Source organism: Ipomoea nil, unplaced genomic scaffold (genome assembly GCF_001879475.1).
Source record: "Ipomoea nil cultivar Tokyo-kokei standard unplaced genomic scaffold, Asagao_1.1 scaffold3377, whole genome shotgun sequence".
Lineage (NCBI taxonomy): Eukaryota > Viridiplantae > Streptophyta > Magnoliopsida > Solanales > Convolvulaceae > Ipomoea > Ipomoea nil.
Window position 1 is genome coordinate 1,238,353 of NW_017619805.1, and position 72,089 is coordinate 1,310,441.

A 72,089-nucleotide genomic window follows, 5' to 3' on the forward strand; every position below is an offset into this window, starting at 1 on the left:
CAAAGAAACTAAGCAAGATTTGAAAGAAAAAAAAAAAAAGGGAGCAAAGAAAGATGTATGGCAGAAAGATATGCAAGACCAATATCGGAAGATAGACACAAATAAAATGTAATAGGGGTGCAAGTGTACCACAACCAATTAGGAATCTATCAAGAACTCCTTCCAACCTTATACTTTTCCCCTTCCTTATCCCTCCAAATTTCTCCTACCAACCAGATTCTTTCCCCAACCTTATTCTTTTTCTTTATTGCTTTCTCTTTTTTTTTTTTTTTTTTTTTTAACTTTATTGATTTTTTTATAGGTAACCTCCAAATAACTACTGTAAATAACAACAAAAATTTCGGACCAAGAGGAACCACACAACCCCTTCAAAATAGAATCAAGAATTTCAAGAATCGCCCAGAAAAACAGAAACAATACCCTGAATTTGAAGATCAATATCTCACTAACCAGAAGGAATTAGACAGTGAAAAATATATCAAAAGAACGCCCCAGAAGAGATCTACAATATATCCAAATTTCAGATAAAATTAACCAGTGGATCTCGAGATATAGGTAATTCTTTGAAACTGGTCACAGCTCGCGGAAATCTGGACAGGGTGTGATTGAGACGTGATTGCGCGTATATGAGCTTTGGATATAGGTAAGGGTGAGATGGGGTTGTTTTCTTGACAGAATATGTGGTAATATGGTGCTTAGGAGGTGTGAGGTCTCATTGATATTGGACGGGAAAAAGGGAAAACTCTTTCGGGATTGTTTTTCAAGAAACTGGAGAACATGTACCAAGATTCAAGAACACAATCAAGAATGCAAAAGAATTTTTTTTTGGGGTTTTAATAAATAAGACACGAAAAAATGTAGTATATAAGATAAGAATTAGATAAACCTAGGCTCTGAATACCAAATTGATATGAAACTAATCCAAGATTCAAATAAGATGGAGTATTGTCCCAAGAATGCTCTCAAAGTAAAGATAGAGATGGATCAAAATACCTTAAACCTCATGAGAAACCCTTTGACTCGAATCCTCAAAGACTTGGAAGAATCCCATGTAGCTTCAAGTACCTTGATATTGCAATCTTCAATCAACTAGAGTCGGATCTAATTACCTTCGATTCAAGAACGAGTCCACGAACCTAAATCTAAGGTTGAAGAAAGTAAGATTGATTCAAGTCCACGAATCAATTTGCTAGTCGAGACCACGACTAGCCACTAATTGAGTCCACAATTAGCCATAAGGTTTCTTACACAAGTGTAAAGAAAAACTCAAGAGTTTTATTGAATTGAAGCCTTCCCGAAACTGATATGGATGTGCCCTATTTATAGGTATAGGGGCAGCATTATAATTCTAAATACAATGGAAAAGAGAGTCCTAAACCTAATCTAGAAAACATGTAAATAGAGTTTTATTTAGAAAAGGATTTAAGGAATCCTTTCTGAATACAACTAGTGTTTTCTCTTTAATTCCAAACAATTTATATTAATGATGACCAAAAATAATAGGGCTGATTTGGGCCTAATTTAATCACCAAAATCAGCACTTAAACAATTATAAAAAAGCCTTGAGTTCTTCTTCATATTTTGCAAATGGGCTAGACTTGGATTTCCACCATCTTTGAACATCACCAATGAAGAGTTGCCTTAATTGTTTGGACTTGGGCCTTGTGATTGGCCCAATTAGTACTCTTAATGGATCTTCATATGTTGGGCCGCATCATCCTCCCCTTCTTGAAAATGATTCGACATCGAATCTTGTAAACATTGTCTTCGATCCATGATATCACTTGGAATTGACCACTATAATATTTTCCTCTATCGAATGGACTTATTATTGGTCTTTGTTGTTACTTCCACCAATGATGTTTTAAGGTCGTAGTTATGGGCCTTGTGATGAGTCCACTATTTACCCTTACTTGATTCCATGTGTACTGGTTCCTATTATTCTCCCATTCTTGAAAAGGATTCGTCCTCGAATCCAAATCTTCAGTGAAAGACAAAGTAGCAAGATTTGGACCTAGGCTCTGAATACCAAATTGATATGAACCTAATCTAAGGTTCAAATAAAATTGAATATTGTCCCAAGATTACTCTCAATGTAAAGATAGAGATGGATCAAAATACCTTAAACCTCACGAGAAACCCTTTGTCTCGAATCCTCAAAGACTTGGAAGAATCCCATTGTAGCTTCAAGTACCTCGATGATGCAATCTTCAATCAACTAGAGTCGGATCAAGTTTCCTTCGATTCAAGAACGAGTCCACGAACCTAAATCTAAGGTTGAAGAAAGTAAGATTGATTCGAGTCCACGACTAGCCACTAATTGATTCCACAATTAGCCATAAGGTTTCTTACACAAGTGTAACGAAAAACTTAAGAATTTTATTGAATTGAAGCCTCTTTAAAACTGTTATGGATGTGCCCTATTTATAGGTATAGGGCAGCATTGTAATCCTAAATACAATAGGAAAAAGAGTCCTAAAGCTAATCTAGAAAGCAAGTAAATATAGTCCTATTTAGAAAGGGATTTAAGGAATCCTTTTCTAAATACAAAAAGAGTCCTAAACCTAATCTGGAAAGCAAGTAAATATAGTCCTATTTAGAAAGGAATTTAAGGAATCATTTCTAAATACAAACTAGTGTTTCTCTTTAACTCTAAACAATTTAAAATAATGATGACCACAAATAATAAAGCTGATTTGGGCCTTGGATCTTGTGATTAGCCCAATTTGTACTCTTAATGGATCTTCATTATGTTGGGCCGCATCATCCTCCCCTTCTTGAAAAATGATTCGACGTCGAATCTTCTAAACATTTTCTTCGATCTGTGACATCACTTGAAACGGGCCACTTATAATACTTTCCTCTATCGAATGGAATTTTTATTGGGCTTTCTTGTTTCTTCCACCATTGATGCTTTAATGATGTAGTTATGGGCCTTGTGATGAGCCCAATATTTGCCCTTACTGGATTCCATGTGTACTGGTTCCTATTATTAAGAGTACTAATTGGGCCAATCACAAGGCCCAAGTCCAAACAATTAAGGCAACTCTTCGTTGGTGATGTTCAAAGATGCTGAAAATCCAAGTCAAGCCCATTTGCAAAATATGAAGAATAACTCAAGGCTTTTTTATAATTGTTTAAGTGCTGATTTTGGTGATTAAATTAGGCCCAAATCAGCCCTATTATTTTTGGTCATCATTAATTTAAATTGTTTGGCATAAAAGAGAAAACACTAGTTGTATTTAGAAAGGATTCCTTAAATCCTTTTCTAAATAAAACTCTATTTACTTGTTTTCTAGATTAGGTTTAGGACTCTTTTTCCCATTGTATTTAGATTACAATGCTGCCCTATACCTATAAATAGGGCACATCCATATCAGTTTTAGACAGGCTTTAATTCAATAAAATTCCTAAGTTTTTCTTTACACTTGTGTAAGAAACCTTATGGCTAATTGTGGACTCAATTAGTGGCTAGTAGTGGACTCGACTAGCAAATTGATTCGTGGACTCGAATCAATCTTACTTTCTTCAACCTTAGATTTAGGTTCGTGGACTCGTTCTTGAATCGAAGGAAACTAGATCCGACTCTAGTTGATTGAAGATTGCAACATCGAGGTACTTGAAGCTACATGGGATTCTTCTAAGTCTTTGAGGATTCGAGACAAAGGGATTCTCGTGAGGTTTAAGGTATTTTGATCCATCTCTATCTTTACATTGAGAGCAATCTTGGGGCAATAGTCCATCTTATTTGAATCTTGGACTAGGTTCATATCAGAATGTCCAACCTCAAAATTGGCTTGTATGAGCGCACTCACAGAATCTTGCAACCTCCTAGCTCTAGCCCGCATTGTAGGACCATCCAAAACGTGTAGTGTATCTCTACTCTCGTCACCATCGATGTCCTCAACATTTCCCACCTCCTCAGGAGGATTCGTCCATGAATCTTCAGGATCAGCATTAAAGGATGAAAGATCAGCAACTTTAAAAGTATTGCTAACACCATACTCCCCTGGGAGAGCTAACTTGTAAGCATTGTCATTGATCCGAGACGCCACTTGGAATGGCCCATCGCCCCTTGGTAGTAACTTTGACCTCCTTTGGGCAGGGAAACGCTCCTTCCTCATATGCACCAAACCCAATCGCCTGGTTGGAAGACAACTTGTTTTTGTCCTTTATTAACCCGTGTGGCAGTTTGCTCATTCCTTTTAGTGATCCGTCGGCTAACTTGCTCATAAATGGATTGGACCCATTTAGCATTTTTCGCTCCATCTACGTTGCAATAATCTTTAACTGCAAAAGGGGTTAGATCGAGAGGTGTAGTTGGATTAAACCCATACACCACTTCAAAGGGTGAAAAACCTGTAGTGCTATGCATATGTCTATTGTAAGCAAATTCAACATGAGGAATGTTTTCCTCCCAAGATTTTAAATTTTTCTTAACACATGCCCTAAGTAAAGCCCCCAAAGTCCGGTTCACCACCTCAGTTTGACCATCCGTTTGAGGATGACAAGTGGTAGAAAATAGCAGTTTAGTCCCCAATTTTCCCCACAAAGTTTTCCAAAAGTAGCTTAAAAATTTAACATCACGATCTGACACTATAGTCTTTGGCATTCCATGAAGCCGAACCACCTCCCTGAAGAACAAGTTTGCTACATTACTTGCGTCATCCGTCTTGTGACACGGAACAAAATGTGCCATCTTGGAAAACCTGTCCACCACAACAAAGATAGAATCATGACCTTTATTAGTTCTAGGCAAACCCAAGACAAAGTCCATGGAGAGATCAACCCATGGTTGAGTAGCTACTGGCAAGGGCGTATACAACCCATGAGGCATGCTCTTTGACTTCGCCTGCTTGCACAATAAGCACCTATCACAGATTCTATGAACATCATGCTTCATTCTAGGCCAATAAAAATCTTCTTTAAGAATTTCTAGTGTTTTTTGAATGCCAAAATGGCCCATCAGTCCACCCCTATGTGCTTCCTTAAGCAAAAGCTCTCGTAAAGAACATGTAGGGATACACAGTTTATTATCTTTAAATAGAAATCCATCATTCAATGAGTATTTCCCAAATGCTCCTTTCACACAAGCAGAATATATTTCACCAAAAACAGCATCGTTCCCATACAAATCTTTGATATGTTCAAAACCCAAAAACCGTGCATGCAAGGTAGTTAACATGATATGTCTCCTAGAAAGCGCATCAGCAACTACATTTTCCTTACCTTGCTTGTATTGAATTACATACAAGAAAGACTCAATGTACTCTACCCACTTGGCAAGACGCCTATTGAGCGAGCTTACCTTGACCACGCAAGTATTTAAGAGCTTCGTGATCAGTGTGAATAACAAATTCTTTGGGTTGGAGATAGTGCTCCCAATGCTCTAAAGCTCTAACAAGGGCAAAAAGCTCCTTGTCATAAGTAGGGTAATTCAAACTTGCCCCGTTCAATTTCTCACTAAAATAAGCAACTGGTTTTCCCCCTTGCATGAGGACAGCACCTATACCCACCCCGGAGGCATCACAATCTATCTCAAATGTGGTCTCAAAGTTGGGTAAAGCAAATACTGGTGCTGTGCACAACTTTTCTTTCAGTACGCTAAAGGCACGTTCCTGCTTATCGCCCCATTGAAAACCTACATCCTTTTTAATCACCTCAGTTAGTGGTGCAGCAATAGTACTGAAATTTTTCACAAAGCGGCGATAAAAGCTCGCAATGCCGTGAAAACTACGTACTTCACCAACATTCCTCGGTGTTGGCCAATCACGAATAGGCTCAATTTTAGCACTATCTGCCACAATCCCATTGGCATTGATAATATAGCCAAGGAAATGTACAGATGAGGTGCATAATTCATACTACTTCAAGTTAACATATAGTTTATGCACTCTCAACACATAAAAAACATCTTTCAGATGCCTAACATGCTCTTTAAGGCTCTTACTATAAATTAGGATATCGTCAAAATAAACCACCACACTTTTCCCTATGAAGTCTCGAAGCACGTGGTTCATGAGCCTCATGAAGGTACTAGGTGCATTGGTAAGGCCAAATGGCATAACAAACCATTCATATAGACCTTGCTTGGTCTTGAAGGCTGTTTTCCATTCATCCCCTTCATGAATTCGACTTTGGTGATATCTAGAATTTCAAATCAATTTTGGAAAAAAAACATACACCATATAGTTCATCTAACATATCATCAAGGCGTGGAATAGGAAAACGATATTTAACAGTAATTTAGTTGATTGCTAATAAGAACCAGTACACATGGAATCCAATAAGGGTCTATAGTGGGCTCATCACAAGGCCCATAACTACATCCTTAAAGAATCATTGGTGGAAGAAACAAGAAGTCCCAATAATAATTCCATTCGATAGAGGAAAGTATTATAGTGGTCCATTTCAAGTGATATCATGGATCGAAGACAATGCTTACAAGATTCGAGGTTGAATCATTTTCAAGAAGGGGGGGATGATGCAACCCAACATAATGAAGATCCATCAAGAGTACCAATTGGGCCAATCACAAGTCCCAAGTCCAAACGATTAAGACAACTCTTCATTGGTGATATTCAAAGATCGTGGAAATCCAAGTCAAGCCCATTTGCAAAAGATGAAGAAGAATTCAAGGCTTTTTATAAATGTTTAAGTGCTGATTTTGGTGATTAAATTAGGCCCAAATCAACCCTATTATTTTTTGTCATCATTAATTTAAATTGTTTGGCATAAAAGAGAAAACACTAGTTGTATTTAGAAAGGATTCCTTAAATCCTTTTCTAAATAAAACTCTATTTACTTGTTTTCTAGATTAGGTTTAGGACTATTTTTCCCATTGTATTTAGAATTATAATGCTGCCCCTATACCTATTAATAGGGCACATCCATATCAGTTTCAAAAAGGCTTTAATTCAATAAAATTCTTAAGTTTTTCTTTACACTTATGTAAGAAACCTTATGGCTAATTGTGGACTCAATTAGTGGCTAGTCGTGGACTCGACTAGCAAATTGATTCGTGGACTCGAATCAATCTTCCTTTCTTCAACATTAGATTTAGGTTCGTGGACTCTTTCTTGAATCGAAGGAAACTAGATCCGACTCTAGTTGATTGAAGATTGCATCATCGAGGTACTTGAAGCTACAATGGGATTCTTCCAAGTCTTTGAGGATTCGAGACAAAGGGTTTCTCGTGAGGTTTAAGGTATTTTGATCCATCTCTATGTTTACATTGGGAGCATTCTTGGGACAATATTCCTTCTTTATTTGAAACTTGGACTAGGTTCATATCAATTTGGTAATAAAAACCAGTACACATGGAATCCAATAAGGGTCTATAGTGGGCTCATCACAAGGCCCATAACTACATCCTTAAAGAATCATTGGTGGAAGAAACAAGAAGGCCCAATAATAATTACATTCGATAGAGGAAAGTATTATAGTGGCCCATTTCAAGTGATATCATGGATCGAAGACAATGCTTAAAAGATTCGAGGTCGAATCATTTTCAAGAAGGGGAGGATGATGCAGCCCAACATAATGAAAATCCATCAAGAGTACCAATTGGGCCAATCACAAGGCCCAAGTCCAAACGATTAAGACAACTCTTCATTGGTGATATTCAAAGATGGTGGAAATCCAAGTCAAGCCCATTTGCAAAAGATGAAGAAGAATTCAAGGCTTTTTATAATTGTTTAAGTGTTGATTTTGGTGATTAAATTAGGCCCAAATCAGCCCTATTATTTTCGGTCATCATTAATTTAAATTGTTTGGTGTAAAAGAGAAAACACTAGTTGTATTTAGAAAGGATTTCTTAAATCCTTTTCTAAATAAAACTCTATTTACTTGTTTTCTAGATTAGGTTTAGGACTCTTTTTCCCCTTGTATTTATAATTATAATGCTGCCCTATACCTATAAATAGGGCACATCCATATCAGTTTCAAAAAGGCTTTAATTCAATAAAAATTCTTAAGTTTTTGTTTACACTTGTGTAAGAAACCTTATGGCTAATTGTGGACTCAATTTGTAGCTAGTCGTGGACTCGACTAGCAAATTGATTCGTGGACTCGAATCAATCTTACTTTCTTCAACCTTAGATTTAGGTTCGTGGACTCGTTCTTGAATCGAAGGAAACTAGATCTAACTCTAGTTGATTGAAGATTGCAACATCGAGGTACTTGAAGCTACCATGGGATTCTTCTAAAGTCTTTGAGGATTCGAGACAAAGGGTTTCTCGTGAGGTTTAAGGTATTTTGATCCATCTCTATGTTTACATTGGGAGCATTCTTGGGACAATATTCCTTCTTTATTTGAAACTTGGACTAGGTTCATATCAATTTGGTAATAAAAACCAGTACACATGGAATCCAATAAGGGTCTATAGTGGGCTCATCACAAGGCCCATAACTACATCCTTAAAGAATCATTGGTGGAAGAAACAAGAAGGCCCAATAATAATTACATTCGATAGAGGAAAGTATTATAGTGGCCCATTTCAAGTGATATCATGGATCGAAGACAATGCTTAAAAGATTCGAGGTCGAATCATTTTCAAGAAGGGGAGGATGATGCAGCCCAACATAATGAAAATCCATCAAGAGTACCAATTGGGCCAATCACAAGGCCCAAGTCCAAACGATTAAGACAACTCTTCATTGGTGATATTCAAAGATGGTGGAAATCCAAGTCAAGCCCATTTGCAAAAGATGAAGAAGAATTCAAGGCTTTTTATAATTGTTTAAGTGTTGATTTTGGTGATTAAATTAGGCCCAAATCAGCCCTATTATTTTCGGTCATCATTAATTTAAATTGTTTGGTGTAAAAGAGAAAACACTAGTTGTATTTAGAAAGGATTTCTTAAATCCTTTTCTAAATAAAACTCTATTTACTTGTTTTCTAGATTAGGTTTAGGACTCTTTTTCCCCTTGTATTTATAATTATAATGCTGCCCCTATACCTATAAATAGGGCACATCCATATCAGTTTCAAAAAGGCTTTAATTCAATAAAAATTCTTAAGTTTTTGTTTACACTTGTGTAAGAAACCTTATGGCTAATTGTGGACTCAATTTGTAGCTAGTCGTGGACTCGACTAGCAAATTGATTCGTGGACTCGAATCAATCTTACTTTCTTCAACCTTAGATTTAGGTTCGTGGACTCGTTCTTGAATCGAAGGAAACTAGATCTAACTCTAGTTGATTGAAGATTGCAACATCGAGGTACTTGAAGCTACCATGGGATTCTTCTAAAGTCTTTGAGGATTCGAGACAAAGGGTTTCTCGTGAGGTTTAAGGTATTTTGATCCATCTCTATCTTTACTTTTGAGAGCATTCTTGGGACAATATTCCATTTTATTTGAACCTTGGACTAGGTTCATATCAATTTGGTATTCAGAGCCTAGGTTTATCTCATTCTTATCTTACATACAATTTTTTTTCGTTTCTTATTCATTAAAAACCCCTAAAAAAAAGTTTCTTTGCATTCTTGATTGTGTTCTTGAATCTTGATACATGTTCTCCAGTTTCTTGAACAACAATCCCGAAAGAGTTTTCCCTTTTTCCCGTCCAATATCAATGATACCTCATAATTCCTAAGCACCATATTACCACAAATTCAGTCAAGAAAATAACCCCATCTCACCCTTACCTATATCCAAAGCACATTTACGCGCAATCATGTCGCAATCGTACCCTGTCCAGATTTCTGCGTTCTGTGACCAGTTTCAAAGAATGACCTATATCTCGAGATACACTAGTTAGTTTTATCTGAAATTTTTATATGTTGTAGATCTCTTCTGGGGAGTTCTATTGATATATTATACACTTGCTAATTCCTTACGTTCATTGAGATATTGGTCTTCGAAGTAAGGGCAGCATTTCTGTTTTTCTGGGTGATTCTTGAAATTCTTGATTCTGTTTTGAAGGGGTTGTGTGGATCCTCTTGGTCCAAAATTTTTGTAGATATTTACAGTAGTTATTTGGAGGTTACTTATCAAAAAAATCAAAAAAAAAATCAAGAAAGTTGAAAAAAAAAAGCAATAAAGAGAAAGCAATAAAGAAGAAGAAGAATAAGTTTGGGGAAAGAATTTGGCTGGTAGGAGAATTGTGGAGTGACAAGGAAGGGGAAAAGTATAAGGTTGGAAGGAGTTCTTAATAGATTCCTAATTGGTTGTGGTACACATGAACCCCTTTTATATTTTATTTGTGTCTATCTTCTAATATTGGTCCTGCATATCTTTCTGCCATACTTCTTTCTTTGCTTCCCTTTTTCTTTCAAATCTTGCTTAGTTTCTTTGCTTCTATTGTCCTTTTTCTTTGCTTCTTGCTCTCAATTTTATTACCTATCTCGCGATACACCCTTACTCTCAAAGGCTTGTGAAGTTTTCCAAGGTACGTTTTCTTGAACTTTGAGGTTGAATCTATATCAACTTGCGTTCCGGACTAGAAATTTTCCTTTTCGGAAAAAGGCTTGTGAGAGTATTTGCCACCTGGAGTGATACACGAGTGGAGTGTGTGTTTGTAAGAGTGTGTAGTGAACCCCCAGAGCCATATGATCCATCTCTTATCCATGAGTTGAGAATAGTGAGGGAGCGAGCCAACTTTTTGGTTTCACTAACATGAATACTCACATATCTTCTTATTTTTAGATTTTGTTTCTCATCTACAGATGGCTGAAGAGGTTCCAAACACACGTAAGAGATTAGAACAAAAAATAGACGGGTTACTCAAACGAGTGACTAATGTGGAGCAACACTCACAGCAAGTGCAATCACCACATAATGATGAGCGACACCTGCCACCACCAGGAAGAGTGGATCCTAGATGTCAGAGGATCGAGCAGCGTAATGCGGAGTTAGGAAACATTCAACTTGAAATTCCTAACTTCACCGGTGAGAAAGGACATACCGAATACATAGAATGGGAGAATGCTATTGAAACTCTTTTTTATTTAAAGCACTATTCTGATCTTACAAAAATTAGGCTAGTTGCTACATCTTTTAAGGGGTATGCTTTGTCTTGGTGGCGAAAAAGAAATAGAGAGAGAGTTGCTAATTTTATTCCCTAAGAATCTTGGGTTCAAGTGAGGGAAGATATGCGCCTAACCTTTCGTCCTAAATATTTTTTGTATGATCTTGAAAGAAAATTGCAGGGAACGGTGCAAGAAACAAAGTCAGTTGATGAGTATCACCAAACTATAAATATTTTGCTTAAACAGAGAGACATACATGAAGAAGAGACAAAAACTGTTGCTCGTTTCGTACATGGATTGAACTTAGAAATTCGATGTGGAATGAGTTTTCAGAGATATGACACCCTTTATGATGCATTGTATGCTGCACGTGAATCTGAGGCAAAAATCAAAGAGATGAAAATGTACAAGTCCAACAATGATGCATCAAGATGGAACAACACTCGTTCAACCCCTCAAAGGTGTGTTGAACGTCTTCCTCTAAGAGATGATTCACGAGAAAAAGGTAAGGAAAAGGTAAGTGAGGTAGTGAGGCCTCAGCTTGATAGAGAACTGATTTGTTATAGATGTAATGAGAGAGGCCACATAGCTCGTGATTGCCCTAACAAGAGGATAGTTAAGATAACAACAAAATCTGAAAAATCTACTTCTTATCTTGAATATAAATCTGAGGATGAGGTTTGTGACCATTTTGAAACCCCCAATGAACTTGTTGAGGGGGAACCATTCATACCTTTAGATTCTGATTTTAAAGATGCTGATAATGAGTCTAGACATATTGTTGTTGTTAAGGAGGTTTTGAATGTTCACCCTATAAAAAAAGATGAGTCTCAAACTGAAAATATATTTTATGCTAAAGAGTCAACTAGAGAGAATGTGTGTGCTATGGTAATAGATTCTAGAAGTTGCACAAATGTGGCTAGTGCAACTATGGTTAAATTTCTTCAGTTACCTTTGCTTAATCATCCAAATCCTTATTGTTTGCAATGGTTAACTGATGCAGGAGAAGCTAGAGTAACCAAACAGGCTCTTATTCCTTTATATATTAACAGTTACTCTGATGAAATCTTGTGTGATAATATCCCAATGCTGGCTGCTCATATCTTGTTAGGTAGACCATGGCAATTTGACAGAAAAATAAGTTATGATGGAATGAGGAACACTTATGTGTTTCACATGAATGGAGTTATATATGTCTTGCCTCGTTTGTATCCTAAACAAGTAGAAGAAATTCAATTGACATTGATGCAAGCTCTCAAACCAGCATCAAAGAAGGAAGAAATCAAAGAGAGAAAAGTGGAACCTCCATGTTTGGAATTGCAATCACCACTCCAATCTTCTAACTCAGTTTGTAGCCAAACAAAGGGACCACAATCAGTGATACAGTGGAAAGGACCAGCCCAAGGTGTCAAAGTGCAACCTCTCTTGGTAACTACAAAGGATATTAAGCAAGAGAAAAGAAGGGGAGTAACTATTTACTCACTTTTATTTCAAAAGCATGCATTAAAATTCTCTAGATTTGTTTGCCATGTTTCTATTAATGACCTACTTGCTAGATATGTTAGAAATTTGTTTGCATCCATACATCCGAGATTTCTTAATTTTGATGTTATTAAAACTTTATTTGATAGAGATAAGGAATCACTTGAAAGTTATAAGGCACATTTGAAAACTTCTTATGTGAAATACTATTTGCTCAAGGGGTTTTCATTCGAAGTCAATGGGATTGGCACTTTTTGCTTGGATTTGAGCAATGGTTTAATTATTGATTCACATAAGGGACAATTTGATTTTCCAAAGAGTGATGATATTTTGCGTGGATATTTTCATTGGCCAATGAAGAAAAAAGATGTAGAATCGTATGTTCAGAATTGTGCTACTTACCACCATAGTACATCTAAATCATTACTTGATATTTCTATGGATTTTGTGTTTGGTTTAGCCTTAAGCTCTAGGCGGAAAGATCTTGTGCTTGTTGATAATTCAAACAAGATGGCTAAATTTAATATGTCTCATTTTGTTGAACTATTACCATTAAAAATGTTTAAATTTCATGCTATGTCATTATACTTAATTCCCTTACTTGTTGATTGTAGGATGATAATTGGGGCTACTCGTGTCAAGCATCCCAAGAAAAAGTTCCATGAGCTTGATAAAACACAAAGTGAGCTTGCTAATTTGTCTTTCATTGAAGATTTGGATTCGAGGACGAATCCTTTTCAAGAAAGGGAGAATAATAAGAACCAGTACACATGGATTCCAATAAGGGTCTATAGCGGGCTCATCACAAGGCCCATAACTACATCCTTGAAGAATCATTGGTGGAAGAAACAAGAAGGCCCAATGATATGAACCTAGTCCAAGGTTGATGTTATCACATCTGTGCTTGTTTTTATGGTTATTTTGAATCATCACAGTAATTAAGCTCTTTAATTTTGCTTATTTAATACATATTTTCCTTGCTATTATCATTTAATTATGGTTCACACTTGTTTTGAATGTTTTACGGTGTTTGTTAGTGTTTTTGAACCATTGTAGGTCAATTCTATGAGCAAGGGAAGTTCAAGGATGAGTTTGGAGCAATTTTGGACGAGTTCGGAACCCAGTAGACTCGACGCGTCGAGCCAAAGGCTCGACGCGTGGAAAATTTCCAGTAGCATCAGAAATCGAGACCATCAGGTCTCGACGCGTCGAGCCATAGCTCGACGCGTCGAGCGAGGCGTGAAGTAGCAGGCCTAATTACGACAAAAAGGGAGTTGGCAGCAATTCAACTTTAATCCCATTCAATTCCAAGTTCCAATCAACTTCAATAGCAAATTCCAAATTCCAACTTCCAATTTCAATTTTAAATTAAGTCGGCAATTTCTTTATATATAGGAATTATAATTTGAGTCCAATTTTGTACAAGATTCCTATTTCATCTCAACTTTGTACCCACTATAAAATCCCTCCTTCCTCAACCCTAATAGGAGGACCGACACCGAGAGATTTTTAGAGTTCTTTGTAGACAAGAAAGAGAGAAATCAAGAGGCTCAAGTCGTCTTTGGAAGCAAGGAGGAAGCCAGGGAGATTTGGGAGAATCGCTTGGTTAATTCTTGTACTCTTCTGATGATTTGTAATCCTTTATTCATATTTGCTATGTATAATTTAGCCATGCTCGGCTAAATTCCTTAGGGATTTTTGGGTGAATTTGTTTATGAACCTATGTGCCTAGTTCGTTAATTTCTTAATATATTTATGTTTGGTTTTATGATTTGTGTTGCAATCTTGTTTTAATCTGTTGTTGTTGGTAGTTAAAGGCCTAAATTACTAGCTTCACAGTCATGTTTGTGTCACCAATGGGAGTTGGGGCATAAATTAGGGCACACAGGATTGCACCTAATGGTTGGTCCTTGGGAAAGGGGAACTTATTAGGGGAAGTTTATTCTAGATTATTGCTCATCGGGAGATGGTAGTAATTAGGAATAATTGAATGCTGATCTTTGATCTTATTGGGTGTTTAAGCCATGGGAGTGGAAATTCACTAGGAATAGAGATTACGGGAGTAATTCGATTCCACTTTGCATTCCCATACAAATCTTAATTCCAAACCAAATATTACAAACGTTAATTGGCACTAGGTGATTAAACATTGTGATCCCAAGAATCCTATTTTGCTCTATTGTCTACAAAACCTTGCTACTTATTTTATTCTGCTTGTTATTTTATATAATCAATCAACCTTCAAGTTTTGTTCGGACTAGTTTCATATGAGTAACCTAGTAGCTAGTGATTAGTACACCACCTCTCTGTGGTTCGACAACCCGAATACTCCGGGTATTATTTGTTTGCCCCAAATTACAGCAATCAAAGGTTCAAATAAGATAGAATATTGTCCCAAGATTGCTCTCAATGTAAAGATAGAGATGGATCAAAATACCTTAGACCTCACGAGAAACCCTTTGTCTCGAATCCTCAAAGACTTGGAAGCATCCCATGTAGCTTCAAGTACCTCGATGTTGCAATCTTCAATCAACTAGAGTCGGATATAGTTTCCTTCGATTCAAGAACGAGTCCACGAACCTAAATCTAAGGTTGAAGAAAGTAAAATTGATTCGAGTCCACGAATCAATTTGATAGTCGAGTCCATGACTAGCCACTAATTGAGTCCACAATTAGCCATAAGGTTTCTTACACAAGTGTAAAGAAAAACTTAAGAATTTTATTGAATTAAAGCCTTCCCAAAACTGATATGGATGTGCCCTATTTATAGGTATAGGGCAGCATTGTAATCTAAATACAATGGGAAAAAGAGTCCTAAACCTAATCTAGAAAACAAGTAAATAGAATTTTATTTAGAAATGGATTTAAGGAATCCTTTCTAAATACAACTAGTATTTTCTCTTTACTTCCAAACAATTTAAAATAATGATGACCACAAAGCTAATTTGGGCCTTGAATCTTGTGATTGGCCCAATTTGTACTCTTAATGGATCTTCATTATGTTGGGCCGCATCATCCTCCCCTTCTTGAAAAATGATTCGACCTCGAATCTTCTAAACATTTTCTTTGATCTGTGGCATCACTTGAAACGGGACACTATAATACTTTCCTCTATCGAATGGAATTATTATAGGACTTCCTTGATTCTTCCACCAATGGTGCTTTGAAGATGTAGTTATGGACTTTTTAATGAGCCTACTATGTTCCCTTATTGGATTCCGTGTGAGCTGGTTCCTATTATTCTCCCCTTCTTGAAAAGGATTCGTCCTCGAATCCAAATCTTCAATGAAAGACAAATTAGCAAGCTCACTTTGTGTTTTATCACGCTCATGGAACTTTTTCATGGGATGCTTGACACGAGTAGCTCCAATCATCATCCTACAATCAACAAGTAAGGGAATTAAGTCTAACAACACAGCATGGACTTTAAACATTCTGAATGGTAATAGTTTAGCAAAATGAGACATATTAAATTTAGACATCTTGTTTGAATTGTCAACAAGCACAACAAATTTCCTCCTAGAGCTTAAGGGCTAAACCAAACACAAAATCCATGGAAATATCAAGTAATGATTTAGATGCATTGTGGTGGTAAGTAGCACAATTATGAACATAAGATTCTATATCTTTTTTCTTCATTGGCCAATGAAAATATCCATGCAAAACATCATCACTCTTTGGAAAACCAAATTGTCCCTTATGTGAATCAACAATTAAACCATTGGTCAAATCAAAGCAAAAAGTGCCAATCCCATTGGCTTTGAACCAAAACCCCTTGTGCAAGTAGTATTTGCCATAAGAAGTTTTCAAATGTGCCTTATAACTTCCAAGTGATTCCTTATCTCTATCAAATAAAGTTTTAATAAAATCAAAATTAAAGAATCCTGGATGTATGGAGGCAAACAAATTTCTAACACATCTAGCAAGTAGGTCATTAATAGAAACATGGCAAACAAATCTAGAGAATTTTAATGCATGCTTTTGAAATAAAAGTGAGTAAATAGTTACTCCCCTTCTTTTCTCTTTCTTATTATCCTTTTTTGTTACCAAGAGATGTTGCACTTTGACACCTTGGGCTGGTCCTTTCCAGTGTATCACTGATTGTGGTCCCTTTGTTTGGCTACAAACTGAGTTAGAGGATTGGAGTGGTGATTGCAATTCCAAACATGGAGGTTCCACTTTTCTCTCTATGATTTCTTCCTTCTTTGAGGCTGGTTTGAGAGCTTGCATCAATGTCAATTGAATTTCTTCTACTTGTTTAGGATACAAACGAGACAAGAAATATGTAACTCCATTCATGTGAAACACATAAGTGTTCCTCATTCCATCAGAACTTATTTTTCTGTCAAATTGCAATGGTCTACCTAACAAGATATGAGCAGTCTGCATTGGGATATTATCACACAAGATTTCATCAGAGTAACTGTTAATAGATAAAGGAATAAGATCCTGTTTGGTTACTCTAGCTTCTCCTACATCAGTTAACCATTGCAAACAATAAGGATTTGGATGATTAAGCAAAGGTAACTGGGGAAATTTAACCATAGCTGCACTAGCCACACTTGTGCAACTTCTAGAATCTATTACCATAGCACAAGCATTCTCTTTAATTGACCCTTTAGCACAAAATATATTTTCTCTTTGAGACTCATATTCTTTTAAAGGGTGAACATTCAAAACCTTCTTAACAACAACAGTATGACAAGACTCACTATCAACATATTTAGAATCAGAATCTAAAGGTATGAATGGTTCTCTCTCAACATGTTCATTGGGGGTTTCAAAATGGTCACAAACCTCATCCTCAGATTTATATTCAAGACAAGAAGTAAAATTTTCAGATTGTGTTGTTACCTTAACTACCCTCTTGTTAGGGCAGTCACGAACTATGTGGCCTCTCCCATTACATCTATAACAAATCAATTCTCTATCACGTTGAGGCTTCACTGCCTCACTTACCTTTTCTTTACCTTTGTCTCGTGAATCATCTCTTGGAAAAGGACGTTCATCACGCCTTTGAGAGGTGGAACAAGTGTTGTTCCATTTTGATGCACCATTGGTGGCCTTGTACATTTTCATCTCTTTGATTTTTGCCTCAGATTTACGTGCAACATACAAGGCATCATAAAGGGTTTCATATCTCGACTCATTCCACATCGAATTTCTAAGTTCAATCCATGTACGAAACGAGCAATAGTTTTTGCCTCTTCTTCATGTATGTTGCCCTGTTCAAGCAAAATATTTATAGTTTGGTGGTACTCATCAACTGACATTGTTCCTTGCACGGTTCCCTGCAATTTTCTTTCAAGATATAAACAAGATTTAGGACGAAAGGTTAGACGCATATCTTCCCTCACTTGAACCCAAGATTCATAGGGAATAAAATTAGCAACTCTCTCTCTATTTTTTTTTTCGCCACCAAGATAATGCATACCCCTTAAAAGATGTAGAAACTAGCCTAATATTTGTAAGATCAGAATATTGCTTTAAATAAAAAAGAGTTTCAACAGCATTCTCCCATTCTATGTATTCGATAGGTCCTTTCTCACCGGTGAAGTTAGAAATTTCATGTTTAATGTTTCCTAACTCCGTATTACGCTGTTGGATTCTTTGACATCTAGGATCCACTCTTCCTGTTGGTGGCATGTGTCGCTCATCATTGTGTGGTGGTTGCACTTGCTGTGAGCGTTGCTCCAAATTATTCATTCGTTTGAGTAACCTGTCTATTTTTATAATGAATAAGACACGAATAAAAGTAGTATGTATGATAAGAACGAGATAAACCTAGGAACCAAAGAAACCAAATTTCTAATGATAATGAGATAAACCTAGGCTCTGAATACCAAATTGATATGAACCTAGTCCAAGATTCAAATAAGATGGAATATTGTCCCAAGATTGCTCTCAATGTAAAGATAGAGATGGATCAAAATACCTTAGACCTCACGAGAAACCCTTTGTCTCGAATCCTCAAAGACTTGGAAGAATCCCATGTAGCTTCAAGTACCTCGATGTTGCAATCTTCAATCAACTAAAGTCGGATATAGTTTCCTTCGATTCAAGAACGAGTCCACGAACCTAAATCTAAGGTTGAAGAAAGTAAGATTGATTCGAGTCCACGAATCAATTTGCTAGTCGAGTCCACGACTAGCCACTAATTGAGTCCACAATTAGCCATAAGGTTTCTTACACAAGTGTAAAGAAAAACTTAAGAATTTTATTGAATTAAAGCCTTCCCAAAACTGATATGGATGTGCCCTATTTATAGGTATAAGGCAGCATTGTAATCTAAATACAATGGGAAAAAGAGTCCTAAACCTAATCTAGAAAACAAGTAAATAGAGTTTTATTTAGAAAAGGATTTAAGCATTCCTTTCTAAATACAACTAGTGTTTTGTCTTTACTTCCAAACAATTTAAAATAATGATGACCACAAATAATAAAGCTAATTAGGGCCTTGAATCTTGTGATTGGCCCAATTTGTACTCTTAATGGATGTTCATTATGTTTGGCCGCATCATCCAATAATAATTCCATTTGATAGAGGAAAGTATTATAGTGGCCCATTTCAAGTGATATCATGGATCGAAGACAATGCTTACAAGATTCGAGGTCGAATCATTTTCAAGAAGGGGAGGATGATGCAGCCCAACATAATGAAGATCCATCAAGAGTACCAATTGGGCCAATCACAAGGCCAAAGTCCAAACGATTAAGACAACTCTTCATTGGTGATATTCAAAGATGGTGGAAATCCAAGTCAAGCCCATTTGCAAAAGGTGAAGAAGAATTCAAGGCTTTTTATAATTGTTTAAGTGCTGATTTTGGTGATTAAATTAGGCCCAAATCAACCCTATTATTTTTGGTCATCATTAATTTAAATTGTTTGGCATAAAAGAGAAAACACTAGTTGTATTTAGAAAGAATTCCTTAAATCCTTTTCTAAATAAAACTCTATTTTTCTTGTTTTCTAGATTAGGTTTATGACTCTTTTTCCCATTGTATTTAGAATTATAATGCTGCCCCTTTACCTATAAATAGGGCACATCCATATCAGTTTCAAAAAGGATTTAATTCAATAAAAATTCTTAAGGGGATGTTTGGTTCATGGAAAATGTTTTCCAAAGGAAAACATTTTCCTTAAAGTGAAGGAAAATGTTGTTTTCTAGTGTTTGGTTCATGGAATTCATTTTCCATTGGAAAATGAATTCCTCAAATTTGAGGACAACAAAATCCTTGGTTGGACCAAGGATTTTGTTTTCCATGGAAGATGGGAAGAAAAAGTGAATAGATTGCCTATTTTGCCCTTGCTTTCTTTTTTAATTATATTACTTTTATTAATTTGTAGGGGCATATATGTCTTTATACTCATTATTTCTTACAATTCCAAATCTAACCAAACAATAGAATTAGTATTCCCAGTAATTCTTTTTCCACCAACCAAACAATGAAATTCAACTTCATAGTAATTATTTTTCCATGGAATTCCAATTCCACTTCCCTTAAAATATTTTCCGCGAAACAAACGAGCCCTAAGTTTTTCTTTACACTTGTGTAAGAAACCTTATGGCTAATTGTGGACTCAATTAGTAGCTAGTCGTGGACTCGACTAGCAAATTGATTCGTGGACTCGAATCAATCTTACTTTCTTCAACCTTAGATTTAGGTTCGTGGACTCGTTCTTGAATCGAAGGAAACTAGATCCGACTCTAGTTGATTGAAGATTGCAACATCGAGGTACTTGAAGCTACCATGGGATTCTTCTAAAGTCTTTGAGGATTCGAGACAAAGGGTTTCTCGTGAGGTTTAAGGTATTTTGATCCATCTCTATCTTTACTTTTGAGAGCATTCTTGGGACAATATTCCATTTTATTTGAACCTTCGACTAGGTTCATATCAATTGCTCTACAATAAACACACATACGCCACGACCCATCTTTTTTGGGTACCAGAAGAACTAGAACTGCACAAGGGCTTAAGCTTTCCCTTATATGCCCTTTAGCTAACAACTCATCCACCTGTTTTTGAATCTCTTTAGTTTCTTCCGGATTACACCGGTAAGCTGGTCTGTTTGGCAATGGTGCCCCTGGCACCAAGTCAATTTGGTGCTCTATACCCCTCACGGGTGGTAATCCCTCAGGCATTTCTTCAGGGAAAATATCTCCATACTCCTGCAACAAAGAAGAAACAGCATCGGGCAAATGCTCGAAATTAGTTGTTTGGGCACTAGGCCCGTTATAAAGCATTAAATATATAGGCCTTCCCACTCTAATGGCATTTTCCATTACTCTTTTTTTACAAAAGAAATTTTGTTTTTCTTTTTTCTTTTCACTCATTTCTTTTGCACTCAAATTTTCCTTTTTCTCACTTTTTTTCCTCTCTTCTTTTTCTTTCTCAATTGCTTTCTTTTGGACCTCATAAAGTTGTTGCAGTGTCATTGGAGTAAGAGTGATTTTTCTGCTGCGGTGTTCAAAGGAGTATCTATTGTGGAAACCATCATGCACGACTTTTCTATCATACTGCCAAGGCCTCCCTAATAGCAAATGTGCAGCCTGCATAGGAACAACATCACATAAGATCTCATCTTCATACTTCCCCATCTTGATTGGAACCAGCACTTGTTGATCCACTTTGATGTCCTCAGTCTTATTCAACCATTGCAATGAATATGGAAATGGATGTTTTTGCATATCTAATCCCAATTTGGTAACCAATTCAGCATTTGCTACATTCGCACAGCTTCCTCCGTCAATGATTAAGTTGCAAACCTTTCCATGAACAAAGCACTTAGAATGGAAGATGTTCTCACGTTGCTCCTCTTCCCCTTTGGACTGAATGTTAAGTAATCTCCTTACCATCAAAGCTTCTCCATCTACCGGCCCCACGTATCCCTCATCGCTTTCTGAATTGGACTCCTTTTCACTAGCAGATTCTGCTTCTATATTGTCTCTAGGATCACTCTGTTCATGCTCGGAATCAGTCACAGTTATTCCTTTCTTGACCGTCATATTGAACTTGTTTGGACATTCCTTAGCAATATGTCCTCTTCCCTGACATTTAAAACACTTAATAGTACCCTGCTTTGTAATTTTTTCTTTACCTTTATCTCTTTGCTCTCGGGACTCTTTTGGCTTGCTAGATTCAACTTTAGCATCCAGTTTGTTTCTATCCTTGTGTCGCCACGAAGAACTTGATTGAGTCTGAATTCTCCTCCTCTTAAGTGTTCGTTCAATTTATCTGCTAGAAACTAAATTAATATCCATATACTGAGAATATGCAAAATTACATGTGGTATCAGAGCTTTTAAGTCTACATAGTGACTTAATCCTTACGGGAAAAACTTTTTGCATTTTCTCTCTCTTTAAGAAGCTGTTTACTTGGTTGTCTGTTGGCTTTTAGACGGCTCTCTGCCTGTGTGTTCTGGCTGGTCGTCTGTTTTGATTCAGGATGGATGCAAGTATGAAACCACCAGAATTGGATGGTCATAACTATTACTTCTGGAAGGCTCGAATGGAGATTTATCTTCAAGCACAAGGCACCAGAGTTTATCGTATTGCCCTCACTGGATGGAGTCTCCGACAGTTTAGAATGTTGATGGAACTGCTGAGATCAAACCAATGGAGACATGGACTGAAGATGAGATGTCGTCCTCTGATCTGAATAACAAAGCGCTGAATTCTATTGTAGGATCTCTACATGAATCAGTCTTTACCTTGGTTACATGGATAAAAGAGGCAAAACGTGTATGGGAAATCCTTGAAACTAGATTTGAGGGTACCAGTGATGTGAAACAGTCAAAGCTACAGATGGTTTTATCAGAGTTCGAAGGTCTCAGGATGAGTGAAGAAGAAACTATCTCTAACTTCCATAGTCGTGCCCAAAAGATTCCGAATGAAAGTGACTGCAATTCAGGAAAACACAGGCTGGGAGAAGAAGAGTGTGAGAGAGCTTATGGGTAATCTGCATACTTATGAACTTCAAGTGTTGGCTGATGACGATCCTAAAGTCAGCAGAAAAGGCAAGTCAGTGGCTTTTGTAGCTGAGGCTGATCGAGAATCTGACACAGATGACATAGATGATGAAATAATAGGAACCAGTACACATGGAATCCAATAAGGGTCTATAGTGGGCTCATCACAAGGCCAAAAAGTACATCCTTAAAGCATCATTGGTGGAAAAATCAAGGAATTCCAATAATAATTCCATTCGACAGAGGAAAGTATTATAGTGGCCCGTTTCAAGTGATGTCATGGATCGAAGACAATGTTTATAAGATTCGAGGTCGAATCATTTTTCAAGAAGGGGAGGATGATGCGGCCCAACATAATGAAGATCCATTAAGATTACAAATTGGGCCAATCACAAGATCCGAGGCCCAAATTAGCTTTATTATTTGTGGCCATCATTATTTTAAATTGTTTAGAATTAAAGAGAAAACACTAGATGTATTTAGAAAGGATTCCTTAAATCCTTTTCTAAATAAAACTCTATTTACTTGTTTTCTAGATTAGGTTTAGGACTCTTTTTTTCCATTGTATTTAGAATTATAATGCTGCCCCTATACCTATAAATAGGGCACATCCATATCAGTTTCGGACGGGCTTTAATTTAATAAAATTCTTAAGTTTTTCTTTACACTTGTGTAAGAAACCTTATGGCTAATTGTGGACTCAATTAGTGGCTAGTCGTGGACTCGACTAGCAAATTGATTCGTGGACTCGAATCAATCTTACTTTCTTCAACCTTAGATTTAGGTTCGTGGACTCGTTCTTGAATCGAAGGAAACTAGATCCGACTCTAGTTGATTGAAGATTGCAACATCGAGGTACTTGAAGCTACATGTGATTCTTCCAAGTCTTTGAGGATTCGAGACAAAGGGTTTCTCGTGAGGTTTAAGGTATTTTGATCCATCTCTATCTTTAGTTTTGAGAGCAATCTTGGGACGATACTCCATCTTTATTTGAATCTTGGATTAGGTTCATATAAATTTGGTATTCAGAGCCTAGGTTTGTCTCGTTATCATTGGAAATTTGGTTTCTTTGGTTCCCTAGGTTTATCTCGTTCTTATCTTACATACTACATTTATTCGTGTCTTATTCATTAAAAAAACCCCCAAAAAAAATTTCTTTTGCATTCTTGATTGTGTTCTTGAATCTTGATACATGTTCTCCAGTCTCTTGAAAAACAATTCCGAAAGTGTTTTCCCTTTTTCCCGTCCAATATCAACGAGACCTCACACCTCCTAAGCACCATATTACCACATATTCTGTCAAGAAAACAACCCCATCTTACCCTTACCTATATCCAAAGCGCATTTACGCGCAATCACGTCTCAATCACACCCTGTCCAGATTTCCGCGAGCTGTGACCAGTTTCAAAGAATTACCTGTATCTCGAGATCCACTAGTTAGTTTTATCTGAAATTTGGATATGTTGTAGATCTCTTCTGGAGCGTTCTTTTGATATATTATACACTGTCTAATTCCTTCTGGTTAGTGAGATATTGATCTTCAAAGTCAGGGCGTTGTTTCTGTTTTTTCTAGGTGATTCTTGAAATTCTTGGTTCTGTTTTGAAGGGGTTGTGTGGATCCTCTTGGTCCGAAATTTTTTTTGATATTTACAGTAGTTATTTGGAGGTTACTTATCAAAAAAAAATCAAAAAAAAAATCAAGAAAGTTGAAAAAAAAAGCAAAAGAAAAAAAACAGAAAGCTATAAAGAAGAAGAATAAGGTTGGGGAAAGAATTTGGCTGGTAGGAGAATTTTGGAGGGACAAGGAAGGGGAAAAGTATAAGGTTGGAAGGAGTTCTTGATAGATTCCTAATTGGTTGTGGTACACGTGAACCTCTTTTATATTCTATTTGTCTCTATCTTTTGATATTGGTCTTGCATATCTTTCTGCCATACTTCCTTCTTTGGTTTCCTTTTTTTCTTTCAAATCTTGCTTAGTTTCTTTGCTTGTATTGTCCTTTTTCTTTGCTTCTTGCTCTCAATTTTATTACCTACCTCGCGATACACCTTACTCTCAAAGGCTTGTGAAGTTTTCCAAGGTACGTTTTCTTGAACTTTGAGGTTGAATCCATACCAACTTGAGTTCCGGACTAGAATTTTCCTTTTTGGAAAAAGGCTTGTGAGAGTATCTACCACCATGAGCGATACACGAGTGGAGTGTGTATTTGTAAGAGTGTGTAGTGCACCCCCAGAGCCATATAATCCACCTCTTACCTGCGAGCTGAGAATAGTGAGGGAGCGAGCCAACTGTTTGGCTTCACTAACGTGATTACTCACACATCTTCTTGTTTTTTTTTTTTTTAGATATTTTGTTTCCTATACAGATGGCTGATCAAGTTCCAAACTTTCCCCAGACATTAGAACAAAAGATAGACATGTTACTCAAACGAATGAATAATTTGGAGCAACGCTCACAGCAAGTGCAACCACCACACAATGATGAGCGACACCTGCCACCAGTAGGAAGAGTGGATCCTATATGTCAAAGGATCCAGCAGCGTAATGCGGAGTTGGGAAACATTAAACATGAAATTCCTAACTTCACCGGTGAGAAAGGACCCACCGAATACATAGAATGGGAGAATGTTGTTGAAACTCTTTTTTATTTAAAGCAATATTCTGATCTTACAAAAATTAGGATAGTTGCTACATCTTTTAAGGGGTATGCATTATCTTGGTGGCGAAAAAGAAATATAGAAAGAGTTGCTAATTTTATTCCCTATGAATCTTGGGTTCAAGTGAGGGAAGATATGCGCCTAACTTTTCGTCCTAAATCTTTTTTCTACGATCTTGAAAGAAAATTGCAGGGAACGGTGCAAGGAAAAAAGTCAGTTGATGAGTATTACCAAACTACAAATATTTTGCTTAAACAGGGTGATGAGGACAACCAAAGGCTCAAAGATCAACATACAAATAAGGGAAGTCACAATTAAAAGTTCAAAAGCTAAGAAATTGCGACGGGTTGTAAATGGATTAATCCATGCAATTTGCCAAAAACAAGTGAGGAATTAATCTAAATGGTCCAAATTTTCGTGGCTGATTGGGAGAATTCAAATGAAGCTAAACTCAATCCATTAAGGCAAATAAATTCTCATTTAGTATAGTTTTAATATTATTCATGTGCTATATTTATTTTATTTTAGGTTACATGTCTAGGATGAATGAATATCATTCATTGCCTTGTAATGGAGTCTTTTGATCTCCATAAGAGTTATGTATTAGCCTATTTAAAGGCTACACAATCAGAATTTTAGAGAGATAGATGAATGAAGTTGAATGAAAGAAATGCTAAGGCATTTTGTTTTCTCTCTTGTGTGTTGAGAGATGTTCTTTTAGGCTTATCAAGATAATACCAATCTTGTGGTGCCATCCATTCCTTATCACCTAAGACCAAGGTGTGGCGGAAATATCCTTATACAAAAACACAAAAATAATCCCAAATCCAGCCCCTACATCAACCACAATCCACAAAAACAACCCCTACACTTCAAAATCAGTACACAGAAATTGAGAAAGCGGATCGTGACTTGAGCTGTGGAGTTCTAGGCCTTTAAATCCAATATCAAGCCGGTGGAATCCACATCATCTTGGTATCAGAGCCTTGGTTGTCATCCTCATCAAAATCAGGTCACGAAATACTTGTTCTCTTTAGTTTATTGTGTCAATTTGTTCCATGTCAAAATCTGTGAATTGAATGCAAGTTTGCATGAAAAACTTTCTTTTCATGGTTTGTTGTCAATTTTTCTATATATATATTGCTTCCCCTATATGTCTTTTAGGTGTCTAAACTCATTCAAAAAGAGCCATATATGTTGATAGACACTGAAAGTCACATCAAACCATCCTATAGTCTAAATCTGCCAGGATTTTCCTATTTGTGCTGCTAGAAAAAAAAAATCTGAAAAAATAGTTCCTCTTGTTTATTTGATCTGAATTTTTTTGTGGTAATAGATAACTCATCAATATTCCCTTCCACAAAAAAATTTTGCCGAAATAATCCATACACAAACACAGAAAATTCTGAGAAATACACTGGCAGAATCTTGTTTTCTGGGGATTATCATCTTCTAGTTCTGTCTTTTGAGTTTTGTTCATTTTTTTTTTGTTGCCACACATAAAATATACTTTGTATATCCTCTATTTTTCATTCATATCCTTTCTTATTCTTGTCATCCTACGTCTTTGTGTGTGGTATCTCCTTGTTTGAGTTGAAATTGTTCTTAGAATTCCAAGAAAGGTCCTTGAATTCAACTTGTGTGTGATTTGAACTTGTGAGCATAATAGAGTGTTCATACACGAGTGGTAAAATTTGAGTGATCACCCCCTAAAAAGAGTGAGTGTGAGGGAGAGAAGTGAGGTCCAACTTAATCTTTTATCTTGTTGTTGCACTTTTGTTTCTATTGCAGCTCAATATGTCGGGGTCTGGCCAATCTAATAATGAGTCAAGCATGAGTCCAAATACCAAGTTTATGGTGGATGCTATGAAAGGGGAGTTTACTAGGCTTGGTAATCTAATGAGTGGGCTGGCTGACCGTTTGGAGAGGTTAGAATTGGAGAGGGAACAAAATAGAAATGAGGGAGGAAATGATCAAAGGGCACAAGGGAATGAGGGAGAACGGAGGAGAAATAATTTGAGAGCCCAAGGGAATGTGAGAGAGGGAGTTGAGTCTTCTACGGGCTATGATAGTGAGGAGATTGAGGATAGTGAGATAGAAATGGGAAGGAGAGAAAGAGGGAGAAGAAGGGCAGCAAGAAGGGATGTAGACGATGATTTGGGCAACATTAAAATGAGTATGCCTAATTTCCAGGGGAAGAGTGATCCAGATGCCTATCTAGAGTGGGAGAGTAAGGTAGAGAGGGTGTTTGATTGTCACAATTATTCGGAGAGGAAGAAGGTGAAATTGGCATCCTTGGAATTCACTGATTATGCCACTTTATGGTGGGATAAGTTAGTGTTGACAAGGAGAAGAAGTGGAGACCGTCCTATTGAATCATGGAGAGAAATGAAGATAGCCATGCGCAAGAAGTTCATTCCAACTTGGTACTACCGTGAGCTCTATCAACAACTCCAAGATTTGGTGCAAGGGAGGCTGTCCGTAGCTGAATATGACCATGAAAATGAGAAGTTGATGACAAAGCTGGGTTTGGAGGAGGATCCACAAAGCACCATTGCCCGTTTCATCAAGGGGCTAAATTGGGACATCCGTGAGGAGATGGAAATGCATGATTTTGTGGACTATGAAGAGATGGTTCAAAAGGCTGTCCAAATTGAGAAAAAGCTCATGAAGAGGAAAAAGAGGGCCCAATCCAACACTTCAAATTGGAAAGCTAGCAAGGGACAAAAGGAATGGAAAAATGACTCCAAAGGAGAAGCTAGCAAACCGAAAGAAGCTGTTGATAAAGGTAAAGGTAAAGTTGAATTTTCTTCAACTAAACCAAGTGGTGTTCGTTGTTTTAGGTGCCAAGGAAGAGGACACATTGCTAAAGACTGTCCTAATAAGAAAACAATGATAATTAATGATTTTGGTGATATTCAAACTGAATCTGACCAAGATCAAGAGATGAGCAATGAGGATTCACAAGGGGAAAGTGCTGAAATTCAAGAAGCTGTAGAAGGGGAGTTCTTGATGGTGAGGAGAATGTTGAATGCTCAAGCCAAAGAAGATGAGGCACAAAGGGAGAACATCTTCCACACGCGTTGTCATGTTCATGGGAAGGTTTGCAAGGTGATCATTGATGGTGGAAGTTGTGCTAATGTTGCTAGCACTGAATTGGCAAATAAGCTTGGCTTGCAAACTAGATCACACCCTACCCCGTATTCTTTGCAATGGTTAAACAAAACTGGGGAGATTAAAGTGGACAAGCAAGTGATGGTGCCCATGTCTATTGGAAAATATGAAGATAGCATTTTGTGTGATGTGGTGCCTATGCAAGCTGCTCATGTGTTGTTGGGGCGTCCCTGGCAGTTTGACAAGAAGACAACTCACGAAGGACACACCAACAGATATTCTTTCTTTCATAATGGTAGAAAAATTGTACTTGTACCTTTATCTCCAAAACAGATTTTTGAGGATGAAAAGAAAGAGAGAGAAAAAGAAAAAAAGAATGGAAAAGAAAGAATGAGTGAAATAGAAAAATTGAGTGAAAAGGAATTGAGTGGAAAACAAGGAGAGATAAAAGAAATGAGTGCACAAAAAAGAGAGGAGCAAAAGAAGAAACAAAATTTCTTTTGTATTGGAAAAACCGTGGAAAAAGTTTTGAGAGAGGGGAGACCTATTTACTTGATACTTTTTAAAGAGGCTAACCTTGAAAATACTAGCCTTGAACATATACCCAAGGAAATATCTTCTCTTTTGCAGGAATTTGGTGATGTTTTTCCAAAGGAACTTCCTAAGGGATTGCCCCCTTTGAGAGGAATCGAGCACCATATTGATTTGGTACCCGGGGCACCAATTCCAAACCGTCCAGCCTATAGATGTAGTCCTGAGGAGACTAAGGAGATTCAAAGGCAAGTGGAGGAACTTTTAGCTAAGGGGCAAATTCGAGAAAGCCTTAGTCCATGTGCAGTGCCCGTGCTACTAGTGCCAAAGAAGGATGGAACATGGAGGATGTGTGTTGATTGTCGAGCAATCAACAAGATTACGGTGAAATATAGATTTCCCATCCCCCGTTTAGATGATATGCTTGATGAACTTTGTGGTGCTTGCGTGTTTTCTAAAGTGGACTTAAAATCTGGTTATCACCAAATTAGAATCCGTGAGGGTGATGAATGGAAGACAGCATTCAAGACCAAACAAGGTCTATATGAATGGCTTGTCATGCCATTTGGACTCACAAATGCTCCTAGCACTTTCATGAGGCTCATGAATCATGTGCTACGGGAGTATATTGGTGAGTTTGTGGTGGTTTACTTTGATGATATTCTTATTTACAGCCATGATTTGAATGAACATGTCACACACTTGCACAAAATATTCACCATTTTAAGGAAGCATAAACTATATGCCAACCTTGAAAAGTGTGAATTTTGTACATCTTCAATTCACTTTCTTGGCTATATTGTGAGTGCAAATGGAATTGAAGTTGAATTCATTTGGATATGTGCTTTGCACTTCCATTTCCTTTCTAGCATTCTAGGAAGAATTTCTGACTTATCAAGGATATTACCCTCCTTGTGGCGTCTCAATTGGCCTTATCACCCTTCAACCCGGTGTGGCGGCTTCCCAATTCATCCATACACGTCCTCAACCATTTCCCATACCCCACATCAACCACAATCCACAAAAACAACCCCTACACTTCAAAATCAGTACACAGAAATTGAGAAAGCGGATCGTGACTTGAGCTGTGGAGTTCTAGGCCTTTAAATCCAATATCAAGCCGGTGGAATCCACATCACAGGGAGACATACATGAAGAAGAGACAAAAACTGTTGCTCGTTTCGTACATGGATTGAACTTAGAAATTCGATGTGGAATGAGTATTCAGAGATATGACACCCTTTATGATGCCTTGTATGCTGCACGTGAATCTGAGGCAAAAATCAAAGAGATGAAATTGTACAAGTCCAACAATGGTGCATCAAGATGGAACAACACAAGTTCCACCCCTAAAAGGCGTGATGAACATCCCCCTCCAAGAGTTGATTCACAAGAAAAAGGTAAGGAAAAAGTAAGTGAGGCAGTGAGGCCTCAACATGATAGAGAATTGATTTGTTATAGATGTAATGGGAGAGGCCACATAGCTCGTGATTGCCCTAACAAGAGGGTAGTTAAGATAACAACACAATCTGAAAATTTTACTTCTTGTCTTGAATATAAATCTGAGGATGAGGTTTGTGACCATTTTGAAACCCCCAGTGAACATGTTGAGAGAGAACCATTCATACCTTTAGATTCTGATTCTAAATATGTTGATAGTGAGTCTTGTCATACTGTTGTTGTTAAGAAGGTTTTGAATGTTCACCCTTTAAAAGAAGATGAGTCTCAAAGAGAAAATATATTTTGTGCTAAAGGGTCAATTAAAGAGAATGCTTGTGCTATGGTAATAGATTCTAGAAGTTGCACAAATGTGGCTAGTGCAGCTATGGTTAAATTTTCCCTGTTACCTTTGCTTAATCATCCAAATCCTTATTGTTTGCAATGGTTAACTAATGTAGGAGAAGCTAGAGTAACCAAACAGGATCTTATTCGTTTATCTATTAACAGTTACTCTGATGAAATCTTGTGTGGTAATATCCCAATGCAGGCTGCTCATATCTTGTTAGGTTACCATTGCAATTTGACAGAAAAATAAGTTATGATGGAATGAGGAACACTTATGTGTTTCACATGAATGGAGTTACATATTTCTTGCCTCGTTTGTATCCTAAACAAGTAGAAGAAATTCAATTGACATTGATGAAAGCTCTCAAACCAGCCTCAAAGAAGGAAGAAATCAAAGAGAAAAAAGTGGAACCTCCATGTTTGGAATTGCAATCACCACTCCAATCCTCTAACTCAGTTTGTAGCCAAACAAAGGGACCACAATCAGTGATACAGTGGAAAGGACCAGCCCAAAGTGTCAAAGTGCAACCTCTCTTGGTAACTAAAAATGATAGTATGCAAGAGAAAGGAAGGGGAGTCACTTTCTACTCACTTTTATTCCAAAAGCATGCATTATTATTCTCTAGATTTCTTTGTCATGTTTCTATTAATGACGTACTTGCTAGATGTGTTAGAAATTTGTTTGCCTCCATACATCCAAGATTCCTTAATTTTGATTTTACTAAAACTTTGTTTGATAGAGATAAGGAATCACTGGAAAGTTATAAGGCACATTTGAAAACTTCTTATGTGAAACACTACTTGCTCAAGGGGTTTTGGTTCAAAGTCAATGGGATTGACACTTTTTGCTTTGTTTTGGGCAATAGTTTAATTGTTGATTCACATAAAGGACACTTTGGTTTTACAAAGAGTGATGATGTTTTGCATGGATATTTTCATTGGCCAAAGAAGAAAAAAGATGTAGAATCTTATGTTCATAATTGTGCTACTTACCACCACAATACATCTAAAACATTACTTGATATTTCCATGGATTTTGTGTTTGGTTTAGCCTTAAGCTCTAGAAGAAAAGATGTTGTGCTTGTTGAAAATTCAAACAAGATGGCAAAATTTAATATGTCTCGTTTTGCTGATCTATTACTATCCAGAATGTTTAAATTTCATGATGTGTCATTAGACTTAATTGCCTTACTTGTTGATTGTAGGATGATGATTGGAGCGACTCGTGTCGAGCATCCCAAGAAAAAGTTCCGTGAGCGTGATAAAACAGAAAGTGAGCTTGCTACTTTGTCTTTCATTGAAGATTTGGATTCGAGGACGAATCCTTTTCAAGAATGGGAGAATAATAGGAACCAGTACACATGGAATCTAATAAGGGTCTATAGTGGGCTCATCACAAGGCCAAAAAGTACATCCTTAAAGCATCATTGGTGGAAAAATCAAGGAATTCCAATAATAATTCCATTCGACAGAGGAAAGTATTATAGTGGCCCGTTTCAAGTGATGTCATGGATCGAAGACAATGTTTATAAGATTCGAGGTTGAATCATTTTTCAAGAAGGGGAGGATGATGCGGCCCAACATAATGAAGATCCATTAAGATTACAAATTGGGCCAATCACAAGATCCGAGGCCCAAATCAGCTTTATTATTTGTGGCCATCATTATTTTAAATTGTTTAGAATTAAAGAGAAAACACTAGTTGTATTTAGAAAGGATTCCTTAAATCCTTTTCTAAATAAAACTCTATTTACTTGTTTTCTAGATTAGGTTTAGGACTCTTTTTTTACATTGTATTTAGAATTATAATGCTGCCCCTATACCTATAAATAGGGCACATCCATATCAGTTTCGGACGGGCTTTAATTCAATAAAATTCTTAAGTTTTTCTTTACACTTGTGTAAGAAAACCTTATGGCTAATTGTGGACTCAATTAGTGGCTAGTCGTGGACTCGACTAGCAAATTGATTCGTGGACTCGAATCAATCTTACTTTCTTCAACCTTAGATTTAGGTTCGTGGACTCGTTCTTGAATCGAAGGAAACTAGATCCGACTCTAGTTGATTGAAGATTGCAACATCGAGGTACTTGAAGCTACATGTGATTCTTCCAAGTCGTTGAGGATTCGAGACAAAAGGTTTCTCGTGAGGTTTAAGGTATTTTGATCCATCTCTATCTTTAGTTTTGAGAGCAATCTTGGGACGATACTCCATCTTTATTTGAATCTTGGATTAGGTTCATATCATGAAGCCCTAGCCTTGTTAACAAAAAATTTCAAGAAAATACTGAAAGGTTTCAATCAAAGAAGTCAAGGACAACCTAACTGGACTCAGTACAAAAGTGGAAACTCCTCATATCAGAAATCAGAACCGTCCTCTTTCACAAAGAATAGTCAGTCCCAGACTAGACGAACAGGGCAATTCAGAACTTCACCTACTGACACAGTTAAAATGTTAAATCGGTCAGTGCAGTGTCGGGAGTGTGAAGGGTTTGGACATATACAATCTGAATGTGCAACGTATCTCAAAAGAAAGAAATCTATGTCTATGTTTACCCTAAGTGATGATGAATAGGAAGCAACAGATGACCCGTCTGATGAAAATGTTGGAAACTTTGTAGCTTTCTTCACAGCAACAGAGGATCACTCAGAAGAAGATGAAACTGATGGAGAATCCTACATATCATCAGATGATTTTGAAGAGAGACATGTTCAGCTAGAGATGGAATTTGCTAAACTGGTTGGCAGTTGGGAACAACTAGTGAAAATCAACAAGAATCTGAATGAAGATCTGAAACACAAAGATGAACTACTGAAGAAACTAAACACTGAATTAGTTACAAAAGAAGACCTTATTGCTCAGATCAGATCTCGAGAGGGAAAGCTGATAAAAAAACTGGAGGATCTGAAGAAAACTATCAAGATGATGGATACCACGTCAACCTTAGACAAAATTCTAGATTCTGGTCGAAATCCTAATGATAAAAAAGGGACTTGGATTTGAACGAGGACAGTCCTCAATGTCAGCTCCTGTTTTTATCAAAGAAGGTACATCTATTGGTGGTTCAGTTCTCTGTCATGAACAAGGCCAATCATCAAGATCAACTCAGTTCTATCAGAAAGGAAGCATGTCCACTCTGATTATTGAGGCTGAACCTAGCAGAGTCAAATTATCTAACAAAAGGGCACACCAGACCTAAATGCCACTTCTTCTACAGAGATCAGAGGAAGGAAAAATATCAGAACAAGTCGATAACTCCATTCACAAGGCAAGTTTGGGTTAGAAAATCAGAAGTAATCTGCTAACCCACAATTGTACTAACCGCCTCTATGACTGAAGCAAGATGGTACTTCGACAGTGGCTGTTCCAGACATATGACTGGGAATGCCAAGTGTCTCATGGCTGTTCAACCTAGCAGTGGATCAGTGACGTATGGGGACAGACAAAATGGAAAGATAGTTGGTAAAGGTACTTTAAATGTGCCGGGGCTGCCACATCTGGACGAAGTTCTCTTGGTCAGTGGCCTGAAAGCAAATCTTATTAGCATCAGTCAGCTGTGTGATCAGAATTGGAATGTGTGTTTCAACCGAGATTGTTGTAGAGTCCGCGATAAGGTAGATCAAGTAGTAATGGAAGGAACTCGCTCTTGTGACAATTGCTATGTTTTAACAAATGAAACTACCTGTTTTATGTCAAAAGCAGACGAATCAAAACTGTGGCATCGACGTTTGGGACACATAAATTTCAGAGATATGGACAAAGTGATCAAACTTGATGCTGTTCGAGGGATACCAAAGCTTAAAGTAGAACAGGAAGGAGTTTGTGGTGCATGTGCTATTGGAAAACAAATCAGGGCTCCCCACAAAGCAGTAAAGATGATTACTACTGAGAGATGTCTAGAACTGGTTCATATAGACCTTATGGGACCAACTCAGATTGAAAGCATTGGAGGAAAGAAATACATTTTTGTGTGTGTGGAAGATTTCTCACGGTTCAGTTGGGTATATTTTCTAAGAGAAAAATCTGAGGCGTTTAATGCTTTCAAAACTCTGTGCATAAGAGTACAAAAAGAAAAGGACGAGCCCATTGTAAAAATCCAAAGGTTGAGAAGTGATCATAGAAAGGAGTTTGAGAACACCTTATATTCAAAATTCTGTTCAGAAAATGGGATAGCTCATGAATTCTCCGCTCCACGAACAGCACAACAGAATGGGATTGTGGAAAGGAAGAATCGAACCTTGCAAGAAATGGTGCCTGTCATACAGTCAATAGAGTCTATCTCAGACCCGGTACCTCTTAGACACCATACGAGATATGGAAAGGAAAGAAGCCAAACTTGAAGTACTTTCACGTGTTTGGAACCAAATGCTATATTCTAATTGATCGGGAACAAAGAGGAAAGTTCGAGCCCAAGAGTGATGAGGGAGTATTTCTTGGATACTCACCAAACAGTCAAGCTTATAGGGTCTACAACAAAAGAACTCAAACAGTCATGGAATCAGTAAATGTGGTTATTGATGACAACCCAGAAGAATCAGATGAAGCATCTTTGACTGATCCTGCGTCAGACACCCCTATCAGTGATCCGCCAAAAACATCTGACACAACCAAACTGTTTGACACACATGAATCGTCAGAAGAAGATAAAGGTAGTCCAAAAAAGGACAAATTGCTTTCTGATGGAGATGGAAAAAATAAGCCCACCAGAACTCAGAAAAATCATCCATGAGACAACATAATTGGTGATCCAACAGATGGAATGCACACCAAAAGTCGGATGAGAAGCAATCTGATAGAATTAGCTGGTTTCGTCTGCTACACCTCAAAAATAGAGCCAAAAAATGTGAAGGAAGCCTTGCAGGATGACTTATGGGTTAAGGCAATGCAAGAGGAACTACATCAGTTCGAAAGAAATCATGTGTGGGATCTGGTCCCAAGACCTGACAGTGTGAACAAAGTGGATGTTCAAAAACAAAACTGATGAAGCAGGTAACATTGCAAGAAACAAAGCTCGTTTAGTTTCTCAAGGGTATACTCAAATAGAAGGAGTTGACTATGATGAAACATTTGCTCCTGTTGCTAGATTGGAGTCAATCAGAATCTTACTAGTAATAGCATGCATTCTGGGCTTCACACTGTTTCAGATGGATGTCAAGACAACATTCTTGAATGGTTATTTGCATGAAGATATTTATGTGGCATAGCCTAAGGGATTTGAAGATCCAGTTCACCCAACTCATGTCTACAAACTTAGGAAAGCTCTCTATGGGCTCAAACAGGCCCCAAGGGCATGGTATGAACGACTGACGCAGTATCTGTTACATCATGGTTATGATCGAGGGAGTGTGGACAAAACGTTGTTTGTTAAGACCACTGAAAGTCATGTTACAATTGCTCAGATCTACGTAGACGATATTGTATTTGGGTCTCCATTAGACTTAACACCTCTTTCTGTTTCTGATTTTGAAAACATGGATGCCGCAAGGAAGGCGAAATGGGTGAAAGACATCCATGCGAAAGTGAGACAAAATATAGCAAGACGGAATGAACAAGTGGCTCGACGAGTCAACAAACGACGTCGGAAGGTTGTGTTCAACCCTGGAGATTGGGTTTGGGTGCATTTGAGGAAGAATCAATTTCCAGTTCAAAGGCGGAGCAAGCTGATGCCACGAGGAGATGGGCCTTTTCAAGTAGTCTCCCGGATTAACGATAACGCCTACAAGTTGGCCTTGCCAAGTGAGTATGGCGTCAGTACTTCTTTCAATGTTTCTGATCTTTCTCCGTTTAATGCAGACAAGGCAGATTCGTGGACGAATCCTTCAAAGGAGGGGGGAGATGTTGAGGATAACGATGATCCATTACGAGTCCTAGTAGATGGTCCAATGACAAGGGCAAAGGCTAAACAATTACAAGATGCCGTTGGAGGGCTGATTAGCGCTCAATGGGATATGGATCAATTTGATGAGGACAAGGAGCGGCCGGTTAATCTAATTGGGGTCCAGTTGGAGGGAAATTAATTGAATTGGGCTATGCTGATTACATGGATAGTAAATAAATTTATTGGACTATCCATTAGTATTCAAATAATGAGTAGCATATTATTTCTTTTATAATAAGTAGTCTAGTTATTTGTTTTTAGTTAGGCTTTAGTGCTATGTTTGAATTCAAACTATCCATGTCCTAGTCTTTAGGCAAGAGGCATGCTAGGGAGCTATATATAACACTCCTAATCTCTTTGTAAAGCACACACATCAGATTTTGAGAAATAGCAAACAAGAGCACTACTTGTGCCTTGCCTTGTTTTTGAGTTCTTCAAGACTTCCCGACTTATCAAGGACTGTTTTCTTCCTTGTGGCGTCTCTTTCTTCGTATCACCTTCAAACCAGGTGTGGGCGAATGCCAATCTTAGAAAACACCATAACCCTTCCCGCAACACAACCCAAATCCGTCTAACAGAACCACATCACAAACCAACCGAGACAATGACAGCTCCGTTCTACTAGAGACGTGAAAAAGCCCGAGGACCAAACGAGAATGCAAGGTTTCAAACTTCGTCTCCAGCCCGAGGATCACATCACAGATCATAAACTAGACATAGTGGTCGGGGTTCTATGCCACATCTGAACTGGAGAACTCAGATGCACAGGCTAAACTAACTAACAAAGCATAGGCCATAACTAATAGGTCTAATACCCAAATACAAATCAAGGCACGCAGGCCATCTCATCCAAGCTAGAACTACCTAAACTAAGTCCACGAATCCAACTAGCGCGATCCGAAGGTATTCGTCTATACCTGAAAGCCAAATAATATCTATTCAGCGAATGATGCTGGTAACCCACTTCAACGCGTTAAGTACAATATAGGTAGATATAAGAAACTCATTTTGAAACTGGAATACATATATACTTAAGAAACTCTAATTTAAATCTGAGAACAGACTCAGTTAAGCAACAGCAGACACATTTAATACAATTAGACTCAACCATAAAGATTCTAGCATGCGTCCTCGGGTCTCATGACCGCGCAATATCAATCATATCAATATCCAGTTATCATTACAGTCAAACAATCAACAATAAGACACGCATTGGTGTACACACATATGGTGGTGCCGCAGGACCATTCACATGACCCGAACCTTGAGTTCCATTGCCAGGGGGTCAGCGCATATAGTTCTGACATGGCCCTGCAGTACTTTAACTTGTACCACAGCACAAGGAGATTGATCGCAACCAATCAATGAACCACAGCTCTATATATATATATATATATATATATATATATATATATATATATATATATATATATATATATATATATATATATATATAACAGCCGATTGTTCTCAACCAATCCAACTGCCTGTATAGCCGACCGATCGCAACCGATCGGGTTAATACCTGGTGGTTCTCAACCCACCAGATAGTCATTATAGCCAATTGATCGCAACCAATTGGGGTATCATGCACAATCAACATAGAAGCCAAACAACATGCAACCCACATTGACACATAAGGAGGGGGAAATCATCGGGGAACACTTGTCCTAATATAACTCATACGTAACAAACCATATTAAACCTCTCATGACACTCCTACGGGATCATACACCTTCCTCCTAGGTCAACGGGATACCAATTCAACTAGCATGCAATACACAAGACTCTTTTATCCTAAGAACGGCACACGAAACATCAAACTAGACTCACATACGACAAACGGGGTACAACGGGACACAACAACACACAGGGAAACATCAAACGGGGAAAAACACCACGAACCACGCAGGGATTCCAGCGGGTAGGTGGCGGGTGGAGGACTACCCGCCAACCACCCGCCGCCGGCGGGCACTGTTCCAGCGGGTGGCCGAGCAGTCCTGATGCAGCCCAACATAACGAAGATCCATTAAGAGTACAAATTGAGCCAATCACAAGATCCAAGGCCCAAATCAGCTTTATTATTTGTGGTCATCATTATTTTAAATTGTTTAGAATTAAAGAGAAAACACTAGTTTGTATTTAGAAAGGATTCCTTAAATCCCTTTCTAAATAGAACTATATTTACTTGCTTTCTAGATTAGGTTTAGGACTCTTTTTCCCATTGTATTTAGGATTACAATGCTGCCCTATACCTATAAATAGGGCACATCCATATCAGTTTTTGGAGGCTTTAATTCAATAAAATTCTTAAGTTTTTTCTTTACACTTGTGTAAGAAACCTTATGGCTAATTGTGGACTCAATTAGTGGCTAGTCGTGGACTCGAATCAATCTTCCATTCTTCAACCTTAGATTTAGGTTCGTGAACTCGTTCTTGAATCGAAGGAAACTAGATCCGACTCTAGTTGATTGAAGATTGCATCATCGAGGTACTTGAAGCTACAATGGGAATCTTCCAAGTCTTTGAGGATTCGAGACAAAGGATTTCTCGTGAGGTTTAAGTACTTTGATCCATCTCTATCTTTAGTTTTGAGAGCATTCTTGGGACAATATTCCATCTTTATTTGAACCTTGGACTAGATTCATATCAATTTGGTATGCAGAGCCTAGGTTTATCTCATTATCATTAGAAATTTGGTTTCTTTGGTTCCCTAGGTTTATCTCGTTCTTATCTTACATACTGCTTTTTTTAGTGTTTTATTCATTAAAAAAAAACGAGTTAATTCCAGCAATGGTCCTCTGACTATTGCGATTTTCCAAAATTAGTCCTTGACTTTTAATTTGGACAAAAAAGACACTTGACTATTAGATTTGTTCCAACAATGGTCCTTCCGTTAAAAATCAGTTAAGTTGGTGTTAATTAGAGGGGTATTGTAGTCATTCCATCTTGGTGAATAACTTATCAACATAGTGACTCCAGTCCACAACCACGCATCCACTTCCCATGAAAATCTCCACACAAACGTAACCATAGCGCAGCTTCAATTCACCACCCTCTTCGATCCGCCATTTCCAAACCTCCTTCTTCTTCTTCTTCCTTGTTGCTTTTCCTGATCATCATCCCTCTAGTCCTACATTCTTGGCCTGACAGTAGTACGTACATACATACGTGACAGACAGACAGACAGTAAAAATTTAACGATATATAATTTCGATCTGATCTTCAATTCTCATCATCAGTACATACGTATCATATATGTATGTACATGAAAATTAATTAATTAATTACCAATTTCCTCATGTGCAGATTGTAGAATAGCTCAAGGTATTGCCGCTTTGCAAGTTTTTGCCCTGAGTGCGTCTCCCTCCAGCATCCATACATGGCTCCCATGTTCAAAACTTTGTTGGTATAAATCTTCCATGTAAAACTGCACACACACACACACACACACACATATATATATATATATATATATATATATATATATATATATATATATATATATATATATATATATATATATGTGTGTGTGTGTGTGTGTGTGTGTGTAATGATAAGATATGATTATGTGAATTCTATTATTAATTACCTACTAGCTAGCTATAGCTAATACTATACGTAATAGCTAGCTAGGTACGTACAATTCGTTTATGCGCTTGAGAGCTTCCAGGGAAATCTTATTCCAATATCTGCCATCTGACTTGTACTTGTCAAAGAAGTCAGCAATCTTATTGCTGGAGTCTTCACCATTGTAAGGATCAATGTGAAAGCCTGAGACACCATGAACAATTATCTCCGCAGGCCCTCCTTGATTGGTGGCGAAGGTGGGCAGTCCACAGTGCATTGCTTCAATCACCGTGAGCCCGAAAACTTCATCTAAAGCAGGCTGTACGAAATCCCCTTCTTCGTAACCATAGCGCAGCTTCAATTCACCACCCTCTTCGATCCGCCATGTCCACGCAATATCCCAGAACCAGGCGTGCCGTGGATGGAGTCAACAGTGATAAGTTATTCACCAAGATGGAATGACTACAATACCCCTCTAATTAACACCAACTTAACTGATCTTTGACGGAAGGACTATTGCTGGAACAAATCTAATAGTCAAGTGTCTTTTTTGTCCAAATTAAAAGTCAAGGACTAATTTTGGAAAATCGCAATAGTCGGAGGACCATTGCTGGAATTAACTCTTAAAAAAACCCCAAAAAAATTTTCCTTTGCATTCTTGATTATTTTCTTGAATCTTGATACATGTTCTTTAGTTTCTTGAAAACCTATCCCGAAAGAGTTTTCCCTTTTTCCTATCCAATATCAATGGTACCTCACACCTCCTAAGCACCATATTACCAAACACTCAGTCAAGAAAACAATCCCATCTCACCCTTACCTATATTCGAAGTGCATTTACGCGCAATCACGTCACAATCACACCCTGTCCAGATTTCCGCGTTCTGTGACTAGTTTCAAAGAATGACCTATATCTCGAGATCCACTGGTTAGTTTTATCTAAAATTTTGATATGTTGTATATCTCTTCTGGGGCGTTCGTTTTATATATTATACACTTGCTAATTCCATACTGTCATTGAGATATTGATCTTCAAAGTAAGGGCAGCGTTTCTGTTTTTCTTGGTGATTCTTGAAATTCTTGTTTCTATTTTGAAGGGGTTGTGCGGATCCTCTTGGTCCGAAATTTTTGTTGATATTTACAGTAGTTATTTGGAGGTTACTTATCAAAAAAATCAAAAAAAAAAATCAAGAAAGTTGAAAAAAAAAGAAGAGAGAAAGCAATAAAGAGGAAGAATAAGGTTGGGGAAAGAATCTGGTTGGTAGGAGAATTTTGGAGGGATAAGGAAGTGGAAAAGTATACGGTTGGAAGGAGTTCTTGATATATTCTTATTTGGTTGTGGTACACTTGCACCCCTATTACATTCTATTTGTGTCTATCTTTTGATATTGGTCCTGCATATCTTTCTGCCATATTTTTTTCTTTGCTTCCCTTTTTTTCTTTCAAATCTTGCTTAGTTTCTTTGCTTGTATTGTCCTTTTTCTTTGCTTCTTGCTCTCAATTTTATTACCTACCTCGCGATACACCTTACTCTCAAAGGCTTGTGAAGTTTTCCAATGTACGTTTTTTTGAACTTTGAGGTTGAATCCATATCAACTTCAATTCCGGACTAGAATTTTCTTTTTCGGAAAAAGGTTTGTGAGAGTATCTGCCACCTTGAGCGATACACATGTGGAGTGTGTGTTTGTAAGAGTGTGTAGTGCACCCCCAGAGCCATATAATCCACCTCTTACCTGCGAGCTGAGAATAGTGAGGGAGCGAGCCAACTTTTTGGTTTCACTAACGTGACTACTCACACATCTTCTTGTTTTTTAGATATTTTTTTTCCTCTACAGATGGCGGAACAAGTTCCAAACCTGCCCCAGACATTAGAACAAAAGATAGACAGGTTACTCGAACGAATGAATAATTTGGAGCAACGCTCACAGCAAGTGCAACCACCACACAATGATGAGCGACACCTGCCACCAGCAAGAAGAGTGGATCCTAGATGCCAAAGGATCTAGCAGCGTAATGCGGAGTTAGGAAACATTAAACATGAAATTCCTAACTTCACCTGTGAGAAAGGACCTCTGAATACATAGAATGGGAGAATGCTATTGAAACTCTTTTCTATTTAAAGCATTATTCTGATCTTACAAAAATTAGGCTAGTTTCTACATCTTTTAAGGGATATCCTTTATCTTGGTGGCGAAAAAGAAATAGAGAGAGAGAGAGAGAGTTGCTAATTTGATTCCCTATGAATCTTGGGTTTAAGTGAGGGAAGATATGCGCCTAATCTTTCGTCCTAAATCTTTTTTCTATGATCTCGAATGAAAATTGCAGGGAACGGTGCAAGGAAAAAAGTCAGTTGATGAGTACTACCAAACTATAAATATTTTGCTTAAACAGGGAGACATACATGAAGAAGAGACAAAAACTGTTGCTCGTTTCGTACATGGATTGAACATAGAAATTTGATGTGGAATGAGTATTCAGAGATATGACACCCTTTATGATGCCTTGTATGATTCACGTGAATCTGAGGTAAAAATAAAAGAGATGAAAATGTACAAGTCCAACAATGGTGCATCAAGATGGAACAACACTCGTTCAACCCCTCAAAGGTGTGATGAACATCTTTCTCTAAGAGATGATTCAGGAGAAAAAGGTAAGGAAAAGGTAAGTGAGGCAGTGAGGCCTCAACATGATAAAGAATTTATTTGTTATAGATGTAATGGGAGAGACCACATAGCTCGTGATTGCCCTAACAAGAGGGTAGTTAAGATAACAAAACAATCTGAAAATTTTGCTTCTTGTCTTCAATATAAGTCTGAGGATGAGGTTTGTGACCATTTTGAAACCCCCAATGAACATGTTGAGGGGGAACCATTCATACCTTTAGATTTTGATTCTAAAGATGCTGATAATGAGTCTAGTCATATTGTTGTTGTTAAGGAGGTTTTGAATGGTCACCCTATAAAAGAAGACGAGTCTCAAACTGAAAATATATTTTGTGCTAAAGGGTCAATTAGAGGGAATGTGTGTGCTATGGTAATAGATTCTAGAAGTTGCACAAATGTGGCTAGTGCAGCTATGGTTAAATTTGTTTAGCTACCTTTGCTTGATCACCTGAATCCTTATCGTTTGCAATTGTTAACTGATGCAGGAGAAGCTAGAGTAACCCAACAGGCTCTTATTCCTTTATCTATTAACAGTTACTCTGATGAAATCTTGTGTGATAATTTCCTAATGCAGGCTGCTCATATCTTGATAGGTAGACCATGGCAATTTGACAGAAAAATAAGTTCTGATGGAATGAGGAACACTTATGTGTTTCACATGAATGGGGTTACATATGTCTTGCCTCGTTTGTATCCTAAACAAGTAGAAGAAATTCAATTGACATTGATGCAAGCTATCAAACCAGCTTCAAAGAAGGAAGAAATCAAAGAGAGAAAAGTGGAACCTCCATGTTTGGAATTGCAATCACCACTCCAATCCTCTAACTCAGTTTGTAGCCAAACAAAGGGACCACAATTAGTGATACAATGGAAAGGACCAGCCCAAGGTGTCAAAGTGCAACCTCTCTTGGTAACTAAAAAGGAAAGTATGCAAGAGAAAATAAGGGGAGTAACTATTTACTCATTTTTATTTCAAAAGCATGCATTAAAATTCTCTAGATTTGTTTGTCATGTTTCTATTACTGACCTACTTGCTAGATGTGTTAGAAATTTGTTTGCCTCCATACATCCAAGATTCCATAATTTTGATTTTACTAAAACTTTATTTGATAGAGATAAGGAATCTGTAGGAAGTTATAAGGCACATTTGAAAACTTCTTATGTCAAATACTACTTGCTTAAGGGGTTTTGGTTCAAAGTCAACGAGATTGGCACTTTTCTTTGTTTTGGGCAATAGTTTAATTGTTGATTCACATAAAGGACACTTTGGTTTTCTAAAGAGTGATGATGTTTTGCAAGGATATTCTCATTGGCCAAAGAAGAAAAAAGATGTAGCATCTTATGTTCAGAATTGTGCTAGTTACCACCATAATACATCTAAATCATTACTTGATATTTCCATGAATTTTCTGTTTGATTTTACCTTAAGCTCTAGGAGGAAAGATTTTGTGCTTGTTGACAATTCAAACAAGATGCCTAAATTTAAAATGTCTCATTTTGTTGAATTATTATCATCCAGAATGTTTAAATTCCATGATGTGTCATTAGACTTAATTACCTTACTTGTTGATTGTAGGATGATGATTGGAGCGACTCGTGTCAAGCATCCCAAGAAAATGTTCCATGAGCGTGATAAAACAGAAAGTGAGCTTGCTACTTTGTCTTTCATTGAAGATTTGGATTCGATAACGAATCCTTTTCAAGAATGGGAGAATAATAGGAACCAGTACACATGGAATCCAGTAAGGGTAAACAGTGGGCTCATCACAAGGCTCATAACTACATCCTTAAAGCATCAATGGTGGAATAAACAAGAAAGCCCAATAAAAATTCCATTCGATAGAGGAAAGTATTATAAGTGGCCTGTTTCAAGTGATGTCACAGATCGAAGACAATGTTTAGAAGATTCGAGGTCGAATCATTTTTCAAGAAGGGGAGGATGATGCAGGCCAACATAATGAAGACCCATTAAGAGTACAAATTGGGCCAATCACAAGATCCAAGGCCCAAATCAGCTTTATTATTTGTGGTCATCATTATTTTAAATTGTTTAGAATTAAAGAGAAAACACTAGTTTGTATTTAGAAGGGATTCCTTAAATCCCTTTCTAAATAGGACTATATTTACTTGCTTTCTAGATTAGGTTTAGGACACTTTTTTCCATTTTATTTAGGATTACAATGCTGCACTATACCTATAAATAGGGCACATCCATATCAGTTTTTGGAGGCTTTAATTCAATAAAATTCTTAAGTTTTTTCTTTACACTTGTTTAAGAAACCTTATGGCTAATTGTGGACTCAATTAGTGGCTAGTCGTGGACTCGACTAGCAAATTGATTCGTGGACTCGAATCAATCTTCCTTTCTTCAACCTTAGATTTAGGTTCATGGACTCGTTCTTGAATCGAAGGAAACTAGATCCAACTTTAGTTGATTGAAGATTGCATCATCAAGGTACTTGAAGCAACAATGGGATTCTTCCAAGTCTTTGAGGATTCGAGACAAAGGGTTTCTCGTGAGGTTTAAGGTACTTTGATCCATCTCTATCTTTAGTTTTGAGAGTATTCTTGGGAGAATATTACATCTTTATTTGAACCTTGGACTAGATTCATATCAAGTCCACCGCCCGCCGGCTACCCGCTGGAACAGAAGCGGCGGGCATCGGGTGGTCAGTCCCCCACCTACCCCCCAGTGATACACAGACAACTTTATGGCCTCGGGATCCCTTGTGGAACCCGAAACCATGTCCAAACACGTTCAAACACATAATGACCACACCACGTATTTAATCAACGGGTTTAAACCAACAATCACACCATATACTTCCTAATATTATTCCTAAACATGCCAAGACTCAACACCCGATCATGCAAATTCCCACCCAAACATACCAAGAATAACATAATACGAAATCCACGTTTACTACCCTAGGGCTCTAGACATAATCAAAACACAAGATCATTCATATAACTTATCACAGTATCAAGAACATCAAGATTATCACATAAGCATCAAGATTAACAAATAAACATCAAGATCATCATATAAACACCATATAAACTCTAGGCAAAGCTCTATCAAGACTCAAGCACAAAATCATATATCAAAGGAGCCAATGAAGAAGATATAGCGAGGAAAATAGGTTTTGTTGAGACATGGGTTACCTCTTAGCCTTAATTAATCCTCCCTTGCTATTAAGGTTCTTCTCTAAGATTTCCATCCGATTGATCTCCCTAGGCTTGGTGGTGGGGAATCTCTTGGGAATAATTTCGTGTAATATAACTATGGGTGGTAAGAGTTCTAATTGCTTTCTAATCCCTTATTTATAGAATCAAGAATCCTAATCATAATCTGAATAGTAAAGGCCTACTTTCTTAAATAGATATATAGGTCTAGGATTTCTAATTAGAATCTGACTAGTAAAATGTTTACTCTCTTTATTCCTAATAGGCTTAAGACTCTAGTTTAGGCAAGGGTCCACGATCCATGGTAGACCACATTAATTAATTAAAGGGAATCCTAACCAAATTAAATCCTTTTTAATTATCATTAACGGAATTAATTGAATAATTAATCGGGGATTGAAGACCGTAACACCGGGTGTTACAATGTTGCACTCAACTTGTCTGGATGAAGCAAATGCTGCTAGATTATGGTCTCTCTCAAAACTCTATGATACTTTATTGTGACAATATCAGTGCAATAAACATTTCAAAGAATCCAGTTCAACACTCCAGAACCAATCAGAGATTTGGTCAAAGCAAAAGAGATAGAGTTGGAATATATTCAGACAGATAAGCAACTGGCAGACATACTGACTAAGCCTCTAGACGCAAATCGGTTTGAGATTCTCAGATCTGCTCTGGGGATCTGTAGGATGGATTGTTAAGACAGAATGATAAATCAGAAGAAGGGTTTTTGTTTTTCTCAGCCTCGAGTCAAAATTTCAATCTTTGACTTCCTAAATTAACCCTCTTCTGTTTTGTTAAGTAAATATCTTAACCTAACTTACCCAAATTAAATTGCCTTTTTCAAATTTCAAATCTTCCGTTTTATCCCTAAAAAGGAGATATACCATTGCATCAATCACTTCATAGCTGCATGCATCCTGCCAGCCGCATTAGTTATCGTTCCTCACACTTTGGATTATATCTTTCGTCTGATCGTTCTTAGTGAAAAAGAAATCCTCAACACAACTCTGTTCTCTGTAAACCATCTCTCAAATATCTCTACCTAGGGTTTTTCCACACCCTCTCCTTCAAATCACTCGCAGATATGGCTGATGCAGTGAAAAACATCATTATCAAGTTGGGAAGGAAAAATCACTCACCATAAAGTGCTCGGAAGCATGTGAATACGCTTCTCCAACTAGCAATGAAGAAGAAGCTAAAGTTGGACCCTGTTCTTCGAGACGAGATCCTTGTCACGGTGATATCTGACTACCCTGAGTTCTATGAAAACTGGTCAGACGATAATACAAGCAATCTTTTGGTGATGGCTTCTGAAGCAGATGATGATATAAGCCCAGCCTCTATTGACGAACCAGAAGACAGGAATCGTGCAGGGGCATTCCTCAAATTATTTGCACAAAGGGCTCTGGAATGGGAGGAAATTTCTCGGCAACGGGTAGAGGCACATCCTTTATATCTTCAAGCAGCCCAGGAGGAAGCTAAGCGCCGAATCGAGTTTCTACAAAACAGGTCAAATACTTCTGACACTCCTATTGAAATTTCTCCTGATACAGAACTCTTACTGTCTGCTAAGCCTATTGTATCTGATGATCCACCCCAGTTGCCCACTGTAAAATCTGAGTCTACAAAACCTGTTTTTGTGACTGAATCTGAGGGGATTGTTCCCAAGTCTAATGATATTGAAAAGTTGAGTCTAGTTGTGTATTCTTCAGATGTTGATCGTTCTGTGGTTTCTGTTAACCCTGAGTCTACTCTACCTGATAAGCCCTTTGTTGAGAAGTGTCCAGTTGAAAATCCACAAAAGGAGTCTGTTGTGACTATTGCTGAACAGCCAGAAAGCCCCCGTTCTTATGAGTCAATTGATGGTGTCGCTATCTATACATCTTCCAATCTGGCAGAGAGCCTAGACCATATTCGCCACTTTGCGGGATTACCCTCTGCTTCAATACCTAAGCCATACAAAGTAATACGTCCGACACATGATCGTTCCATTCCAACAGACAGTGATGATGAAAGAATTCTGGCTGAAGTCTACGGTTCAAAAGCTCCATCCTCTGACCCAATTGGATCTTTAACAGTGGAAGAGACAGCACACCCAGATTCCACATCCTTCAAAATCAGAGAAGTCACCAAGCTTCTAGCATCCTCTACTGTCCACGGGTTGAGACCAGCAATTCTGTATCTCCGAGTCCTACAAAGAGCTCACCTGTCAGCGAAAGGCGAAAGTCCATAAGGAAAGGAGTTCCAGAGAAAGCTGCTATGGATGCTGGTGATTAACCTACAGAATCTACTCAACCAGAGAAGAAATGAAGGTCGGCTGATTCTGAGAAGGCTGAAAGTGATCCGCCGGTCAGACTAGCTTTTAAGACCCTGAGATCTTCTGTTAAAAATAAAGCTCCTACAGTTGTGCTGTCAACAGCAAGCAGAAAAATGAAAGTTGCTTCAAAGCCGAGAGGAAGGAGTGTTACTCCTGATGTGCAGAATGTTTCTGAATGTCCTGATACTTCTGTTTACAAACCACAGTTTGTCTCTGAAACTGCTCAAGGCAAGTGGTCTACAATGGTGAGACGTGAGCTGATCGTACAGAGATCGGTGGATGAGAATCAATTGAATTCAGTCTGTGATGTATTGCCTTTTCTGAGTGAGGTTGGTCTGCTGAAGACAGTGACATCCATTTGTCCTTACTCAAAGTTGCTGACTTACGAATTCTACTGCAACCTAAATGAGGAGATTGATAATCTTACTAGTGAGAAGTGCCAGCAAATCTTCATCAGGGGTAAGTGGTATGTGTTCGGACCAGACATGATTAATCAGTACTATGGGTTGAAAACAATTGAAGAAGAAGAAATTTCTGACTGGGATTTGGTTGTGAAGACCCTCACTGGAGGACTGGCACCTGTATGGCCAACTGGTGATAATGATACATTGTCCAGCTCTCAATTTACCTGCAAGTTTGTTATTCTACACCGGATTGCTTTGCACAACTAGCTTCCATCAGCACATTTTCATACAATCGGAAAGACTCTAGCTGCTCTTCTGTTTCGAGTTGGCACCAAGGTGACCATTGATTTAGGGAGATGGATCTTCTATCATATTCTCACATTGATACATCCCAGGGAACAGAAGGTAAGACTCCCGTATCCTAATCTCACCTTTGGTGTGTTAACATCCCAGGGTTTGATTCCGATGCAAGTGAGATCATTGCTCCTTCTCTGCTGTATACTGTGGATCCACGCCTTTTGACTGGAAAACATATCCGGGATGTTACGCCTGTTGATGCTCCGCATACTTCTGAGGCTGATACTGCTGTTGAGGATACCCCATATTCTCGAGATGTGCAGTTGTCCCTGCAACTGAAGGCTTGTGTGTTTGAGCTGGAGACTGTGAGAAATATTATCTCAAATCAGCTCAATGCGGCCCGCACTGAACTTGCAACTATTCTATTTGGAATGAGTTTGACTGAGTCTGCTGCTGGTGAAAATGTGAAGACTGACAGTGAAGGTCCCTCTAATGCTTAACGTGTCCTTTGTCTATCTTTGGCAAAAAGGGGGAGTGCTATAACTCTGGGGGAGTTTTTGTGATTATGATGGTGTTTTGTGGTTGGTTGAAGTACCTTCTGGCCCTGACTAGGCGTGTTTTTGTGAAGAATTGGTCTGCTCTATGTTTTTATCCAGCACAGGTTGTGTGCTGATGACTTTATGGCTTGTAAATCAAACAATATTTCCTTTGCTAACTGTTACCAGTATTTTTTTTATTATGCACTTCTCTATCTTTAGCTAAGATGTTTTATCCTTAGTTGAGTTGTTTTGCCAAATAATAGCCAAAGGGGGAATTTGTTAGTGTTTTATTTTTGGAAGAAAAACCCCAACATATAATTGGCAATATTATTATGGCAAATTAAGATAGGGTTTAGCTTGGTGTCTGTTTGTCCTTAAAGAAGACTGACTGATCAGTACAATCAACAGACGCACTGCTAGATCAAGCCACTGAAGATCTGATAAAGGAAAGTTTTCTAAAAAGCTGGGACGCGGTTATGAGATGACAGTTTTGGAAAGAATATCAGCGGATCAGCGTGAAAGGTATGGACCGAATCTTAAAGATTTCTTTCTTCACAAAAAGTCCTACCATCTAAAATCAGAGATATATTTGGAGAGTGTCCAAATCAAAGAAGTATATATATCCTCATTCGTTCAAGAATTAGGGTTGCATTTATTGAGGCCGCAACACTCTATACTAAACAAAATACACATCTCTGGTTGTCATGCCTCTTCTCAAGACAATAAGTTCTTGGTGATTATGAAGAAGAACTTGAGAAGTATCAACGTTGCTTAAACGATAGGACGCGAAGATCACTCAGTTGTGGGAACAACGTGGGACTGCGTCATTGAAGCGGACTGCATCAGAGTTAGCTCTCCAATTGAAGGGATTTCATTGGAGTTCTGCATGCGTGGCTCTCCGACTTCAACAATCCACTAAACCTTTGTAGACTGGGTACTGACCTTGTGTGGGGCACTTGGGTGAGATTGTTTTTTTCTCTACCTTTATACATTGGATTATGAGTTAGTGGGTTGGACGCCTCGGTGATCGTCCCCCAGATGTAGATACACACTGTATCGAACTAGGTAAACAAACATATGTGTTGATTTACTTTCTGCCTTACTCTTCCGCTTTTCAATTTATCTGCTATTTTATCTGGATGACTGATCAATTGAGCGTCTGAGTCAATCAGTCTAGTATTCTGGTTGCTAGAAACTAAAACAATATCGATATACTGAGAATATGCAAAATTACAGATTTAAACTAGAGTCTCGTAAGTATATATGTATTCCAGTTTCAAAATGAGTTTCTTATATCTACCTATATTGTACTTAACACGTTGGAGTGGGTTACCAGCATTATTCGCTGACGGTTATTATACCGAATGTTTTTCAAGTGATGAGCATTAGCTACAGAGCGCGTTAGTCAGAACCTAGGACTTAGCTTAAATAGCCTTAACACAGTAGTTGGCCTGCGTGCCATGGATTGTATTTGAATATTGATTTACGGATTAATTATGCTTGGTTAGTTTAGCCTGTGCACCTAGGTTCTCAAACCTAGGTGTGGCATAGCACCCCGACTCTTATGGATAGCTTTATGCTTTGTTTGGGATTTAATTGTTAGATTCGCCTTTATTTTATAAGTTTTTAAATATCTCAAAATTTAGGGGTGTTACAGTTTGTATCAGAGCCTAAGTTCGACCCCAGGACAATGCCTTTAGGATAAGACTTTAAAGACGTTAGGCTTGAATTCTAAGTGTTTAAGATCTTTAGGAAGGGACTTTAGGACTTTAGGTTTAAACTCTAGGTGTTACATAGGATCTTGGATACTTAGGACGCGCAGTGTCATTGTCCACTTAACTTCTCCTCACTCTATTCTGTGCTTAGCTTAGGAATTCCCCATAATTATAGCATCAGAGTAAGGATGCGAAGCTCAAACTTACCATTACGATCGATGTTGGTCCTGTAGACACCAGGATGGCACCGACAAGAAATCAGTCAAGGACCCCTGAACCCTCTGCCCACGAATCATTAATTCAGAACCTGCAGCAACTGACTCAGGTCGCCCAGTCACTGAGCAACGCCATCCTCCATAACAACAACCGACAACCGTCGCCGAATGGGAACTCGGATATAGCTCGCAAAGTCTCGAGCCATCGCCCGCCTATCTTCTCCGGGGAAGAAGATCCCACGACCTTCGAGGAATGGATCCGGACATCCGACAAGATCTTCGAGGTAGTATGTAACACCCCTAATTTTTGATATATTTTAAAACCTATAAATAAAGGCGAATCTATTATTATTTCCCAAACAGAGCATAGCTAAACATAGTAGTCGGGGTGCTATGCCACATCTGAGGTAGAGAACTCAGATACACAGGCTAAACTAACTAACAAAGGATAAATCACAACTAATACTCAAATACAAATCAAGGCACGAGACCATCTAATCAAGGCTAGAACAATCTAAACTAAGTCCACGAATTCAACTAGCGCGCTTCGAAGCTACTCAATTGTCCCTGAAAACATTCGGTGTAACAACCGTCAGCGAATAATGCTGGTAACCCACTCCAACGCGTTAAGTACAATATAGGTAGATATAAGAAACTCATTTTGAAACTGGATACATATATACCTACGAGACTCTAGTTTGAAACTGGATACATAACCCACTCCAACGCGTTAAGTACAATATAGGTAGATCCAAGATCGTAGAGTTTAGCTGTGGCTTCGCATTTCACGCGATCGATGGTATCCTTTAAAAAATGAGACGTGGTCAGCGTTGTTTACCAAAGTCAACCTTTTGAGACCATCCATGGTTCCCTACCAAAGGATTCACACTTGTGATATGAACCTAGTCCAAGGTTCAAATAATATGGAGTATTGTCCCAAGATTGCTCTCAAAGTAAAGATAGAGATGGATCATAATACCTTAAACCTCACGAGAAACCCTTTGTCTCGAATCCTCAAAGACTTGGAAGAATCCCATTGTAGCTTCAAGTACCTCGATGATGCAATCTTCAATCAACTAGAGTCGGATCTAGTTTCCTTCGATTCAAGAATGAGTCCACGAACCTAAATCTAAGGTTGAAGAAATGAAGATTGATTCGAGTCCACGAATCAATTTGCTAGTCGAGTCCACGACTAGCCACTAATTGAGTCCACAATTAGCCATAAGGTTTCTTACACAAGTGTAAAGAAAAACATAAGAATTTTATTAAATTGAAGCCCTCTCAAAACTGATATGGATGTGCCCTATTTATAAGTATAGGGAAGCATTGTAATCCTAAATACAATGGTAAAAAGAGTCCTAAACCTAATCTAGAAAGCAAGTAAATATAGTCCTATTTAGAAAGGGATTTAAGGAATCCTTTTCTAAATACAAAAAGAGTCCTAAACCTAATCTAGAAAGCAAGTAAATATAGTCCTATTTAGAAAGGGATTTAAGAAATCCTTTCTAAATACAAACTAGTGTTTTCTCTTTAATTCCAAACAATTTAAAATAATGATGACCACAAATAATAAAGCTGATTTGGGCCTTGGATCTTGTGATTGGCCCAATTTGTACTCTTAATGGATCTTCATTATGTTGGGCTGCATCATCTTCCCCTTCTTGAAAAATGATTCGACCTCGAATCTTCTAAACATTGTCTTCGATCTGTGACATCACTTGAAACGGGCCACCTATAATACTTTCCTCTATCGAATGGAATTTTTATTGGACTTTCTTGTTTCTTCCACCAATGATGCTCTAAGGTCGTAGTTATGGGCCTTGTGATGAGCCCACTATAGGCTCTTATTGGATTCCATGTGTGCTGGTTCCTATTATTCTCCCATTCTTGAAAAGGGTTCGTCCTCGAATCCAAATCTCCAATGAAAGACAAATTAGCAAGCTCACTTTGTGTTTTATCACGCTCATGGAACTTTTTCTTGGGATGCTTGACACGAGTCGCTCCAATCTTCATCCTACAATCAACAAGTAAGGCAATTAAGTTTAATGACACATCGTGGAATTTAAACATTCTGGATAGTAATAGTTCAACAAAATTAGACATATTAAATTTAGCCATCTTGTTTGAATTGTCAACAAGCACAAAATCTTTCTTGCAAGAGCTTAAGGTTAAACCAAACACAAAGTCCATGGAAATATCAAGTAATGATTTAGATGTATTGTGGTGGTAAGTAGCACAATTATGAACATAAAATTCTACATCTGTTTTCTTCTTTGGCCAACGAAAATATCCATGCAAAACATCATCACTCTTTTGAAAACCAAATTGTCCCTTATGTGAATCAACAATTAAAGCATTGCCCAAAACAAAGCAAAAAGTTCCAATTCCATTGACTTTGAACCAAAACCACTTGAGCAAGTAGTATTTGGCATAAGAAGTTTTCAAATGTGCCTTATAACTTCCTAGTGATTCCTTATCTCTATCAAATAAAGTTTTAGTAAAATCAAAGTTAAGAAATCTTGGATGTATGGATGCAAACAAATTTCTAACACATCTAGCAAGTAGGTCATTAATAGAAACATGGCAAAGAAATCTAGAGAATATTAATGCATGCTTTTGAAATAAAAGTGAGTAGAAAGTGACTCCCCTTCCTTTCTCTTGCATATTATCCTTTTTAGTTACCAAGAGAGGTTGCAATTTGACACCTTGGGCTGGTTCTTTCCACTGTATCACTGATTGTGGTCCCTTTGTTGGGCTACAAACTGAGTTAGAGGATTGGAGTGGTGATTGCAATTCCAAACATGGAAGTTCCACTTTTCTCTCTTTGCTCTCTTCCTTCTTTGAGGCTGGTTTGAGGTATTTTCATACCAAATTTCTAATGATAATGAGATAAACCTAGGCTCTGAATATCAAATTGATAACGATAATGAGATAAACCTAGGCTCTGATACCAAATTGATATGAACCTAGTCCAAGGTTCAAATAATATGGAGTATTGTCTCAAGATTGCTCTCAAAGTAAAGATAGAGATGGATCAAAATACCTTAAACCTCACGAGAAACCCTTTGTCTCAAATCCTCAAAGACTTGGAAGAATCTCATTGTAGCTTCAAGTACCTCGATGATGCAATCTTCAATCAACTAGAGTCGGATCTAGTTTCCTTCGATTCAAGAACGAGTCCACGAACCTAAATCTAAGGTTGAAGAAAGGAAGATTGATTCGAGTCCACGAATCAATTTGCTAGTCGAGTCCACGACTAGCCACTAATTGAGTCAACAATTAGCCATAAGGTTTCTTACACAAGTGTAAAGAAAAACTTAAGAATTTTATTAAATTGAAGCCCTCTCAAAACTGATATGGATGTGCCCTATTTATAGGTATAGGCAGCACTGTAATCCTAAATACAATGGGAAAAAGAGTCCTAAACCTAATCTAGAAAGCAAGTAAAAGTAGTCCTATTTAGAAAGGGATTTAAGGAATCCTTTTCTAAATACAAAAAGAGTCCTAAACCTAATATAGAAAGCAAGTAAATATAGTCCTATTTAGAAAGGGATTTAAGGAATCCTTTCTAAATACAAACTAATGTTTTCTCTTTAATTCCAAACAATTTAAAATAATGATGACCACAAAGAATAAAGCTGATTTGGGCCTTGGATCTTGTGATTGGCCCAATTTGTACTCTTAATGGATCTTCATTATGTTGGGCCGCATCATCTTGTCCCAAATTGCTCCGTAGGTCGGATCTCGTTCACAGCAACAACCCTGCAACCTTCATATGGGAGTCGATTATGACCCAACTTTGTCTTTCCTTGTCTTGGTTAACGGCAAGCCCTCTGGTTCATCTTGAAATCTAGCTCGTCGTCTGTTCCCCGTTTAATCTTCTAGTGATCGCAACGCTTAGGGGCGTCTTTCTCTTTCTTGGAATGCATTTGTTCGACTGCCCTTGTCATCGCATGAAGTTTGGCGTCCTTAGGTGTCGCACGTACTTGCTACGGTCCCTTGTAAAGCCATCAAGGCTTTTGTGTAAAGATAAGATCTTCACTGCAGCGGTGCTTAGTGCATGGCACTTTCCACACATTCGTAACTTCCGCCTAATCCGCCGATCCCTACTTAGCGACCATCTTAATATCGAATCAACGAACACCAATTCTCACGTCTTCGGGCAGAGCAAGGGTTTTACACTGCTCCAAGGGTCTTAACAGGGTTTCCAAAAGAGGGGAATATAAACTTAGAGCAATGGCAATGATTCCAGGCTCATAACGATTTAAGGTTTCCAAGGATGAATTAGATTTAACAAAGGGTAAGTAAAGGCATAACGGGTGTTTAATTGCTTTCAAGGATAACCGAGGATTCAAGGCAGGGGTTTCAACAATTAGGAATATCGAGAGGCTGGGATTCAAGTGCGAATGATGTTTTAAGCTGAGGCAAAGGGGTTCACAAGTCAACATGATATACTTACCTCGCACTAAAGATTAAGCAAAGGCGTTGCACTTGTTCATGCGCTACTTCACTTCCTTGCAGTCAATTGGCGTTCTAGTTCTCTTTACAGGTGGTCTCCCACTCCCGTTACCCTTTTCTGGATCTGTTCCTGAACTCCCCGTTGTAGAAGTTGGATTCGGGGAAGGTCGGCGGTGCTAGCTTAAGCCTCGTTGGGGTTCTGGGTTTACTTACGGTTAAAGCCTTTCGAGTTTCGAAGTTGAGACCCGCCACAAACTTCTCTACTTTAGTCGCCTCTGTGGGCACCAATTCAGGTGCGAAACGGGCTAGCTTGAAGAATCGTTTGTGGTATCCCACCACTGTAGTTGTTCCCTGTTTCAGGTGGAGGGATTGTTTGTACATGGCTACCCTTACATGCGCGCGGTAGGAACATCCCCGTAGTCGAGCCTTCAGGGTTTCCCAGTTGAATCCCGATTCTTGCCTACAAGCAGGTCCCTTGTGAACCCACCAAAGATCATCCTTATGTCCGAAGTAGAACGAGGCTAGTTCCATACGGCGTCCTTCCGGGCATTCCACTACTTCAAAGATCTTGTCGAACGTTCGGATCCATCCCTCGATGGTCATATGATCTTCTTCCCATGCGAAGATAGGTGGGCGATGGCTCGAGACTTGGCGAGCCACGTCTGGGTTCCCCCTATTAATAGGAACCAGTACACATGGAATCCAGTAAGGGTAAATAGTGGGCTCATCACAAGGCCCATAACTACAACCTTAAAACATCATTGGTGGAAGAAACAACAAAGACCAATAATAAGTCCATTCGATAGAGGAAAATATTATAGTGGCCAATTTCAAGTGATATCATGGATCGAAGACAATGCTTACAAGATTCGAGGTCGAATCATTTTCAAGAAGGGGAGGATGATGCGGCCCAACATATGAAGATCCATTAAGAGTACAAGTTGGGCCAATCACAAGGTCTAAGTCCAAACAATTAAGACAACTCTTTATTGGTTATGTTCAAAAATGGTGGAAATCCAATTCAAGCCCAATTGCAAATGATGGCGAAGAACTCAAGGCTTTTTATAATTGTTTAAGTGCTGATTTTGGTGATTAAATTAGGCCCAAATCAGCCCTATTATTTTTGGTCATCATTAATTTAAATTGTTTGGCATAAAAGAGAAAACACTAGTTGTATTTAGAAAGGATTCCTTAAATCCTTTTCTAAATAAAAATCTATTTACTTGTTTTCTAGATTAGGTTTAGGACTCTTTTTCCCATTGTATTTAGATTACAATGCTGCCCTATACCTATAAATAGGGCACATCCATATCAGTTTGAAACAGGCTTTAATTCAATAAAATTCTTAAGTTTTTCTTTACACTTGTGTAAGAAACCTTATGGCTAATTGTGGACTCAATTAGTGGCTAGTCGTGGACTCGACTAGCAAATTGATTCGTGGACTCGAATCAATCTTACTTTCTTCAACCTTAGATTTAGGTTCGTGGACTCGTTCTTGAATCGAAGGAAACTAGATCCGACTCTAGTTGATTGAAGATTGCAACATCGAGGTACTTGAAGCTACATGGGATTCTTCCAAGTCTTTGAGGATTCGAGACAAAGGGTTTCTCGTGAGGTTTAAGGTATTTTGATCCATCTCTATCTTCACATTGAGAGCATTCTTGGGACAATATTCCATCTTTATTTGAGCCTTGGACTAGGTTCATATCACCTATCGTGCCTATGGGATTTTGGGTTCCCAAGAGTTCGAGTTGGGTGCAAAAAAGGGTAAGCAAAGGCATAATGGATGTCGGTTGTTCTCAAGAATAACCAAGGGTCATAAGATACGATTTTAATGAAATAGAAATATCAAGCGAATGGGATCCGGAGACGAATGATAGTTCAAACGAGGCAAAGGACTCACAAGATGTCCGAATAGGCTCAACTTACTCCAGGGATTAACCAGCAGCGTTTGTTCTTCCGCTGCTTCATTTCCTTGCATTAATAGACATCCTAGTTCTCTTTTCTATTTCATCGATGTCGTAATCTGTTGAGGACAACGATGATCCATTACGAGTCCTAGTAGATGGTCCAATGACAAGGGCAAAGGCTAAACAATTACAAGATGTCGTTGGAGGGCTGATTAGCGCTCAATGGGATATGGATCAATTTGATGAGGACAAGGAGCGGCCGATTAATCTAATTGGGCTCCAGTTGGAGGGCAATTAATTTAATTGGGTTGTGCTGATTACATGGATAGTAAATAAACTTATTGGACTATCCATTAGTATTCAAATAATGAGTATCATATTATTTCTTTTATAATAAGTAGTCTAGTTATTTGTTTTAGTTAGACTTTAGTGCTATGTTTGAATTCAAACTATCCATGTCCTAGTCTTTAGGCAAGAGGCATGCTAGGGAGCTATATATAACACTCATAATCTCTTTGTAAAGCACACACATCAGTTTTTGAGAAATAGCAAACAAGAGCACTACTTGTGCCTTGCCTTGTTCTTGAGTTCTTCAAGACTTTCCGACTTATCAAGGACTGTTTTCTTCCTTGTGGCGTCTCTTTCTTCGTATCACCTTCAAACTAGGTGTGGGCGAATCCCAATCTAAGAAAACACCATAACCCTTCCCGCAACACAACCCAAATCCGTCTAACAGAACCACATCACAAACCAACCGAGACAATGCCAGCTCTGTTCTACTAGAGACGTGGAAAAGCCCGAGGACCAAACAAGAACGCAAGGTTTCCAAACTTCGTCTCCAGCCCGAGGATCACATCATAATCTTTTCATATCGAGATAAATCAGCTTACCAGGAGATGTATGCCACTTACTTGAATATGGGATCGTGGTGACCGAATCCAGGTTGTGAGTGAAGCAGTCTATCGGGTTGACCGCATGTCCAGATGTAAATGCCACATCTTAACTGCTTTGTTTTAACAGACATCCGAGTCTTTTCTTCTCCTTAGCCACAGTCTTTATTATGTCAGGTACTCAGGTCTTTAGAGGGAATCAGAATGAGGCAACTTATCGAGTAAGTGTACACTACCCGGTTACGGAGGTAAACTTATCTACTCACCTGGTGTCTTAACTAAAAGGACTAAAGCTGAGCATGGAACAAGTACATGAAACTTAATTGAAAGCGATAAATAAACTCACAACCTCACCGCGCGTCCTAAGATTCTCAAGTACTAAGTACTTAAACACCTAGAGTTAAATCTTAACATCTTGAGTCTCAAACTTTAGAGTACTATGCTAGATGCAGCCTAGATTCTTAAAGTCTAACTCTTAACATCCCAAGTATGTAAGTACCTAGAGTTCAAGCTTAATGTCCCAAAGTCTTATCCTAAAGGCATTGTCCTAGGGTCGAACTTAGGCTCTGATACAAACTGTAACACCCCTAGTTTTTGATATATTTAAAACTCATATAAATAATGCAAACCATCATTAAATATCCCCAAATAGAGCATAAACTAATCATATTGGTCGGGGTGCTATGCCACATTTGAGCTAGAGAACTCAGATGCACTGGCTAAACTAACTAACAAGGCATAAACCATAACTAATACCCAAATACAAAGAAAGGCACGCAGGCCGTCTCCTCAAAGCTAGAACTACCTAAACTAAGTCCACGAATTCCACTAGCGCGCTCCGAAGCTACTCAATTGTCTCTGAAAAACATTCGGTGTAACAACCGTCAGCGAATAATGCGGGTAACTCACTCCAACGCGTTAAGTACAATATAGGTAGATATAAAAAACTCATTTTGAAACTGGAATACATATATACTTATGAGACTCTAGTTTAAATCCAAGATCAATACTCAAAACATATAAACAGACTCAACATCATAGAATAACCATAAGAACTAACAGGCATCCTAAGCATACAATGCAAGACATAACATGCAGATAAGCATGCAAATAACAAGTAGAGGCAACTAAGGCATTCCAATACAATCAATTAGCAAGTAGTCAACAAAGCACGCAATTCATCCTCCAACCTTATACCAAGTTCCAACCTTGTAGCTCCCATCCGTCCTTATATCAGTTCTAACCTATACATCCAGGCCACCCTTATATCCCCACCCCTTATGCCTCTGGGCAACTACATGCCCTCACCGATAAACCACCTTTCAACAACCAACATATCAAGATGGTGCCGCAGTGCCATTCAATGATCCGCACCTCTAGTGCCAATATCAAGGGGTTAGCGCATATAGCTCTAACATACACCGCAGCACTTATAACCTGACCCATGCTCAACGGCAAGCAAGTCTAAGGTGGGTGTGTGCCTTTAACACAGTCACCGCTATGGCCGGTACCTTTAGTAAAATGACCGGGCACAAGTGGTGCCAACCGCCAACAATTTATTTTCCACCAATCATAATCTCAACATCATCATCATCATCATCATTCACACCGGCCATTGCGCAATGACCACGATACTCATCACCATTCAATCAATCAACACATAATCACATAACAATCAAGGCACACCAACAACGACACGTATTACACATAAATTCGTAGAACGATACCTAAAACACCAAACGAGACTTATACATGACAAACGGGGTACAACGGGACACTGGGAAACATCAAACGAGGGAAAACATCACGACACTCGATCGATTTCCAGCGGGTAGGTGGCGAGTGGAGGACCACCCGCCAGCTACTCGTCGGCGGCAACACGCTATTCCAGCGGGTGGCCGGCGGGCAGACCACCACCCGCCGGTTGCGTGCTGGAACAGTGACACGGGCAGCGGGTAAGTGGCGGGTGGTCAGTCCCACCACTGATACATAGGCAACTTTTGGTCCCGGGATCTCTCGTGGAACTCGAAATCATGTCCAAACACATTCAAACAAATAATGTCAACACCATGTATTCAATTAGCGGAATTAAACCAAAAATCACATCGGATACACCCTAACACGATTCCTAAACATACCAAGACCCAACATAAATCATATAACGATTCAGGGACATCCGGAATGACATGAACACCAAGAAATCTATATGCAAAGTCCTAAACACCAGTCCTAGGCTATACTCAATACCCGATCATGCATAATCCCACCCAAATATACCAAGAACATCATAATACGAAATTCTCGATATAACCCTAGGGCTCTAAACATAATCAAAATACAAAATCATTCATATAATTAATCATAGTATCAAGAATATCAAGATTATCACATAAACATCATGATTATCACATAAACACAATATAAACCCTAGGCAATGCTCTATCAAGACTCAAGCACAGAATCATATATCAAATGAGCCAATGAATAAGATATAGCAAGGAAAATAGGTTTTGTCGAGACATGGGTTACCTCTTAGCCTTAATCAATCATCCATTGGCTATTAAGGTTCTTCTCTAAGATTTCCTTCCGATTGATCTCCCTAGGCTTGGTGGTGGGGAATCTCCCTGGGGAATAATTTCGTGTAATGCAACTATGGGTGTTAAGGGTTCTAATTGCTTTCTAATCCCCTATTTATAGAGTTAGGAATCCTAATCAGAGTCTAAATAGTAAAAGCCTACTTTCTATTCCTAACATGTGTATGGGTCTAGGATTCCTAATTAGAATCTGACTAGTAAAAGGTTTACTCTCTTTATTCCTAGTTTAGGCAAGGGTCCACGATCCATGGTGGACCACATTAATTAATTAAAGGGAATCCTAACCAACTTAAATTTTTTTTAATTATTATTAACGGAATTAATTAAATAATTAATCCGGGATTGAAGGCCGTAACACGGGGTGTTACAATTTACTCTGAGAGACGTTCCAGCTGCATAACTGCTCTTGAACTTGATACTAATCTAAAAGGATCTTCTGGACCTTCAGAGTCTTCAGTCTTCGACTTTCCTTCTGAACTAAGACGGACAAGTACAAACTCAATTTATTAGATTTACACAGCATACTGAACTAGGTCCTGAACAACTAATGGTGAGTAGAAGTCGAAAACAATAGAGCGGAAAAACTTATTTCTGCAAATACTTTTTTCAAAGGAATATGACTTCTTTATTTAACAAGCACCAATGATGGAGAAAATTGATCTGGGGTATGTAATTATACAGATCAATAAGCTCCCATAAAAAAAGGAATGGAAATAACGATATTTCCTTGATTGATATGATATAAGTGTATTACAAGAAGACTGTAATATAATAGAACATGTTTTGTATGGTAGGGGAATAAGACAAGATTGAGTATGATGTGGAATACTTGGGCAACGTTAATTTATACAAGAAAGAAGCTCAACCAACCTAGCTAAAAATATGGCAAGCCATGAGAATAAATCAAGGTTCATATGGTGGGCCACGAGACTAAGTCAAGGCCCACCATTCCGGGCCCGAAGGTGGGCTCCAAGTCATGGACCCTTCTTGAGCCGCTCAGATTATCTTCTTGATCCCTAGGATATGCCCTTCAGGACCCTAGGTCCCTATTATTTGGTCATTTTCAATATATATATATATATATATATATATATATATATGTATATTAGCCATAGTTTCTCAAATATTTCCGATTTTAGAAGGCATAAACATAGTTAGATAGCCATGTTTGCCATAAAATTTTTGAGAAACTATGGCTAATATATATAGGGAAGGGTTGAGGTGCGGGGATGGCTTCCCGTGTGGTTGACGCACCTTAAACATTAAAATGGCGCACCTTAAGTACACAAACCACGCACCTTAAGAACACAAACAAAGTACCTTAAGAACACAAACTACGCGCACCTAAAACTTTAGGCCGACGCACCGTAAGTACACAAATTACGCACTTTAAGTACACAAACCAAGCACCTTAAGCACACAAACAAATAACCATAAGAACACAAACCACGCACCTAAGGTTTTAAAATGGCGCACCTTAAGAAGGAAAACCACACTGTGACACCCCGTAAATCTAAACACTAATCGAGGATTAATTGAAGAATTAATCCAAGTTTCCTTGCTAATTCATTTCTAAATATCCTGAAATTTGATAGTCGAGGGACTAGATTTTGACTAGTCACTTGAGTCAAAAGGTTGTACCTTGTGCTTCTTGAGTTGTGTCCTTGTTCCCTTGTCTTTCCAACATTAGTAAGGGCAAATATGTCTTTCACCTGTGAATTGTGGTTCAAGCTAACCTAGCAAGATATTCTCACTTCATTCATCCTTTCAATCAAACACTCAAACGCTCTAGCCTCTCTTTAAAATAGTTTAGTTAATTCTCCAAGCAAGAAAGTGAACTCCTAAGCCTTGCAAGATTTTCTACCAAGATTCCTACTTTCTCCTTCTTGAGCATAGGAAAGGGTAAGATTCTTAGCTTTTTGCTGTTTTTAGCCTTCTTTTGGGTGTCTTTAACTAAAGTTAGGATCTTTATTGTGTTTTGATTTTTGTAAAAAGTTGGTGCGGAAGAGGAGCTCTAGGAAAGGCTACTAAGGGTGAAAAGAGGAAGTTGTTAGGCTACAAAGGTAACCCATGCTATACAAAACCTATTTTCTTACTTATATGATGATTCTTGGCTTCTACTTGTGATTCTTGTGTTGATTTGTGAGATTTGATGCATGATCTTGTGGTGATGCATGTTTAGAGCTTGTTCTTAGGGTTCTTGAATGCCATTGCTTGGCTATTTCTTGGGTTCAAGTCATATTATTGTTGTGTGTGAGATTTTGGGTGTTTTGGACTTGAACTTGGCCTTGTTGTTGATTTTCCTCGAAGGGAAATTTTGGTGTACAGGAGTGTAGCCGCGGGCGGAACGGCGGGCAGAGGCCTACCCTCCGCTCCACCCGCGGGGAACCGATGTCTTGTAGGTGTGTACCCGCGGGCGGAACCACGGTGGAGGTCCACCTGTGGCCCCACCCGCGGGGTACATTTTGGTGTTGGTCGGGGATTTGTTCCCCGTGATTCTTTCCTCTCGGTATTGATGTTTTGACCTCCCGTTGTTGATTTAATGGGCTATTTGTGAGTCTTCTTGATGTTTCGTATGTCTAGAACGGTGTGTTAGGAATCCATGATAGGATTTGGTGTCTTAAATCGTGCTAAGGGTCCAACCTTGTGATTCGTTGGGCTAATGTGAGTCTTGAATGTTCTTTGGAACTAATTCTGGTTTACCCGTTTGACAAGCATGCTAGTTTGATGTTGATATGCTAGTATGTGTGGTTTGTTCGTTCCTATTGAGATTGGCAACTTGTGTTGACAATCATTTGGTATTGGATTGTAATCCTATGTTGTTAAGTATGGTCTCATGTCCTTATTGTAATCTCTTGATTGATTCCTATGAAGTGATCGTATGCAATTCGTTATACCCTTTGTTGATTTTTGATTGAGGCTATTGTTGAGCCTTAGTCTTCTTGGTAATGATGATGACCTTGTGTGACTATGATTGAGATTGGTGGTTTGATACTTGAGCTTTGCTCACGAGTTTGGCGGTTTTGTGATTATGAAATTAATGGTACCCTCGTGTACTGAGAGTTCGGCGGTAATGTGGGTGGTGTAGGTGGGGGGACGACGGTCCCCGGAGACAAAAGGTTGGAGTCAGAAGTACAGGGTGGCACTAGGAGGTAACGGTTAGAACTGTGATAAGGCCGGGGGTAGCCATAAGGTTGGAACAAGGCATAAGGTTGGAACTATGAAGTTTGTGACATGTAGTTGTCACCGTGTGAATGTGATTTCCTTGCTTATGAGCATGCCTTGATGTATTCTACCTTGTGAATGGTAGGATGCATCATGAGTTGTGTTGTCTTTCATGTTTGTGGTCTTGTTGTTATTGTGAGGATGATGATCCTCGTTTCTATTGAGAGTGATTGATGAGTCTTGGATGTTGACTTCCCTCCTTGGTTTTGAAATGATATATATTGTATTCCTGTTCCAGATGGTTTTGATTATATCTATCTGTAATATGTTATTTAACGCGTATTGATGGGTTACCAGCATTATTCGCTGAACGGGTGTTGTCCCCATGTTTTACAGGTTTTGAGTAGATGCCGAGCGTGCTAGATGTGGAACACTAGATAGAGTAGCTACCATGTTTAGACGTTACCTTTTGTTGGCATGTGTGCCTAGATTAGCAGCCTGTGTGCCTAGACTAGTGGCCTGTGTGCCTAGTTGTTTACTGTTTGATGACTTGCTAGTTTCCGCCTGTGCACCTATGTTTGATATAGGTGTGGCATAACATCTCTCCAATTTTAATCAAGTTTCCGCTGTTGTTTATCTTGATGATTTGATGTTTACCTTTGAAATTAAGTTTTAAAGATGTTGAAAAATCGGGGGTGTTACAGTTGGTATCAGAGCCTAGGTTTGAGCCTAGGATGTTATGAGTTGGACTTTAAGAACCTAAGTTGAGCTTAGGTTAGTGCTTGTAAGTTGAGACTCTAAGCTGGCCCTTAAGTACCTAAGTATAGGATCTTTAGGACGCGCGGTGAGGTTTTGAGTTCTTTTATCGTTTTCTGTTGTGCTTCCTGTGCTTTGTTTTCCTTTTAGCTTTGGTTCTCTTCAGTTAAGGCACCAGGTAAGGGTGCGGGCCCTAAGTTTCCTCCCGTTGTCGTGCTGTTTCTGTAGAAGTCCAAATGGTGATGCATGTTTAGGGCTTGTTCTTAGGGTTCTTGAATGCCATTGCTTGGCTATTTCTTGGGTTCAAGTCATATTATTGTTGTGTGTGAGATTTTGGGTGTTTTGGACTTGAACTTGGCCTTGTTGTTGATTTTTCCCGAAGGGAAATTTTTGTGTACAGGAGTGTACCCGTGGGCGGAACTGTGGGCAGAGGCCTTGTAACAACCCAAAATTTCATTTCATATATCCGGTATTAAGAAATCCCAAAATAGCCTTTTTCACTCCATTAATTTTTTTTTTTTTTGCGATCAATCGGTGTTTGAATAAAATATTTTCGTCACATTTTAAATTAATTCAACACCAAAAATGGATTCTATTCGAAAATTCCTAAGTTTTCGGGTACTTCGCGTACCAAGATTTAAATCGAGAAATTTACCTGAGTGAGACCGGGAGAATTCATAAAGATTTTAAACAAGTGTTCATCCAAATAGTTTTTTTGAGAAAATTCATTTTCAGCCCCAAAGTATTTAAAGTTAGCATTTCTAGCCTTGGTCCATGATACAAGGTGAACCATTTCATTCCAAAAGACTTTGCTGAGAACACATTTTATGCAAGCTTTTACCATTTTGCCCTCAACCAATCATTGCCCTTCTACCTAGGGTTCTGGACCCTATATAAACTCCATTATTCCATCTTGATTCCCTGATCTCTTTCTTTGCCTCTCCACACAAATTGTCTGCCAAGAGAAGGAGAGAAAACAACATCACAGTAAGCTCTTTTCCTTCTTCAATCCTAGCCTTCATTTCTCTCCTAGTTCCTTTTAACCTTTGAGGTTCTAGGCTAAGGTTGTATGGTGTTTGGGAAGTATAAGTGGTGAAAGAGGCTCAAGCTAGATAGAGAGGAAGAAGAGATCCAAGTTAGAAGAAAGACTACAAGAGGTATAACCCCATGGATTCCTCTTTAAAATTGGCTCTGTGAAGCCTTAGTATTGAGTAGAAATGAGTAGAAACTATGAGTTTTTGATGTGTTTATGCTTAGAATTGATTTTGTATTTGTTTGTGAGTTGTTGAGATTGTTTTGGATTTGTTTGGATTGGATTTTGCAGATGAAAAACCTTCTGAGCACAACACAGTGTGCACCAGATTAGATGAACGGCCCTAGCCGCAGCCCATCAGGAGGGCCGCTGCCTAGTCTCAGTGAAGTAACGGGGTGTAAGGGGCGGACGATGAGGAGTCCCGCCCCAGTCCCCTGACTTTGATTCTGAGAAGAATCTGTGCAGTGGCCGGGCCCTTGTGGCTCAGCTACGTGTCGTTTCGGGCCGAGAGTTACGGGCCCTTGTGGCTCAGCTCTTCGGGACCGTCTTGACACACGCTTTGGCTTTGATTTCATTGAATTTGGATTTAAAATGAGTATGTTATGAAGGAAATTGTGAAGAAATACTACAAAAAGAGTATATATTTTGCCATGCACTGTATATGAGAAATTGTTATCTTTGTGATCTGTTTGATGTTTTATTAAGTATAGAAGCATGATCATTTGAGAATGTGATTCACTATTATAGCATGATTAAATTGTATTATTTGACTCAAGAGAATAGATGTATATTTGTTGAAGTGAAATGTATAGAAGTTGCCTATTTGCAAATCGAGCTTAACATTATATTGTGAATTCTTCATGATATTTTATACATGATTTAGAAGCATGATATAGAGCATTTTGGCATTTCACATGTGTCATATTTCAAAAATGCATAAGGTGCCAACGTGAGCCCAAGAATACTTTCAAAAACCATAAGCATGTGGTATATCATTCTTTGATGCATTGAGAAGTAGTAGAGTTATTTGCATGCATGAGATTGATGCATGAGAGATATATTTATGTATTATCTATATCGGTGAGGTTTTGGAGGATACCGTTTGGACTATGTCCTCTCGGGAGATATTTATGGACAATGCGGTCCCAGTATATGTAACGCGGCGTATTCCCACGTTACGAGGTTGGAAACTTCCTGCCAGGCTTGGAATCTTGGTTAGGGGGTGTGCACACTAATAGTTCGATACCTGATTCCATAGAGTTTGAACCACGAGATTGGTTCCGTAGACGGTAGGAGATATTGGGTCGGATTTATGCCGTTCCTTATGGGGTAATTCACGCTTCGGTGAAACCCTAAGCCGTCTACGAGTATAGAGAAAGAAGAGAGTCAATAGAGACTCAAGAAAGAGAGTCAAAAGAGACTCAAGAGAAAGAAAGAGAGTCATGAGAGACTCAAGAGAAAGAAAGAGAGTCAAAAGAGACTCAAGAGAAAGAAAGAGACTCAAGAGAGACTCAAGAAAGTAATAAAGAGACCTCCACAGAAAGTACTCTATTTTTTATAAAAGAGTGTATGAGTATTTATATTTAGTATTGCACGAGATTGCATATGAGTATGATCATAGTATGGCATGAGATTTCATATTAGTATGTTATTAGCATTGCACGAGATTGCATATGAGTATGAGTATATTATTGCACGAGACTGCATATTAGTATGAGTATATTATTGCACGAGATTGCATATAAGTATGAGTATATAGTTGCACAAGATTGCATATTAGTATGAGTATATTATTGCACAAGATTGCATATGATATGAGTATATAGTTGCACAAGATTGCATATGAGTATGAGTATATTATTGCACGAGATTGCATAAGAGTGTGATTATAGTATTGCACGAGATTGCATAAGAGTATGATTATAGTATTGCACGAGATTGCATATGAGTATGTATATAGTATTGCATGAGATTGCATAAGAGTATGATTATAGTATTGCACGAGATTACATACGAGTATGTATATAGTATTGCATGAGATTGCATAAGAAGTATGATTATAGCATTGCACGAGATTGCATATGAGTATGATGTAAAGTATTGCACGAGTTTGCATATGAAAATGTTTATAGCTTTGCACAAGACTGCATATGAGAGTGATGTATAGTATTACACGAGATTACGTGAGTAGAGTATTGTATGAGATTTTATAATGAGAAGGTTGACTTAAGATTTTCCATCGAGCATGATTATTTGTTGTACAAGAAGCTCTATTTATCTAGTTATGCAATGTGAATGTGAAAGCATGAGAACACCTGTTATATGGTCTATTAGCATGATCCTATCTGTAAGCATGAATTGCTTGTTAAGTTATTTGAGAAGTTTATGTGTTGATGAATCTATGTGAACAGTCTTATATATACATGAGCATGCCAGCTGATATTATAGGGTGCAAGTATCTAGAAAGAATGTGATAGATCTAAAGATGATTTGAGATGAGCTTATTGTTATAAAGAAATCAAATGTTTTATAAGCATATGCTAGAATGCTTTACAGGGTTGAGTGTGGTTATACTTAACTTTGTGCTAACTGGTGTTTTCCTATTTGTCTATGTGTTGCTTGCAAAACCCCTTTCAGGTGAGCCCAACAGTGTGAAGAAGTCGAGTTAGATTAGTCTCGTAGTTAGAGATATCTAAACTCTAGTTTGATTGATGATTATGTTATGAATTTTAGACTTATCAAATTTATGGTTTTGAGGATGTTGTAGACTTTTGGGGTGATGTTATTTCCCCCTTATGTTTTTCAGTTTTTATGATGGATGTCAGACTTTTACTTTATTTCTAGTTTTACCCCCTTTAGCCTGTGCAATCACCACGGAGTGGTGGTTGTGGCGATGACACTCCCACTATTTATCTTTTAGTTTTTCCGCTGCTTAGTGATGTTAATGACTGTTTAGAGTTGTAATTAAGAGTTAGAAAAGTGGGGTGTTACAGGCCTACCCGCCGCCCCACCCGCGGGGAACTGGTGTCTTGTGGGTGTGTACCCACGGGTGGAGGTCCACCCGTGGCCCACCCGCGGGGTACATTGTGGATGTTGGCCGGGGATTTGTTCCCCGTGATTTTTTCTTTTCGGTATTGATGTTTTGACCTCCCGTTGTTGATTTAATGGGCTATTTGTGAGTCTTCTTGATGTTTCGTATGTCTAGAACGGTGTGTTAGGAATCCATGATAGAATTTGGTGTCTTAAATCGTGTTAAGGGTCCAACCTTGTGATTCGTTGGGCTAATGTGAGTCTTGAATGTTCTTTGGAACTAATTTTGGTTTACCCGTTTGACAAGCATGCTAGTTTGATGTTGATATGCTAGTATGTGTGGTTTGTTCCTTCCTATTGAGATTGGCAACTTGTGTTGACAATCATTTGTATTGGATTGTAATCCTATGTTGTTGAGTATGGTCTCATGTCCTTATTGTGATCTCTTGATTGATTCCTATTAAGTGATCGTATGCAATTCGTTGTACCCTTTGTTGATACTTGATTGAGGCTATTGTTGAGCCTTAGTGTTCTTGGTAATGATGATGACCTTGTGTGACAATGATTGAGATTGGTGGTTTGATACTTGAGCTTTGTTCACGAGTTTGGCGGTTTTGTGATTATGAAATTAATGGTACCCTCGTGTACTGAGAGTTCGGTGGTAATGTGGGTGGTGTAGGTGGGGGATGACGGTCCCCGGAGGCAAAAGGTTGGATTCAGAAGTACAGGGTGGCACTAGGAGGTAACGGTTGGAACTGTGATAAGGCCGAGGGTAGCCATAAGGTTGGAACAGGGAATAAGGTTGGAACTATGAAGTTTGTGACATGTAGTTGTCACCGTGTGAATGTGATTTCCTTGCTTATGAGCATGTCTTGATGTATTCTACCTTGTGAACGGTAGGATGCATCCTGAGTTGTGTTGTCTTTCATGTTTGTGGTCTTGTTGTTATTGTGAGGATGATGATCCTCGTTTCTATTGAGAGTGATTGATGAGTCTTAGAAGTCGACTTCCCTCCTTGGTTTTGAAATGATATATATATTGTATTCCCGTTCCAAATGGTTTTGATTATATCTATCTATACTATGCTATTTAACGCGTATTGATAGGTTACCAGCATTATTCGCTGACCGGGTGTTGTCCCCATGTTTTAAGTTTTGAGTAGACGCCGAGCGCGCTAGATGTGGAACGCTAGATAGAGTAGCTACCATGTTTTGACGTTACCTTTTGTTGGCCTGTGTGCCTAGATTAGCGGCATGTGTGCCTAAACTAGTGGCCTGTGTCCCTAGATGGCTAGATGTTTACTGTTTGATGACTTGCTAGTTTCCGCCTGTGCACCTATGTTTGATATAGGTCTGGCATAACATCTCTCCGATTTTAATTAAGTTTCCGTTGTTGTTTATCTTGATGATTAGATGTTTACCTTTGAAATTAAGTTTTAAAAATGTTGAAAAATCGGGGGTGTTACACACACACCTTAAGTTTTAGGTTGACACACCTTAAGTTTTAACACTGACGCACCTTAAGCACACAAACCACGCACCTTAAGTATACAAACCACGCGCCTTAAGAAGGAAAACCTACACACCTTAGCAACCGCACAACTGCACCTGAGAAGGTCAACCGCACGGGAACACATTTCTATATATATATATATATATGTGTGTGTGTGTGTGTGTGTGTGTGTGTATATGTGTGTGTGTGCGTGCGTGTGTATGTATTAGAATATTTCATTTTCAAGTACTAATATTCAAACTTTTGACCACTTTCCTACCACCTATGGTATAAATTAGGAGAACAAGTCCGATATTTAATCAATTTTTTTTATCACCGAAAAAGTTATTAGAATTTTTAACACTTCTAACTGATAGTTGGAAGACGATGGATATATTACGAATGGATCTGAATCGACACGAGAGCATGGAGCAAGAACGGACCCCGGGGCAGCGCTACGTGCCCCGTTCGTCCACCACGGCACAAGGCCTTGGCAGGCGCCTAAGCATAAGACCTTGGTAGGAGGTCGGCACGGGGTCGGCAGGAGGTCGGACTGAGCTAGGCTGGAGGTCGGCCCGAGCTCGGCTGTAACACCCCAGATTTTTAAGACATTTTAAGCTTATATCATAGAGGTAATATCTTATTACATTCCAAAGTGTATTGTAAGTGTACGGGGTGCTATGCCACACTTGGGCTAGAGAACCCAGGTGCACAGGCTGTCTAACTAGTATTCATTGAAACACAATGCATAATATGGCGCGCAGGCCGAAAAGGGAGACTAATCTACTTCTACGCTCCAGTTCTAGCGCGCTCCAGTGCTCTAGTCCTCTGTGCCTGAAAGCCAAATATATCTGTTTAGCGAGAGATGCTGGTAACCCACTCCAACGCGTTGAAATACAATACATATAGAGATATATATAGATATACGAAAACCATTTTGAGCATGAAGATATATCCTACGAACTCTAGCTTTAAAACCGGGAATGACTCGACAGATAAGGCCAGACACAAACGACAGTTATAACGAGCATATGCAGTTCACAACAGATAAGGCAGATAAGGCAAAGCATAACAATGATCATAACCTAACATGAACAATCCCCAATATAAATCTCATAGTCACATCCCCCAAGACACTCGTAATCACAACTCGTCCCTGTCACAACACATAACACACTTTGTTGGCGCCACAGGACCAATCGCATGCCCATACATGAGGGTCAGCGCATATAGCTCTGACACGGCCCCGCAGCACCCTGCCCCGCATCGCAACACGGAGGGGTCGATCGCAACCGACCGATGAACCGCAGCTCATCATAGTGTTTGATCGCAACCAAACAGTGGACCGCAGCCCAAGAGAATGTCATCTGACCACAGACAGGAAAAAGGACGAACCGCAGCTCGTATAGAAACGTTTGATCGCAACCAAACGGTGGACCGCAGCCCAAGAGTATCAATCTAACC

The 72,089-nt window shown here is 38.5% G+C and overlaps 1 protein-coding gene across 1 annotated transcript; it reads right to left on the minus strand.

Moving 5' to 3' along the window:
- Positions 1-40,014: 40,014 nt before the first annotated feature.
- Positions 40,015-46,921, minus strand: LOC109170894 (sucrose synthase 7-like). The gene is made up of 4 exons (XM_019320032.1): positions 46,871-46,921; positions 46,633-46,728; positions 46,436-46,490; positions 40,015-40,328 (listed from the first exon to the last, which is right to left on the minus strand). Exons 1-4 carry the CDS (start codon positions 46,919-46,921, stop codon positions 40,015-40,017), a joined length of 516 nt encoding a protein of 171 aa, XP_019175577.1.
- Positions 46,922-72,089: the final 25,168 nt, after the last annotated feature.

Bases quoted from the DNA above. Each gene is read 5' to 3' on its own strand.
- LOC109170894 (XM_019320032.1), bottom strand. From the start codon at position 46,921: ATGATGTTTTTCACTGCATCAGCCATATCTGCGAGTGATTTGAAGGAG. The intron at 46,729-46,870 runs GTGTGGAAAAAC...TGCGGCTGGCAG, and splicing joins CGAGTGATTTGAAGGAGAGG to GATGCATGCAGCTATGAAGT. The intron at 46,491-46,632 runs GTAAGTTAGGTT...TCCATCCTACAG, and splicing joins AAAAAGGCAATTTAATTTGG to ATCCCCAGAGCAGATCTGAG.